Source organism: Schistocerca nitens, chromosome 4 (genome assembly GCF_023898315.1).
Source record: "Schistocerca nitens isolate TAMUIC-IGC-003100 chromosome 4, iqSchNite1.1, whole genome shotgun sequence".
Lineage (NCBI taxonomy): Eukaryota > Metazoa > Arthropoda > Insecta > Orthoptera > Acrididae > Schistocerca > Schistocerca nitens.
The window spans coordinates 343,542,907-343,614,995 of record NC_064617.1 but is presented as its reverse complement, the minus strand read 5'-3'; the positions used below and the strand labels follow the sequence as shown (position 1 = coordinate 343,614,995).

At 37.6% G+C, this 72,089-nt stretch overlaps 2 protein-coding genes across 3 annotated transcripts; one reads left to right on the top strand and one right to left on the bottom strand.

Annotated features, from left to right (window-relative positions):
* The first annotated feature begins 5,184 nt into the window (after positions 1-5,184).
* Positions 5,185-24,262, top strand: LOC126252878 (18S rRNA aminocarboxypropyltransferase). 2 transcript variants are annotated; one of them, XM_049953837.1, is made up of 5 exons: positions 5,185-5,357; positions 5,628-5,821; positions 5,893-6,106; positions 7,289-7,462; positions 7,582-7,798. In XM_049953837.1, exons 1-5 carry the CDS (start codon positions 5,204-5,206, stop codon positions 7,638-7,640), a joined length of 795 nt encoding a protein of 264 aa, XP_049809794.1. In that variant the 5' UTR covers positions 5,185-5,203; the 3' UTR covers positions 7,641-7,798. The 2 variants fall into 2 exon arrangements, with proteins under 2 accessions (XP_049809794.1, XP_049809795.1); XM_049953838.1 differs by lacking the exons at positions 7,289-7,462; positions 7,582-7,798 and adding an exon at positions 23,851-24,262.
* A 2,815-nt stretch (positions 24,263-27,077) lies between these two features.
* On the bottom strand, positions 27,078-71,557 carry LOC126252300 (fatty acid synthase-like). Its single transcript, XM_049953182.1, has 6 exons — positions 71,538-71,557; positions 71,180-71,436; positions 52,165-52,691; positions 49,839-50,075; positions 47,266-47,508; positions 27,078-27,253 (listed from the first exon to the last, which is right to left on the bottom strand). Exons 1-6 carry the CDS (start codon positions 71,555-71,557, stop codon positions 27,098-27,100), a joined length of 1,440 nt encoding a protein of 479 aa, XP_049809139.1. The 3' UTR covers positions 27,078-27,097.
* Positions 71,558-72,089: the final 532 nt, after the last annotated feature.

Here is a 72,089-nt window from a genome sequence, read left to right as displayed (position 1 = left end):
CAGATCTTTCAATATTCTGTCAAACTCTTCACACAGTATCATATCTCCCATTTCATCTTCATCTACATCCTCTTCCATTTCCATAATATTGTCCTCATGTACATCGCCCTTGTGTAGACCCTCTATATACTCCTTCCACCTTTCTGCTTTCCTTCTTTGCTTAGAACTGGGTTTCCATCTGAGCTCTTGATATTCATACAAATGATTCTCTTTTCTCCAAAGGTCTCTTTAATTTTCCTATAGGCAATATCTATCTTACCCCCAGTGAGATAAGCCTCTACATCCTCACAGTTGTCCTCTAGCCATCCCTGCTTAGCCATTTTGTACTTCCTGTCGATCTCCTTTTTGACACGTTTGTATTCCTTTCATTTACTGCATTTTTATACGTTCTGTTTTCATCAATTAAATTCAATATTTCTTCTGTTACCCAAGGATTTCTACTAGCCCTCGTCATTTTACCTACTTGATCCTCTGCTGCCTTCACTATTTCATCCCTCGAAGCTACCCATTCTTCTTCTATTGTATTTCTTTCCCCACTCATGACAATTTTTCCCTTATGTTCTCCCTGAAACTCTGTACAACCTCTGGTTTAGTCAGTTTATCCAGGTCCCATCTCCTTAAATTCCCACCTTTTTGCAGTTTCTTCAGTTTTAATCGACAATTCATAACCAATAGATTGTGGTCAGAGTCCACATCTGCCACTGGAGATGTCTTACAATTTAAAACCTGGTTCCTAAATCTCTGTCTTACCATTATATGACCTGCCTGATACCTTCTAGTATCTCCAGGATTCTTCCATGTATACAGTCTTCTTTTATGATTCTTAAACCAAGTGGTAGCTATGATTAAGTTATGCTCTGTGCAAAATTCTACCAGACAGCTTCCTCTTTCATTTCTTACCCCCAATCCATATTCACCTACTATGTTTCCTTCTTTCCCTTTTCCTACTCTCAAATTCAGGTCACCCATGACTATTAAATTTTCATCTCCCTTCACTACCTGATTAATTTCTTTTATCCCATCATACATTCCATCAACTTCTTCACCCTCTGCAGAGCTGGTTGGCATATAAACTTGTACTACTGTAGTTGGTGTGGGCTTCGTGTCTATCTTGGCCACAATAATGCGTTCACTATGCTGTCTGTAGTAGCTTACCCACATTCCTATTTTCCTATTCATTATTAAACCTACTCCTGCATTACCCCTATTTGATTTTGTATTTATAACCCTGTATTCACCTGACCAAAAGTCTTGTTCCTCCTGCCACCGAACTTCACTAATTCCCACTATATCTAACTTTAACCTATCCATTTCCCATTTTAAATTTTCTAACCTACCTGCCTGATTAAGGGATCTGATATTCCACGCTCCGATCCATAGAATGCGTTTTCTTTCTCCTGATAACGACGTCCTCCTGAAGAGTCCCCATCCGGAGGTCCGAAAGGGGGACTATTTTACCTCCGGAATATTTTACCCAAGAGGATGCCATCATCACCTAACCATACAGTAAAACTGCATGCCCATTGGCAAATATTACGGCTGTAATTTCCCCTTGCTTTCAGCCGTTCGCAGTACCAGCACTGCAAGGCCGTTTTGGTTAGTGTTACAAAGCCAGATCAGTCAATCATCCAGACTGTTGCCCCTGAAACTACTGAAAAGGCTGCTGACCCTCTTCAGGAACCACACATTTGTCTGGCCTCTCAACAGACACCCCTCCGTTGTGGTTGCACCTACGGTACGGCCATCTGTATTGCTGAGGCACACAAGCCTCCCCACCAACGGCAAGGGGGATCTTATGGTTGAGAAACTGGAGTGTATGAGTGAAATATGAAATTATTTCCTACCACAAAACTTTTTTGCTTGTAGTAGATCTAAATAGGCATCTGACATTGGAACTTATAGAGTTATATTATGTGTGTTATGTGTGTAAATGAGGTACATAAAAATGACCATTTGTGCCAAAATAGTCTCGCTTATTTGGCGTGTGTTACAATTGCTGCAATATTAGAAAGGCCTATCACGTTTTATCTAGTAGACAGTGACAAAATAGACGTAATCAAATTGAGAAACCGCACTTATCATGGCTACTACTATCATTAACAGCTTTTTCAGTATTAGGCAACGACATTTTGATTTTTCATGTAGCAAAACATTTGATGAACTTTGATGGGGTCATAGATTGTTATGTAGAAAGGAAAGAATGCCGTGTAAAGCTGCAGCAAGATGACAGAGAAAAAAATGCTGGGACTAAGGTTTGAAGAAATGTGTACTGTCTTGCTTGTTCTTGTCTTTACTTATTTTATGTTTCCTATGCTTAACCTTACGACACACAAAAGAGAAGCTTATTAGTTAATAGACAATAAAGAGCGCAAATTTGCTGGAAAGTTCGTGTTCTCCCGGTTACAAATAATCTCACACAGTATTAGCTGTGATTTTTTTTTAAAGAGGGGTGGGGGTTCAGGGTAGGATGTCATATCGGCCGACCGGGAGCAGGAGAGGCACCAGAGGACATTTTAATTGTCATGAACGTATGTTTGATGACCTCCATTATAAAATATTCCACACAGCGAAATACAGTGCCGTGCGATAGAAGAATGGTATGTGAAGAGGCGTGGCATTGCACTTTGGCACACTTACGACCAAATTATAAGTCTTACATTTCCTCAAACATACACTCCTGGAAATGGAAAAAAGAACACATTGACACCGGTGTGTCAGACCCACCATACTTGCTCCGGACACTGCGAGAGGGCTGTACAAGCAATGATCACACGCACGGCACAGCGGACACACCAGGAACCGCGGTGTTGGCCGTCGAATGGCACTAGCTGCGCAGCATTTGTGCACCGCCGCCGTCAGTGTCAGCCAGTTTGCCGTGGCATACGGAGCTCCATTGCAGTCTTTAACACTGGTAGCATGCCGCGACAGCGTGGACGTGAACCGTATGTGCAGTTGACGGACTTTGAGCGAGGGCGTATAGTGGGCATGCGGGAGGCCAGGTGGACGTACCGCCGAATTGCTCAACACGTGGGGCGTGAGGTCTCCACAGTACATCGATGTTGTCGCCAGTGGTCGGCGGAAGGTGCACGTGCCCGTCGACCTGGGACCGGACCGCAGCGACGCACGGATGCACGCCAAGACCGTAGGATCCTACGCAGTGCCGTAGGGGACCGCACCGCCACTTCCCAGCAAATTAGGGACACTGTTGCTCCTGGGGTATCGGCGAGGACCATTCGCAACCGTCTCCATGAAGCTGGGCTACGGTCCCGCACACCGTTAGGCCGTCTTCCGCTCACGCCCCAACATCGTGCAGCCCGCCTCCAGTGGTGTCGCGACAGGCGTGAATGGAGGGACGAATGGAGACGTGTCGTCTTCAGCGATGAGAGTCGCTTCTGCCTTGGTGCCAATGATGGTCGTATGCGTGTTTGGCGCCGTGCAGGTGAGCGCCACAATCAGGACTGCATACGACCGAGGCACATAGGGCCAACACCCGGCATCATGGTGTGGGGAGCGATCTCCTACACTGGGCGTACACCACTGGTGATCGTCGAGGGGACACTGAATAGTGCACAGTACATCCAAACCGTCATCGAACCCATCGTTCTACCATTCCTAGACCGGCAAGGGAACTTGCTGTTCCAACAGGACAATGCACGTCCGCATGTATCCCGTGCCACCCAACGTGCTCTAGAAGGTGTACGTCAACTACCCTGGCCAGCAAGATCTCCGGATCTGTCCCCCATTGAGCATGTTTGGGACTGGATGAAGCGTCGTCTCACGCGGTCTGCACGTCCAGCACGAACGCTGGTCCAACTGAGGCGCCAGGTGGATATGGCATGGCAAGCCGTTCCACAGGACTACATCCAGCATCTCTACGATCGTCTCCATGGGAGAATAGCAGCCTGCATTGCTGCGAAAGGTGGATATACACTGTACTAGTGCCGACATTGTGCATGCTCTGTTGCCTGTGTCTATGTGCCTGTGGTTCTGTCAGTGTGATCATGTGATGTATCTGACCCCAGGAATGTGTCAATAAAGTTTCCCCTTCCTGGGACAATGAATTCACGGTGTTCTTATTTCAATTTCCAGGAGTGTATATGTTTTATGTATCAAACTCTTCAGGAAGATGTGCTATACAAAATGAATATATTGTTGGAAAATCGATTTTTTTAAATTTATGATGTCCTATCTCAAACGCTCGAGTGGTGGGCGGTGGGGAGGGAGGGCTTCACTATCAGTTTTTGCACCGGTTCGGGAATTTCATAGATCCGGGGCTGTATTGACTACCACGTGCACACAAGCATTTAAAGTTTAAATAGTCAATGCTCCTGCAGTCCATAAGTGTATGGAGTGAGAAGAAGCCCTAATAACTCGTATAATGAGAAACATCCTCTGCCATAAACTTCATGGTGGTTTGCAGTGAACTGTGTAAATTTACTGGCAATTTCGACCTCCAAAATGAAACGTTAATATTGAGTGATGTCGGCGGCCGTCCATGTGCAGAGACATTAGCGCAGACGTCGGATGTGGACAGGCGTAGGCCTTTTCAGAACATCGTCTGTGAATCTGTAAATTGATTTTTTTGTTCAGTCTATTTCTCGACGTGTGTGAATTACAAGCTTGATAATTTCCAAGGAATCTTAGGTATCGAAGTCGCACCCTCAATGCGAGCGATATTTATCGAACATCCGACTGTGAGGCACACTGAGTAAGTGAATCCCTGCTTTTCTTTTAAATTAATTCATGGGATATGTTAATCAATATGGATCTACCTACCGTCTCCCATGATTTAATTGAAAAATAAAAACATTGATCCACATACATCACCCATGATGTAATTAAAAACTGTTAACAATTTTATACCACATTTTTCTCTGTCAATGTGCAAAACAATATCCAAATTTCCTGCTCCACAGATGGGCGCACGATATATGTCACCCGCAGTGAGGGTGCGATTTCGATACCCAAGGGTTCTTGGAAACGGCCATAAGCTCTGTACATACCTGAAAGCTTTTGTACAATACTGTCAAACAAGCTTTCCCTTTTTGCCTTCGCCATTATAGAAGGTATATGAAAGATTTTAATTGTCTCATCACTTTACAGCATTGCCAGTTCCAGAGCGTGCCACATGCGGCGCAACTATCGCCAAAGTATGTAGTTTGTCTACAAATGACATCTCTGCTTTGTTTGTAAATATTGGAGGATGAAGAAAGCACATGTCAAACGCGGGAAGCGTGCAGATATGGGGAAAGGTAAACATAATCGCAAGGTTAAATCGAGAGAACTTGCCAATACAGACGATTCAAGTGATGTCATCATTTCGAAACTGAAATTAGAAGATACTTCTTCTGACAAAGGTATTATATGCTTGTTGCGAACTTTTAAGTTATGCTGTCGCAAATTACTTTAGTTTCCGACACAATGTGTAAGTTAAACATATGAGTAATCATTAGCGTTGCAGTAAAAACTCTTGAAGTGCAGGATCTACAAAACGAAGTCAACCCAGAAAACTATTAAAATAACGGAGATAGATGTAGGGTAGTACCATACTTGTTTTCCACAGACACGAGTGCATCTTCGGTAGAAATGCGTGAAATGGAACTTACGTTATCACAATAATGTTTTAGGTAGTAACACCTCAGAAGATGAATATTCCGAAACTTACTTGTCAGAAGCACCCTTTCCAGTTGGTATGTGGGATATGGAACATTGTGATCCCAGAAAATGCAGTGGAAGAAAACTGTCTCGCCATGGATTGATCCAGACTCTACGCCTTGGACAGAGATTTAATGGCATTGTACTCACTCCTGTAGCAGAAAAGGTACATACTTATACCCACACATTACTTCTCGTATCTTTGTTTGTGTCGTATTCAATTGTTTGACATTACAGTCTGTTGCTCCTGATGATCGACATATTGTTGCTGAAAACGGTGTGGCTGTCGTTGACTGTTCCTGGGCAAGACTGGAAGAGACCCCTTTCTCCCGGATGAGAACTGCCAATCCTAGGCTCCTGCCCTTTTTAGTTGCAGCAAACCCAATTAACTATGGCAGACCATGGCAGCTCTCCTGTGTGGAAGCCCTGGCAGCAACATTTTTTATCACAGGTGAGAAATGTACAAAAACAAAAAGGTAAGAGAGAGAAATAGCAAGAAAAAGACCAGAAATATTAATGGGAAATGACTGTGCATGACAATTCGTATTTTCTGTGTGTTAGATATATATGAAGGAAGGAACTGTTATGTTTGAATAGTTACCTTTTGTAGGATGTTATCAGCGTTTAAAATTTAGAAAATTAAGGTTTTAAAGTGTTTATTCGTAGCCTGCTAATTGTATCAAATTGCAGGGAAGCACATTGTCTCCTGTCATATTCTGGCAAAATGCCAGTGTTGCACACTTCTTATGGTAATTCAGGTGACTCATATGATCACGTAGTATTGGACCAAATATTTCAACACTGCGTATGTCAGCAACTTAATCATTCTAAGTACGGGTCATGATGATACATCCTACTTGTGCTCTTTTTGAAACTATAAAATTTGCTGCATTGTTGTCTGCGTTGGTCAGGTGTTTGATCGGAGTGAAACATGGGACAACATCCAGACTGATGCAGTTTTGAATGAAAGCCAGATTGCAGAGGAGTTTCGACTTCATTAGTTGCAGTTTTTCAGTTTTACTTAGTACCAATGCACTTGACACAAATATGGCTGATGTACATTGAGTGAAGTTGTGGACAGGATGCTGTTGCAATAAAATGTAGTTTCTAGAATTATACATACATCCAGTAGACTGGCATGGACAGTTTTCCAAAAAGATTTGACATTGTCAGAACATGATTACCTTCTTATTGTCATGATGTAGACTATCCATTCATTACAGTTCTGAAGAACTATCACTTCCTTCTTGAGTAGTCACCAGTAGTTCAATTTATGCTTCTGGAGGTTTTGTTCTTTTACCGCCACACCATTCATATTCTATTTATCCTTTGGAGATAAATAAAAATACCTTTGTTGAAATTGAAATCACCTCATTTTCTACAGTATGTGTCCTTTACCAAGAGCAAGTGAAATTAATTTTAGTGAAAGTGCTTTGTTATGGCTCATATCTGTATTTCAATGCAAGCAAATTGTCAAAATGGAAAGAAGCCCTCTCTGTGTCAATGTTTCTCAAGCCAAGTTATGTAACTGTTCATGTATGTACAGTCACTGTGTTATTTGCCTCGAGTGACATTTTAACATTTGTTCCGGTCTTGTAGGAATTTGCTCATCTCTTTTTTGCATCTATTTCAGGTTATAAGGATGTTGCATTATTATACCTCAGTAAATTTAAGTGGGGTAAGCATTTCCTTGAATTAAACAGTGAATTGCTAGAAGCATATGCATCTTGCAAGTCTAGTGCAGAGGTAGTTGCAGTACAAAATAAACATCTTCAAGAAGTCGAGGAAGAAAGACAGCAAAGACAAAGTAATTATAAAATTCTCTGTGCATTTCTCTCTCTCTCTCTCTCTCTCTCTCTCTCTCTCTCTCTCTCTCTCTCTCTCTCAAGGTCTGACTGTCATGTGTTAATCTCAAAATTCTTTCAGGGATATCTGATTATCCACCATCCACCAGCAGTGAAGATAGTGATGTGGAAAGCAAATGAACTGAGTTGTGATGGTATTGACACACATGCTTGTGGGTTTATAAAGTTTGTTGTAATAAATAAATGTGCATATGCTAAATAATTTTCATTTAAAATATTTTATTATATTATATTTTCCTAAATTGGTTTGGTGATTCACATAAACTGTTTTCATTTTACTTAAGGTCAATTGTATAAAGCATTTAACCATGGGTTAAGACCGAAAATGACCTTAGATCAAGCTTAACCTCGAAATCTATATTGCATAAACATTAATCATAGATCATATTGCTGTGGAGTTGAAACATATTTGACTGACAAAAATTTTTGATGCAAAGTCAGGTTCAGCTCTAATCATCAGTTTGTAGTGTAACGGCACTTTGGTTCGTCGCTTTTGTTTTTGGCAGGTAGCAGTTGCAATAATAAAAAAAGTTGTTATTAACACAAAAAATGGCAAGTAAATATGACTACGCTATTCCCAAAAATACTTTTTTTTGGACTGGAAGGTTAGGTCAAGGAAATTACCAGCTACCATGTGTTTATGATCAATTTCATAACAGCTCTTGGGAGACGAGACATAATTCATGTGATTAGTTCAGAGGCATTTTATAGACACTCTGCATCACAGTAAGAAAGAAAATTCAAAATATTTGCAGTGAACAGTATGGGAATTGTGGCAGCAGCCAGTAACAATTCGACATCACTTATATGTGTGCTCTTTCAGCAGGAGTGGCAGGAACAATGCAGTTTGTATTAAATTTTTAACGTCCTTAAACTGCTGTGACAATTCCATGTGTTGTTGATAAATAGAAGAAGTATTTGGAAATACACTAACCACATAATACTGTGTCGTTCATTAACTGCAGTGCAGATCATCATATGTTTGAAGTCACATCAATTCTTGAATTTTTTTCCATTTGTGACTACTTTCTCAACTTTATTGGTTGTAAAGATAATTATAGCAACATTACCACGCCATTCCATACTGTTGAAACCATACCATACCATACTCTCAATTTTCTGAGCCTTCTGGACCACTGTTGGCAAAATTCTGTGTGCAATAACCATATGCGATGTGAATTACATTGTTGCCTTTCATTTACTTTACAAATATGTGAGCATTGAGACGTGTCCACTGACGACAGCGATGACGAGAACCAACGAGCTCCTCGCACGTTCTGTGTAGTGGTGAACCCACTCTTGGAGTTAAATTAACAAGTCATTTAAGCTGAAGTTTCGTTGGAGAACAGTACTGCAGAGCAGTTGGAACTAAGGCTCGGAGACTGCATGATGAAACCAACCAAAAGAAACTAACTGCTGACTGCAATGTATATGTTGCTGTTAACCTTAAGATTTTACGCCACAGGAACCTTTCAAATAGTGGTTGATGATCTTTTTAAAGAAGGAATAGCAACAGCATGCAGTGCTGACCATAATGTACAAGCCTTGCAGCAGAATTAAGGCAAACAACTACTTCTTTCCATGCCTTTACCTTGTTGGCCACAGTGACTTTTATCTCCTGCACATTCACGGGTTATTGCACTTACTAAAAAACGGCTTATGGCCAACTGTATAAACAACACTGACTGGAGATCAAATTTGACATAAGATCAGAAACTAAACTATGACTAAATTGTATAATGCTTCACTGGAGCCAAGTTTAGCATTATACAATACAAGTGAGTCCTGAATATAGTTCAGTTTCTGATCTAATGTTGAATTTGATCTCCAGTGAGTGGTGTTTATGCAGTTGGCTGTAAGCACCTTTTTTAGTAAGTGCGATAACTTATGAATGTGCAGGAATTTGTATCTGATAGTCTGTTTAATATAATGTATGTCTTTTGTGTATGATATTAATGTTATTGAGTTAATAATTTCATATTTAAGTTTGGAAAAAAAAAATGGTTGAACTGCTCTTACTGTATTGTTATCTCTTCCTCTGTATGCTGCTGTTGGCTGTTTGTTTCTGTTGGTCATAGGCAGTCGGTTGACAGTGTACAGTAACCAGTGAGACTTACTGAATATACCGTAAAGGTTTGTTGTGGTGGACGATACGAATTCATTCCTTTTGTTTTCAACATTGATAGTCCAAGATTGCTGATGATTAATCTGGCTATTATGGATTATCAATTTGACTACTGGTTTTTGTATTTATTTTTTGTATTGCATGGTTTTTTAAATTATTATGACAGGATTTCTTCTGATATTGTCATATTCCAATGTTATGGTTTGGTTGTAAGTTGACAAAGCTAATGAATGTGAACAGAGGAAACCTGGCTGTGGTAATGGCCTGATCTGTAAGGTAGATAGGTGTCTAGGTTAGGGTGAAATGTTAGTTTTGTTGTGGGTTGGCAAAACAGTGAAAGAGATAGTAAGAAAATTGGTTGTGGTATCAGGCTGATCAGTAGCATAGCTTGAGGTATAGGTTATGTTGAAATGTTGCAGTGTAGTTGTGAATTGATTATGCCAATGAAAGTGGTTAGAGGAAAAGTGGGTGTGATGATGGTTTGATCCGTATCATAGCCCAGTGATCACTTCAAAAACTTTGCGAGGTATTTTCGAAATCTCCTGATGTCTGATGTTCTGGTTTTGCAGGAACCTAAGAGTAGAGTTTACATTTTATAGAATATTCTGTTTTATTTGATAGCATTCTGCACAGTGTATTCCATTGTCTCACTATGTAATTTCATACGCTCCACATCATGATGATGATTAATGAACACCATTTTCTCATTGGTTCTACTATCTTGTCCAATCATCCAACTCATCATTCGTCACTGCTCAAATAGTTACCAACTGCAGTGTGCAGCAGAAACACCACTGATAATGTAAGTGCACTGTTACCAAGAAAAATAATTGCTTTTTGTTCCTACTAATTGTTTATTATGATCTTGTTTTGGTTTTTGGCTTATTATATCGTCAAGTGGTGACATTCTGTCAAGTGTCTACTGGGGATACTAGGCAGTTGTCACGTAATAATAGCCAAATAAACCGAAAACTAGTTCGTAATCAACAACTGTTAGTGGAACAAAATTCAGTTTGTTTGCTTTTCAGCCTTAAGTATTGTGTGTCTTGAGTTATTTGTAAGAAGGATAAAGGTAAATTTTGTCAACAGTGCTAATAGGATTAGGCATACGTTCTATATTTATCTATTAAACGATTGAACATCTAGGTTGGTATATGAAAATGAAAAGACTGTTACACACTGAGCTTTCAGCCAAAGCCTTCTTCGGAACCTGTCTTCTTACTACTGGAGATGCTACTCCCATGATACGAAAGATTTCATCAACTGGAGTTGGTCTTAGGCACCTTGTGACTATGCGGCCTGGCTTGTGAAGAGCCAAATCAACTTGATTAGCAAGTACAGAGTTCCTCTAGACTGAAGCATTGTACTGTTAATTGAATGATGCACAAATATTATACCTAGATCAGAATTACATAGTGATTGACAGCTAGTTGTTTACAGGACAGCTGCCATAGCAAAAACCAATACCAGGCAAAGTGATACAGTGTTTAGCACACTGCACGTGCATTTGGGAGGACGACTGTTCAAATCTGCGTCCAGCCATCCAGATTTAGGTTTTCTGTGATTTTTCTTAATTGCTCTAGGGAAATGCCAGGGTGGTGCCAATCAAATGCCACAACAGGTTCCTTCCCCATCTGTGAAATATTCCAAATTTGTGCTCATTCTCTAAAGACCTCAATGTTGGCAAGACATTAAGCCCTAATCTTCCTTCCTTCCTTCCATTTTTGCGACGGCCATTCAAAGAATGAGTTCGTTCATAACTTCTGTTATGTTCATCATTGTTAGACTGCTCTGTTAACTCAGCTGCCAGTTGCCACAGGTAGTTGCAGATGACACTTCTGGCTGGTAATGTAACAGTTGTGATTCATTTGTATTGTTTTCATTGTTCTTTGTATGGCATGTTTTGCTTATGCTGCAGAATGTCCTAAACTAAATATGAAAGTGAGCAGAAAAGTGATAAGACTCTTGCCACCCTTCTAAGCAAACCCAGTACTGCATGTTAATGGGCAGTCTTTGAATGTATCCAAGATGTAAATGCCCAGCTATTGCTGCCACAGCTTTGTTGGGGGCACAGACAACTATAAATGACTTCATAATTTGGTCAAAGTATAAATCCAGGAACTATATGGGAGACTAATCATTGGATTACCATACCTTTTTTCCCTCTTTAGGTAACAGATAAGACAACTTAATATTTGAATATGAAGAAAGTAACCTAAACGTACTCTAATGTTAGTGATGGTCTGTGAACCAAAATTTCAAAAATAAGTTTCTGCTAGATATTATAACTGTTGCGGCCACATGTAGTAAGCGTTTCTTCACACAGGAGAGAATGGCAAAACAGAGGCATGCTGGCGACAGAGGCATTGCAAAGTAAGCACGCCCAGGTAGCCTTGCTGACAGCAGCAGTCTACCAACAGGCTGACGCAAGGACGCACACAGACCAAGCGCTGAGCGAAGCCTGGAGAGTGCTGAGTAAGGGGAAGTGAGGCCAGCAGGCTAAGTTGCACTGCAATATACTGCGGGAGTAGTAACAAAAAGCTACCACTGAGGGTAAAAAATGTCCTCCTGCCGGATATAAATAATGAAGCGCAGGCAGCAACAGACAGAAGCCATTAGGAAGCAGTGTTCGGATCTGAGGACGAACGTGGTTCGTGTCCGAATGTTCAATCTTCGTAGGTGACGATTCCGGAAGTCTGCTCCAGTGCACAGGAGTCATCCGTTCGCCACCAGATGTCAACTTCAGCTCTGGAGGTTGGCCCGAGTTCAGTCGGCACTGCGGTTGACTAACTACAGTGAGAACTTCCAGCAGGACCTGCCGCAGCGTGGTCTCGGTCACAGGCGTCGCCGGGGACTGACGCCCAGACTTCACAGCAACCCGACCCCACGGCGCGTGGTCCGTCCATGACGAGACCTCGCGGACATCATTACTGGCGACTTCCCAGCCGCCGGTGCAACAGGCGTCGGCAGCTGATCTCATGGCGACGCGGCTCCGTGGGTGTGCCCATACTGGGGCACCGAGCGGCGATGAGTTCATCCCAACCACACAGCATCCTAAGCATCCTAGCTTCAGTGGAGCACTGGTGGCCTGAGGCTCCCAAGTGCGATCAGCGCACGCGTTGCGCGCATTGTCGGAGAATCTACACAGCAGCAGCCAGGCGGAGGGATCCGCAGGGCAGGGCAGCGACGACGAGGGAGAAATTGTAAATAAAGTTCAATAAATAATTGTAAAACTCCACGTCGTCTCAGTCTTTGTCGCAGCCACTGTGTCTGCTGCTAACAAATGGTGCAGAAGTCGTGCCATAACTTATCAGACTAAGTTATTTGTAAGATGTAGACAAAACATGCACAAGAGCCCAGGTGAAGATGCAGTGAGACCTTAGTACCTGGAGACGATAGTGACTATGTGTGTGTGTGTATTTTGTTTGTGTGAACGTGTGTGTATTTTGTCTGCATCTGACAGATTACTTAGTCCAATTGCTGATGAATCCCAACCTGTCCATTTCATGTTGTTGAAATTTCATCCCAGATTTCCCCTTGTTTGGGAAATAAAATTCTCATTTTCAAAGCTTGGCAGCAGATGTCAAGTAAGTCAGTCATTTCTGAACACAGTATAAAAGACTGCTGGGCATTTTCTGCTAACTCTATTAGGAAATACAGGACCATCAATAGCAATAACTTAATCTCATCATCACTAATTATTGGACAAATACAAAGACTCAGCAATAGCTATAATTCAAGCTTACGTTTTCTCAATCCTAAGAACTTCATATTCTAGGAAAGTATACTGAACTCATAACTCACTCAATCTACCCGTTTCACCTTGTAGTTTATAGATCTTGACCATTAACAGGAGCAATTGGAGCAATAGTACTAGTATCATGATTAGCAAAATGATTTCACGTGTTTAATATTAATCTATTTATCATTGGATCTGGAATCTAACAATGATTCAACAATAACGAGATGTAGTAAGTGGAGGAATATCCCAAGGATTACATACAGAATTTGTCTATTGGATTATGACGACGAATTATTTTATTTTTTGCATCAGAAGTCTTATTTTTAATGTCCTTCTTTTGAGGGTTTTTCATTAGAAGATTAGCCCCAACAATTGAACTAGGGATATTATGAACACCAATAAGAATTCAACCTTTCAATCCTGTTCAAATTCTGTTACTTAATACAGAAATTCTTCTTGGTTCAGGAGTAACAGTAACATGAGCACACCAAAGACCTATAGTTCTTTAGTTTACAGTTCTATTAGCATTATACTTCACTTTACTTCAAGATTATGGGTACTGATAAACACCTTTCATCATTGACAATGCAGTCTATGGATCAACATTATTTGTTGCAAAGGGAGTTCATGGGTTTCATGTAATTATTGGAACAATTTTCTTAACATGTTTACTTCAACATTCAATAAATCAATTCTCATGAAGACATCACTTTGGTTTTGAAGCAGCAGCAAGATATTGACACTTTGTACGTGTAGTATGACTATTCCAATATATCTCAATATATTGATGAGGTAGATAACTGTTTTTCTAGTATAAGTAGTACATTTGACTTCCAATCAAAAAGCTTGATATAAATCAAGAAAAACTATTCTAGTATTATCTACAAGAATTTTCATCAGATTTATTATTCCAGTAATTGTTATTTCTATAAAAACTAATTAATGGGCGAGAAAAAGCTCACCACATGAATACAGATTCGATCCAAAAAGAGCAGCACAAATACCTTCCCCTCTTCAATTTTTTCTAATCACCGTAATTTTTCTAGTCTTTGATGTAGAAATCGCATTAATTCTACCAATTGTAATTGTCATAAAAACATCAGATATAATCTGAACGGTAGCAACAATATTCTTCATCCTAGTACTCTAACGCTGTCTTGGACGAGAAGAGACAGTGCGGTGTCGGGTTGCACGACTCGCACGTCTCTTCCAGTTGACTTACACATTATGTGTACAGCCGATCCTCTCCTTTGGGTTATCAGCTATGTTGCTCTCGCCATTTAATTCTCCTCCGAAGACTGTATCAGGTTAAGGGGAATATTATTAACCAGCTCTATGTTATTGCAGTAAATTATGCACTCGTTGGCTCTTGTCAGTTAAACAATAATATATTTTCGTGTGACACCGCTCCTGGCTCCTTCTGACAGCTGTCCTTCCTGCACACACAGACATGCGTGGTGCAGTAAAAAGGCTCTCTCACTCTTGTCATTAAACTATCAGGTGTTCGAGATGGTGGAGAGCCAAGTGTTTCTAGAATTTACCCCGAAATTCTCAAAGCACAACAAGTGGAAGGGCTGAACCAAAAACTTCAAAAGTTCTGTGACAAGCTAGGCTGCATCTTCCTGGGTTGAGAACTGTAGAGTCTTACTAAAGGAATCAGGTGTGCACTGCACATCACAGGCTGCTGCCCAGGTAGCTGAGTGTGTGTGGACTGCACATAAGAGCTTTTTCTTCTTCTTCTTCTTCTTCTTTTTTTTTTTTTTTAATTAGGTGATTCTCCATCCAATACAGATAACAATAGCTATAGGCAACGCAGAAGTATCAATGTAAATTGAGAGAAATGCATCCCACAGGCGAGAGTACTAAAAGCTTAGTGGTTAACTGCTGAAGCATTCATAACAAAGTGACAGAGTTCGAAGTGCTCCCAAAAAGCAGTGAAGTTCACATAATACTAGATACAGAAAGCTAGTTGAAACCTGAAAGTGACAGCAGTGAGATTTTTGGGGGAAAATTTGAGTGTGTATCGAAAGGATAGGCTAATGGGTAATGGAGATGGTGTATTTGTTGCAGTAGACAAGAAACTTAAATCCAAATAGAAATTGAAGCTGCATATGAGATTGTGTAGGCAAGACGTGTCAGAGGCAGGCATGAAATGGTAATTAGATCCTTCTATCACCCACCAGAGCACCCCCTGATGTAACAGAAAACTTTAAAGAAACCTCTGTTCACTTTTATGTACATTTCCCAAGCATGCTGTAATCATTGGTGGAGACTTTAGTCATCCAAAAACCAGTTAGGAAAATTACAGTTTTGTTAGTGGTGGATGTGATAAGACATCCTGTGAAACATTACTGAATGCCTTATCTGAAAACTAACCCCATTGATCATTACATGGTTGTGGCAACAATGATTACCAAAGTACAAGGGACAGCTAAAACAAGCACAAAGGTATATAAGTTCAGTAAACCAGATAAAAAATCAGTAGTGTTATATCTAAATGAGGAATTTGAAACCTTCAGCACAGGGCAGGAACATGTATGGGAACTATGGCTCAAGTTTAAAAAAATAGTTGAAGTGCACTGGATAGATATGTACCCAGTAGAACAGCTCATAACGGGAAGGACTCTTCGTGGTATACAGTCACTGTAAAGAAACGTATAAAGAAACAGAGACTACTGCATAATGGGTGTAAAACAGATAGGTACATGCTTAATGAAATGCATTTGGTTGTCAAGAGAGCAATGAGTGAAGCCTTCAATGACTACCGTAGAAGAACATTATGAAATGATCTTCCACATAACCCAATGAAATCCTAAAGGCTGCTGGTGGCACCAAATTTAGGCCTAGTCTCTAGGAAATGAGACAGGAACTGAAATTGAGGGTAGCCAAGCAAACGCTGAACTGCTTAATTCTGTTTCCAAATGTTACTTTACAAAGGAAAACCCTGGAGCATTGTCCCAGTTTAAATCTAGCACCACTGCAAAGATAAGTGAAATCATTATTAGTGTATGTGTCGTCGAGGAACAGCTGAAATTATTAAAACTCAGTCAAGCTCAAGGGCCTAATGGAATCCCTGTCAGATTCTATTCTGAATTTGGAACTACGTTAGGCCCTGTTTTAAGTATAACCTATTGTAGATCCCTCAAACAAAAAAATGTGCCAAGTAGTTGGAAGAAAGCACAAGTCACACACATCTACAAGAAGGGTAGTAGGAGTGATCCACAAAATTGCTGTCCAATATCCTCTACATCTTTTTGTTGTGGAATCTTAGAACATATTATGAGCTCAAACATAATGAGGAACATTGAACAGAATGACCTCCGCCATGCCAACTGGCATGGATCCCAAAAACACCAATCAAGTGAAAGCCAATTTGCATTTTTCTCAAATGACATACTGAAAGCTTTGCATCAAGGCAATCAGGCAGACACACTATTTTTTATTTCTGAAAAGCATGTGACTCAGTACCACACCTATGCTTATTGTCAAAAGTTCAGTCAAATGGTGCATCAAGTGAAATTTGTGTCTAAATTGAGGACTTTTTGATAGGAAGGAAACAGCATGTTATCTTGGATGGAGAGTCATTATCAGATATAGAAGTAACTTCGGGTGTGCCCCAGGGAATTGTGTTGGGACCCTTGCTGTTCATGTAGTATATTAATGACCGTGTGGACATTAATAATCTCAGATTTTTTTGCAAATGAAAGAAGCGTCATAAATATTCAGTCAGATCATAAGATTTCGAAGTGGTGCAAAAATTGGCAACTTGCTTTAAATATTCAGATGTAAAACTGTGCACTTCACAAAACGAAAGAATGTAGTATCCTAAGACTGCAATATTGAATCGCAGTTGGAACCGGCCAACTCATACAGATACTTGGTTAAAACTTTGTAGGAATATGAAAAGGAATGATCTCATAGGGTTAGTTGTGGGTAAAGCAGTTGGTAGACTTCAGCTAATTGATGAAATACTGGGGAACTGCAATAAGTCTGTGAAAGAGACTGCTTGCAAATCACTTTTGCGACTCATTCTAGATTGTTGCTCACATGTGTGGGACCTGTACCAAATAGAATTAACTGGGGATATTGAATGTATAAAGACAAGGGCAGCACGAATGGTCAGAGGTTTGTTTGGCCCATGGGAGAGTGTTACAATGATGCAGAAGAAACTGAACTGGCGGACTCTTGAAGACAGATGTAAACTATCCCAAGAGATTTTCAGGAATTGGCTTTAAATGATGACTCTAGGAATATACTACAACTCCCTACATATCACTCACATAGGGATTGTAAGGACAAGATTGGAATAATTACAGTACACACAGAGGCATTCAAACACTCATTCTTCCCATGCTCCATGTGTGAATGGAGAAGTGTCCTCGACGAATTCGGCAGGAAGGACGAGCGGTTCGCCGTATAGGACCTCCGCCAACGCAGTGTTGAGGTCGTCCTTGTGTGCGGAGTGGATTCCCAGCAATACCCACGGCAGAGCCTCAGACCAAAGCCTGCTGTGGCACATTATAGCAGCTTTTAACGTCCTGTGCCATCACTTGACTAGCCATTGGCCTGCGAATGGTATGCAGTTGTGTGAAATTTCGCCACCCCGCACAACTCACACAGGCAAGTGGAAAGTGATGACTCGAACTGGCTTGTGTCTGTGTATGTGCAGATGGATATGTGTGTGTGTGCGCGCGCGAGTGTATACCTGTCCTGTTTTCCCCCTAAGGTAAGTCTTTCTGCTCCCGGGATTGGAATGACTCCTTACCCTCTCCCTTAAAACCCACATCCTTTCGTCTTTCCCTCTCCTTCCCCCTTTCCTGATGAGGCAACAGTTTGTTGCGAAAGCTTGAATTTCGTGTGTATGTTTGTGTTTGTTTGTGTGTCTATCGACGTGCCAGTGCTTCGTTTGGTAAGTCACATCATCTTAGGGAAACATTCCACGTGGACCGAGCAAGGTGGCGCAGTGGTTAGACACTGGACTCGCATTCGGGAGGACGACGGTTCAATCCCGCGTCCGACCATCCTGATTTAGGTTTTCCGTGATTTCCCTAAATCGCTCCAGGCAAAATGCCAGGATTGTTCCTTTCAAAGGGCACGGCCGACTTCCTTCCCTGCCCTTCCCTAATCCGATGAGACCGATGACCTCGCTGTCTGGTCTCCTTCCCCAAAAACAACCAACCAACCATTCCACGTGGGAAAAAAATATCTAAAAACAAAGATGATGTGACTTACCAAACGAAAGCGCTGGCACGTCGATAGACGCACAAACAAACACAAACATACACACAAAATTCAAGCTTTCGCAACAAACTGTTGCCTCATCAGGAAAGAGGGAAGGAGAGGGAAAGACGAAAGGATGTGGGTTTTAAGGGAGAGGGTAAGGAGTCATTCCAATCCTGGGAGCGGAAAGACTTACCTTAGGGGGAAAAAAGGATGGGTATACACTCGCACACACACATATCCATCCACACATATACACACACAAGCAGACCAATATGTGCGGATATATATATATATAAAGATGATGTGACTTACCAAATGAAAGTGCTGGCAGGTCGACAGACACACAAACGAACACAAACATACACACAAAATTCAAGCTTTCGCAACAAACTGTTGCCTTATATATATATATATATATATATATATATATATATATATATCATGATTTATATTTTTAACAATTAAGGGAAATAACACTTTGTTAGTTACACTTTACGTATTTTGTCTTTTTTTTTTACATGAAAGATGAGAAAAAATTACAAGGTTTATACAAAGAAAAATCCATTAAGGGGAATAACATTTTCTTAATTACACTTTAATATTTTTCTTAATTAAACTTCACATATTTTGTCTTCTATTCACATGCAAGTTGGAAAAAAAAATGAAGGATTATGCAGAAAAAACAAAAGATGAGCACTATCTGTTTATATAGCAAATAAATTCATCAATGTTATAGAAACTCTGACCTAATAGTAGTCTCTTTAATTCTTTTTTAAATATAAGTACGTTTTGTATGCTTTTCATTTCTTCTGGTAAGGCATTGAACATTATTTTGGGTAGATATATCACACTATTTTGGAACAGGGATTTTGAATGTATGTTTCTATGGAAGTCACGCCTGTTTCTGGTCTGATAGTCATGTACTTCTCTGTTTAGAGAAGAGAATTCTTGATTTGACTTTAGGAAACATACTGATTCATAGATGAATAAACTAGGGAGGGTCAAAATTTTCAACTCCTTAAAGAGTCCTCCACATCGATCTCTGTAGGCAACATCCTTCAGAATACGAATAGCTCTCTTTCGGAGCTTAAAACAACTTTTTGCGAAACCTGTATTCCCCCAAAATATAATACCATATCTTAGGTTACTATGAATGTAAGAGTAGTAAGCACATAGTACTGTTTCAAAATTGCAGTTTTCTTTAAGTTTTCTTAATATATAACAGTATTTCCTAAGTTTTTTATTCAATAATTAAACATGTTTTTCCCATCTCAAGTTATTGTCCAGCCATACACTTAAAAATTTTGTAAAAGAAGTTTGTTCTGTCAGACATTTCGCAATCTCTACTCTTATGTTATTTTTTACTTTGTTCCTTATGTGCCTAAAGTTCATCCAAGTGGTTTTTTTTGTCATTTATAATTAAGTAATTGTCTTTGAACCATTCAGCTGCCTCGTTCATTGTTGAAGCTATTTTTGCTTATAGGTCAGCTTCACTAACTCCCTTAATAAAAAGTCTCATATCATCTGCGAAAAGTACTGATTCTGCTCTTGTTAGATGGTTAGGAAAATCATTAATAAAAACTAAGAAGAGCAGAGGGCCTAGAACAGAACCCTGGGGTATACCACAGTTGACTTTCAGATATGTTGAGTAATATTTTGTGCCATTATGTATTATTTCAACATTTTGATATCTGTTGCACAGATACGATTGAAACCAGCTGTATGCTTTTCCACATACTCCATAGCAATACAGTTTCCCTAGCGAAATATCATGGTTGATGAGGTCAAATGCCTTGGATAGATCTAAAAATATTCCACAGTTTAAGTCCTCATTATCTATTGCAGTTAAAACCTGTTCCAAGAAGTGATATACAGCTGTTTCTGTTGACCTGATTTTCCTGAATCCATTCTGTGCATTGGTTAGAATTTTGCATTTGTTTAGGAAACTCAACAGTCTGTCATAAATCATTTTTTGGTTTAACTGGATTCTATAGGAAATTTTGTAGCAGAAAAGGGTTGAATGCTTCATGCCTGTGTGAACTTTTGAAGAAGAATACTGTTTGGGATTGGAATCAGAAATGTCAGGATGCTTTCAATGAGACCAAAGGACAGTTGTGTCAGATATTGTTCAGACTGGATTTCTCTCTTCCTTTTGTACTATGACAGACAGTAATGATATTGGTTTGGGTGCTCATTTATTTCAGGAAGTTGAAGTTGGAGGTGTTATTGAACACAGATCACCTGCATTCACTAGTAGAATCTTGCAGAAGCATGAAAAGACATACACTGTAACTGAGAAAGAACGTTTGGCTGTACATTGGGCATTCAACAAGTTAAAAAATTATCTACTAGGCCACAAAGTCTTCATCTATACTGATCACAAAGCATTATGTTATCTCCAGGAGTGTAAGCTGTACCATTACAAAATTACTTGTTGGGGCTTGTTTTCACAGTAGTTCAGTTATGAAACCAGATACATTAAGGCACAGACAATGTAGTTGCTGATGCTTTGTCTAGCCTACCTTTAGTGAGTGAATCATCTAAAAACTTTGCAAGAGGAGAGAATGAGTTTAAAATTATGTACTTGAAAGGTGTGATAGGGGGAAAAGAGATCTTGAAAATTTGCAAAGACATTGGTAGGTATCAAAATCATCATCGAAACTGGAAATTGGTTAAGAGCATGTTGGGTAAGAAAGGAGGAGAAAAGACTGAACAATATTATAAGGTACACAAAGGTATTTTATTCAGGAGACATAAGACTGACTCAGATGTTGGCCGGAACAGTGTATTGATACTTAAATTACTTACACACATGAGAGTTTTGGTCATCGTGGATCAACCAGTGCACCCAAAAGATTCAGGACACCATCTAGTTTTATATCAGAAGAAGGAGAGTCAAGAAGAAGAATGCCAGTTGTGACAGATGTCAAAGAATGAAAGTAAGTAACCAAACAAGTAGAGGTCAAATGTAAAACACAGTGCCTAATAGTAACCTAGACCTTGTATCTGTGGATGTCTGTGGACCTTTGCCTAAGTCTAAGAATGGATTTTGTTAAGTTATTGTGGTAGTTGATGTATTTTCGAAGCCAATAAGTGTTTCCTCTTAAGAAAACTACCACTACGCAAATTATTTCTAACAATATTAGAGAAGGAAACTTGCTACTCACCATATAGCGGAGATGTTGAGTCGCGATAGGTACAACAAAATGATTCACACAATTACAGCTTTCGGCCATTAAGGCTTTTGTCAGCAACACACACACACACACACACACACACACACACACACACACACACACACACACACACACACACACACACAGCGAGGGCGCGCGGACAAAACACAAACGCAACTTGCACACACGTCTGCAGTCTCAGATAACTGAAACAAGTATGAAGACATGTATTTTCATCAGGTTGGTATTCCAAAAACAATTTTATCTGACAGTAGTTCTCAGTTTACATCACAAGCTTGAAAAAACTTTGTTGGTAATGCTAAAATAAGGCACACTCTAAACTCTGTGTACCACTGTGACGAAGCAAGCTGAAATACTTTTACTTCCCCTCTTGTTTTGCCATCTGCCTCCTTAGAATTCATTTTTTCACTTTTAACTAATACCATTAATTAATACCATTAATGTACATGAGCATAATCTGCATTTTCATAAAAGATAAAGGTTGGCCCTCAGTTTTAAAGAATATAACACGAGATCTAATTTTGTGCGTAGTTTTATGTATGTAATTGATTTTCTAATTTATTTCAACTATTCCTAGTTAGTATCTTTCATTATAGGGTGAAATCAGTAATTGGTTCATAACTTAAATTCTATTGTTGACTTATAAACAAACTGAGGACAACAAACGAAGAGATAAACAAAGTAGGCGAGAGTCGTCACACCATCCATCGATTAATCTTGCAAAAAGATATATGAGAGAAATTGGAAGACTGTTTAGACCATATTGTAGAAAGAATCATACTAGTTGGTTAGATTATATTAGTGATTTTGATGATATTATGAACAGCTTACAACATTCTTCAAGAGGTTTTTCACCATATGAAACATGTTTAATTGCAGACGAGCTTTCTTTAGTTCTGAGAATGTTGAGTTTCCACCATGTAAAATTCAGTCACTGCAAGAGAGAGAAGAGTGTATCTGGGACCTGATGAAAATGCAGGGGTTAGGAAGAAGCAGAGACATGATGGTAAAGACAGATTTTCTAACTTTGAGGTAGAAGATCTTGTTTTTGTGAAAGACAAAGAGAAATCTAACGTGGTGACATCCGAGACAAAAAAATTCTCTGATATTAATATAGGACATTCGAAATTCTTGAAAATCTGTATGCTAATGCATACAGACTTGTGTATCCTAAATCTAAGAAGGTGTCTGGATTACACAATATCTCTGAACTGAAAGCTTATAGACATGATAACCTAATTTTTCTTTCTCATTTGTCAGGAATGTGGTATGTAAGAGAATGTGATTTCTTATGTGCAGTATTGTCTATTGACTGAGTTTAAGTCAATGCCGCATTATATTTGCAGATTCATACAACTATATAATTCTGTTACGCAATAGATTTTTGCTTTAGATTTTGATACATGTATGCCATGTGACTAAATGGGTAGATCCTTTTCAATTTTGACATGTGACAATTCTATTAAATGTCTAGTGATAGATTTCTAATTTTACAATGCTGTTAGTGTTAAATATCTCGTGTACTCTGCAGAAAGTGATTTAATTGTCATGAACTCTTTTGGGTAAAGTCATGGGTGTTGTGGTAAATTGAGTGAAAACTTGTTTTATTGATGTGTACTGTAAATATTAGGAATAGTAACTTCAAATTTCACATGTGCAAACCAAATACATGTGTATGTTAAACATAGAATTCTTATGTCAGTACATCATGGACTATGGTCCATACCTCATTTTGCTGGCATTTGTCAGATGCTGCATCAGTGCTGTCCAACTTGTCTTGCTTGTGTGCATAATTTCTTTTAATCTGCTAATTGCTAAGTAAATGTTACTTTGAGATATCTTTAGTGTATATTACCTTACTAGTTCACTTTTTTCATTTCATTTAGCTCTGTTTATTAATGTACTGTATCTGTGTACACTTTTTAATCCATTCTGACGTAAACCCTGAATACTTATTTTTTCAATATAGATCGGCAAAACATATGCCATGTGATGTGAGGGAGGTATTGGATAGCATACTTAATACACAAAACAATGTTTCAGGGTTCGATGTGGAAACTACACAGAAAGTTATCTCTCAGTTGGAGCATGTGATGAGAAATCTAGGGAGGAAACTGAAAGATGTGGGTAGACCCACTCTCACACTCCTGTATGGCTGCACCCTTGTTGGTACAGTCTACTTTCAAGAGACCATAGATGCTGCGTAATGTACTCAAGCATCTGTCAACATCAATCTTGTGACTGAAAGTTGTAAATTGTTAGCCAAGAAATTAACCTATACACAAAATTCTTGTATTTATATAAGTTTCAAGGAATTAGTTGTTTAGAAGAAAAAAGTCACTACTACGGACAGTGTTATTCCACATAAATGCATCTTTTTTCAAGTAGGAGGATTAACTTCCCAACACATTATGTAACTTTAAATCTTGTTTGTCTTGGTTTGATGTTCCATGACTAATGATTTGTTATGTCCAACAGAGAAATGTGAAACTTAAAAACTTCAGGAGTATATTTTATGAACCATGTTGTACAAAATAATTATCAGAATGTGATAAAATTACAGACTTTTAGGTTAGTAGTCATACATTTCGATGAATTTTGCAGGTTAGTTTGTATGCACAATTAGCAAATAGTGTGGAAGACATTTATGTTTGTAATCATAAATTGTGTATAGACTATACAACAAAAGTATACATTCCTGATTTCACATACTGATTTTGGTCCTCATGCTACTCAATTGTCATCATTCCAGACTATTAATGACTCTGATTACCTGTATTTATCCTGAATAATGCATTATTGTATCTCACTGGAACTTGAGTTGTGTGCAAACTCATGCCTAACTCTGTTTTGGGTAACCCTGGTCATCACGACTGTAAGTGTGTACTCAAGTAGCATGTGCAACTATTGATTGATACTAGATGCTTTCTCTAATCATTCTTTCCATATGATTGAACTTATTGATGTATGATTATGAACTTTATTCATTTTGCTGTGTCAAAACATTTCTTCTGGTGTGTACCCAGTGTGGCTGGGATTCATGGGTCAGTCCCCACATCGTAAGCATAGGCCCTAATATGTTTTCATTATTGTCTCTTTTTATGAGTCATCATATCCTTACATGCTCTGGTTTATGTGACTGATTTTGTGCCATACTCCTACTTGTAATGGAGTATATTCTTTTGGTCTGTACACTTAGGCTCTGAATTGTTTTTTCTTCTCTTTTGATGATTTTCAAGGTGTGACTATATAGATGTAAACTTGCAATTTCTAATTCTAATACTTTACATTCCCTCTGCACTTATTTCTGTGGTTTAGTGTTGTAATGTTGTAGCTTTGACTTTATCATTTGGCTTGGGATGGAATGTTCAACAGATCTGAAAATCTGAATGCCATGTCCTCAGATATGTACAGATTCTAACTTCTATAGTAGATATTTTTGTTATGTTTTCTATAGTATGTTACTTCTATATCTTTTGCAGTTTTTTTGTAAGCTAACCCATACTTATATTCAAAGGGAAGTGATGATCATACAACCTAAAATTTTCTTGCAATTTTGGAGTTTAACTTCGATAATCCATATTCTGTCTTTTGGCATCATTTTGAACACCATTTGGCAAACCTTATAGTAGGTCACAAAATACTGTAAACACATTGTTTCCATATTATGTGAGGGGGGGTGTTGTAATGGAACATCCTCCTCTAGCATTACTTTTTCTCAACAGTAGTTGTCGATACCAGTATTATTTTTCGAATTTTGGCTAGGTCGATGTTATTTCAGTGCTTTTCTGGAAACTTTCAGAAAATTTTATGCTCAGTATGTTATATTTCAAAATTCATGGTAAGGATTTAATTTATAAAATATTTTAGTTTCGATGTTATAATCAATAAGTACTAGTTTTCAATATGCAGATAAAATTATTTTTTTAGAATCATTTGAAATTACAAATTATTGGCACACTTAAAATTTCCATTATTAATTATGCAATCCTGTACTACTTACTATATTTATTTCTGGATTCATTTATGAAATAACAATCAAAATGAATAATGTAACAGTGTCTAGAAGAAATTCATTCGTTAAGAAAAATTGTAAACCCTTTGGAATATCATTATTTCCACAAAGTGTGAGAGTTGTAAGCATGCCTCTGATGTGACTGGACATATTTTTGTGTGAACAATGTAAATTCGGCTTTGTTAATGTGAAAAATCAAAACACTGTATGAGCTCCTGTAGGAATATGTGACACTTTTTTAAACAACCTGCATATGCATACCATTCACATACCCACACTCTTTAGTGTCTTTATTTTTGCTGGATGATCATAATTCACAAAGACCTAGATTCACGACTACCTAATCATCTATAGGCCACATCAAGACAGGTCTGTTGTATTACAAGTTACAACATTACGAACTCCTGGATAGAACTTGCCACGAATCAGTTGAAGAACACCGAACAAAGAGCTTTCTGTTCTTCCAGTACATGTTTATCTACCTTGTTCAAATTAATATTCTGAGGTTGATTCTTAAAGACAGCTCTTAATTCAACCTTTGGAAATGGGCCCATTTCAACTCCAAAGCTAATAGTGTAAAATATGACACAGGAAGAAGTTTTATTGTTTTTGTTTTTAAACTAAATCATGAATATATTTTCAGGCTTCTATGCTGAAATTTTATTACTGAAATACTTGTAATTTTGAAGGCTAATTATTCCTTCTCCAGTTCATGATTTCAAAAGCAACATCATTTCATGTAAATGATCACTAACCAAACATAATGGAAATAAATCTATTTACATTTTTTCTGTATTAAGCATAATCAACATAAATTGTTCAAACTGCAATTTTGCTCATGACTTAAGTAATTAGATTCACAGCAATTATAAAAGAATACATTGTACTGTATGATCTTCTCACTACATAAGTTTAGAACTATATTTAAAACAAAAATAGCAGTTTTTAATTAAGTGAACTGTTAGAAGCAGCTCTATCATATAAATATCACTACATTTATTACTGATATTCATGTGACATAAGATTATTAATACAATTTTCTCTTTCAATTTCATATAGTTTCACAGTATTTCTATTACATTACAACAGTGAGTGACATAATAACAGTAACAATAGTTTTTCTTACATTATTCAGTCAGTCCATTATAATGTCCTAAATCATAAACATGATATAACAATGGAGAAAAATATCTCAAAAGTGATACATGCATTTACACATGCCATTTGTATGTGCAAAAGAAAGGTTTTTGCTTGATGTACTTGCATGGTACTGTGTCACAGTAGATTCTCAGAATCATCCAGTAGCAGGGACTTGTGTTCTTGTAACCATTCATTTATATTATGGGCTATTGCTTTACATCTCTCTGGACCTTGCAAAAATGTTTTATGGTTGCCTTCCGCATATTTTATATGAATAGGTCCAGCCGTTAGCTGTCATTAAAGGAAAGCATATTAATTGCCTGACAGTGGTTTAATATCTCTTAATTAAAATATTAGGTTTAAATATGAATGTCAACTGAACCACAAATTACTGTAACCAATCAAGTTTTGTATTTTGAAGGATTTTATCTCCAACATCAGGTGGCTTTATTTCAATAATAAGCGAAGATGACTTTATGATAGCAGAATACAAAACACTATTTTAGTACAGGCTTCAAAGTTATGTTCATGTTTGATTGCATAGGTGAACAGCAATGCAAATGTAAATATCTACCACATACTAATTTCCTATTCATGTTTGCATTGTATCCACTCTCTATAAACAGCTGCAGAAATAGCTGTCTACAAGAAACATGTCCAGTTTCATTTCAGACAGTGTACAGACACCACAAGAATGTTTTAAACTTCACTGAGCAACTGGAGACTGTAATACTAAAACTTAATACATACATATACAGGTAAGTCGTGTAGAGATTTTAATACTGACTTCACTCAGATAGCACTAATGAAGGGCATTTAGAGTTACTAAAGTCCAGCTGTGGCTTATTATCCATAGTAATACTCTCAACAAGGACAGTAGGTCACAGCATAACAGCAATTGATACTTTATTTTGTGAATCCTACAATAAATGGTTTCTCTAATGGTCTATTGGCAGCAATGAAGTATCTCCATAAATGGGGTTTAGCTAAGAAGAGGAAAGGACAGCTTCATGGAACCATAAATGCTGACTCAGTAATGCTTTTCTGAGGGTGTTTACTGGATGAACAATGGAAAGAAGTTTGCCAAGGACACACAGTATATGATAAAACCACATTATTTCCTAAAAATGTTCTTACAAAACTATGTTCCTCATTTATGGACACTAATATAGATAGCTGAAGCCCTGTTGAAAAGTTGTTCTTGTCTGACACTGTGTTTGGCAGTAAGGGCAGCTGGTTCATAGAGATGATTGAAGGATTGGGAGCATGAGTGGATATGACACAGAAGATCTGTTTGCAGACTTGGTTTGGAGACAGTCTGTGTTTGAAGGCCTTAGTAAGACCTTCAGAATACTGAGCAAGAAAATGCTTGTCACTGTAGGAGTGACATCTACAAGGTTGTACGGAAGAAACTTTTTAACGTAGAAGAGAAGGCAGCTATGAGAATGGAGGTAATGTTGATGGTTAGTGGGATTCATATGGACGTAAGTTTTTAATGAGCCATTACAGAGGAGGAGGAGGTCAACATTCAGGAAGCTGGCACACTATATGGGGGAAGACCATATTAAGCAGATAGGAGAGTAGGTATTGATGCAGTAGAGGATCCAGTTGAGAGTGTATTGACCCTGGATCTGGATGATAAAAATAGCATTAATGAACTGAACGAGACAAAGGATGTATGATCTTGGGTGGCTAGAAACGATTCATCTAGATGACTCATAAACAAATTTGTAGAATGCATCTGTGAGCCATCAGCTGTAAAAATACACCTTTATTGTCTAGTGGTTTGATTAAATAATCATCTTCACAGGAGGACTGTAAAATATAGAAACAGAAAAAAGTAGTATACACAAACAAAAGAAGCAATCAGTCACGAATACACTAGCTTCACATCAACTCCAATCATACGTACATACAACTGCTCCATAAACTCAGATGAACTAAAACTGTTTTGTCTGATACAAAAGAAATAGTGTATAAAATAAAACTTAATCATCAGCTGTTGAAACTGATTATTTCAAACTCAACAATGTATATATTAAAGTTCAATGTCAAAGACTGTATTGCCAAAGATTATGGGGCCAAATAACAATAACAATAATATATTTCAGAAAAATCTAGGATTCCACTTGCACAAATGATGAGCACATCAGGGTGGCATCTCTTATTTACCCAAACAATAGCTGCAATAACACAATTGGGGCCACCACAGACATCAACATTCATCAATGCAAAATCAAATTTTACACCATTACAGACATCAGGATCGTGCAACATTTGCTGATAAGTAGTGATACTGATAGCAATCTTAATTTGATTCCTACATCATAAAGTTGTTTGTAGGTAGTTGGATGCCACCTGTACATATGATGAACAGATTGCACTATCTATTCAGCACCCACAGGGGGCCCCAGAGGACAATACACTGTGATGAGCATGAACAAATCACTTTTCAGCTTTGGTATGACCAATGTGTAGTTTACTTTTTTAAAATTATGTCTACACAGTACAATCATCCATTAATGGAAATTAAACAATCCTACCATGTCCTTTAATCCAGACACATATCATGAAGATGTAATTTGTACCTACATGAATACAACAGCAACAGATGCACTTGTAGTTGCAGAATAGCACTATACAGTATCAGACAACATTAAAATCTTGTAAGCAACAATGGGTATATGGATAAAACAGAGAATGTACCCTATTTTTGGAATTTCAAGGAACAGTCTCATGTTCACATGAATGAAGAGGGTTGGAGAATATACTTCAACTGAATTTTCTTAGCTTGAATAAAAAGACAGAGGAGGTTGCTCAACATGAAGAACATTCTCCAGTCCAAGCTGCTGGAGAAGGTGGTCACACTTGTGTGAGGTGTGCTTTGTGTAAATGAATGTGTGTGCATTTACTTTTCTGATAAAGGTTTTGGTCAACAGATAATGTGTGTCTCTTCATTGTGCTTGTCTGCAACTTAGTGTATCATCTTTATGGTAAGCAGCAATCTAACTTTTCTTTATATTGTTAATATTCTCTCATTTCATTTGAATAAAACTAGATTTGTGTCTCATAACCAGAGAACGTTTTCTGGGCTTTGATGCGAGCTTTGTAGCTTACTTCAAGCTGAATAAGTTCTGTTGATGTTAAGTTTTCCTGAGTTTGTTTTTGGTAAAAATAGCAGAATCTATGTTGCTCAGAAGGCAAAATATGATATACATATTCCAAAGAAACACTGAAGAGAGAAACTGTAGACATTTATACAGGTTTAACAATAAAAACATTATTTGGATGGGGAATTTCCTTCCTAAAAATCATGAAATAAGAGGGGGTGACCTTTCAAATGAAGCAAAATTGTGAACATTTTTGTCCTATGTAGCACACCCATGTTTTCAGACAGGTGCAGGGAAGACTGTGCTATATACACAAGGCAACTGTATCACTGCCATTTTCAGATGTTTTCTCACAGCATAAATCTTATATTTTGTTATGTTGGAAAAAGTAGACAATAATAATAACTGATTTATTACAAACCTAGCAATCTGTTTCTCAATGAAATGACACGTATGTGACACACCATATTTAACCAAAATTATTTCGTGTTAGAAAACCTTTACAGATTTCTGGTTTGGAGTAGATAAAAATGTGATTTATTCTTAAGATTTAATTCACATAATGTGACCGCATAAATTAATAACAAAAGATATTTACAAATGTCAAAAATTCTGTAACATCATCCACAATCATCTTAATAATTTGTTTCTGCACAAAAAAGTAAAATAAAAACATAGTGCAACTCTTCCAGAACACACTGATACCATTTCTATATTTGTACACTGAATAGTTTGCCTGTTTGAGTAAGCTGAATGAAATGTTAGATTACGCATATGTTCTGTCATATGTGTGGCAAGATGACACACACCATGAACATTCTCAAGAAGGAGGGGCAAGTAGAGAAAAGAACTCCCTCATTAGAGAATATGCACAGAATTTTTTATTCATACAAAATTGAGAACTTTCTCACAGAATGTTCTTTTGCTCTGATCATCTCCTCCAAAGAATGTTCTCTTTTTTATTCATATGATTCAATGTCTCATGGAGAAAAGTTTCCAAAGCAATAAATTCTGGCAGTGTTATTCTATCTACATAAACAGTGGCTACAGTAACCCAATTTTGGCCACTGTGAATATCATTATTCACCAACAAAGCACTTTTGCAATGTGCTGATTGTTGCCTTATGCACATGATTAGGATAGCTGCAGTTTGTGGTGGCTGAAATTATTCTAAGTACATTAGCAATGAAAAGCATAATTCAGATTGTTTGCTGTAATAAGTAACTACACAGTCACATAGTCAGTTATCAAGTCAGTGAGATGCCGCCCTAAAATGTTCATTGTGTGTACAGGTGACATCCTACTATATACAAACAGCTTTTTAATGTAGATACCAAGTATAAAATTGCCATCACTACCACTACTTGTCAGAAACTGTCATGGCCCATCTGTAAGCCGAGGTGTAAAATTTTTTTTGTATTGATGAATAGTGATGTTTATGGTGGCCAGAACTTGTTTACTGTAGCCTTTATTTGTGCTGATAAGAATAACACTGCCAGAATTACAACTTTGGAAAACTTTCCTCTCTGAGATGTCATCACCTCCAAGATTTTAATACTATCTGAGACTGTGTGATCATATACAGCTACTATTAGTGCATCCATTACTGTCAACAAACCTTTGTGTATTCCTTCTAGACTTAGTTGCAAGTTGAGTCTTGGTGATATGTTATGAATTTGGATTGAGGAACATTGAGATAATGCTAAATTTGCTTTAATAAGTGGCAGTACTGTGTATACATCATTTTGAAAATAAAGATTAATATTTAAAGAATCTTTACTTATGATACACACCACCTTGGTCATTGGTTTGTATTATACATTCAAGAATCATAATCCTTCAAAGATGCATAATTTGTTTGTTGTGTGTTACTTTTGCTCCTCATTATCAGGATAGTAGCCACGGGGCTCAGATCCCACTCTTGGAGGATAATGTATTTTCAGAATGCTTTGTGTTGGCTATCATTCTTCACAGAAGCCCACTATCTTTACCAGAAAACAAATAGTATTTTCAGAAGACTGCAGACATAGTGTTGGGACAGAACAAAACTGTACAGTTTGTCTTCTGCCAGCCTTCTCCAATTTCATATTTCCAACTTTCTCAGACCGGTCGCCACATAATTCAGCCATCACAATCTTGGTCTGCCCACTGAGTGGCTAGCATCTGGTTTTACAGTTAGCAACTTCTTTGGCATTTGCTCTTCTTCCAGTCTCTGCTCATCTCAGCCACTGCAACCTTTGTGCCTTTACATCTACAGTGATTGGAGGATTTAATTGAGTTCATACAGTTCTGTATTGGTCCTAATTTTCCAAGCACATTTTTCACATACTGTCCCGTATTCCTTGTGCAATACTTTGCATTCCTATGCATCCAAGGCATTTTTTACCTGTTGTTGGTTTTACAATTGTTTTGTACAATGTCATCTTCAGCTGTCTTGCAATGTTGAGAGGATCACAACATGTTAAGGAAGCTGTAATAGCACCTGTTACCTGTAGCTCTTCTCATGTTTACCTCTGTTGGTACCATATTATCTTCCATAGCCATTCCCATCCCCCCACCCCATAAATACAAGAAACAGATTTTAGATTCCCTGAATGAATGCTCAGCATGTTAATTTCATCTCCATCACTAACAACGTTGATTATCAATTGATCCTCAACACAAACAAATGTAACGTACAGCACACACATAGACAGAAAGACCCTTTGTTGTATATTGCCCAATGTAGAACAATCACTGGAAGCAGTTACTTCCATAAAATACCTAAGAATATGTGTACAGATTGATTTGAAATGGAGCAACTGCATAAAATTAATCATGAGTAAGGCAGATGCCTGACTGATATACGAGGGCGGTTCAGAAAGTAACCTCCGATTGGTCACAGTGCGGGTTGTGGGGGGAGTAGCGACGCCATCTGTGCGTTCACGCACTCAACAGGTCAGTCGGCATCAAGCCGTGGTCGAGTGAACGTCGTACCTGCGCTAGTTTAGTTTTTGTGGCAGTTTGAAATGTGTGCTGCAATAGAAAACCCCGCCAAATGTGAAGTGCGTGCTGTCATAAGGTTTTTTACAGCCAAAGGATATTCTGCAGCAGCTATTCATCGTGAGCTTTGTGCCGTGTACGGACCAAGAGTTATGAGTGAAGGAGTTGTCCGTGAATGGGTACGTTTATTTAAAAGTGGACGAGAAAACGTTCATGATGAAGAGAGGAGTGGTAGACCATCATTGGTGACTGACGAACTCGTTCAGACAGTTGATGCAAAAGTTCGTGAAAATCGACGTTTCTCAATGTCGGAGTTGTCTACTGGTTTTCCACAGATTTCTAAGACTCTCTTGTATGAGATAGTGACAGCAAGATTGGGTTACCGTAAGTTCTGTGCACGATGGGTGCCCAAAATTCTTACCGACCACCACAAAACTCAAAGAATGGCCTCTGCATTAGACTTTCTGTCACGTTATGAGAACGAAGGAGAACCATTGTTAAACAGAATTGTGACCGGTGACGAAACCTGGATTAAGTACGTGAACCCTGAGACAAAAGAACAATCAAAGATGTGGGCACATTCAAATTCGCCTACCAAACCAAGAAAAGCCTCGCAAGATTTTTCTGCCAGAAAACTGATGGCAACGGTGTTTTGGGATGCCAAAGGGGTGTTGTTGGTTGAATTCATGGAACGTGGTACGACCATTAATCAAGACGTGTACTGTGAAACAATAAAAAAGTTACGACGGGCTATACAGAACAAACGCCATGGTATGCTGACTTCCGGTATCGTTTTTTTGCACGATAACGCCCGTCCTCACTCTGCTCGCAGAACAACGGCCCTTCTTGAGTCCTTCAAGTGGGACGTTATCAACCATCCACCTTACAGCCCAGACCTGGCGCCAAGTGATTATCACCTCTTCATGCATTTGAAGAAATGGCTCGGGTCACAGCGGTTTGATGACGACGAAGAGCTCAAAGATGCGGTCACAGGCTGGCTCCAGGCACAAGCGGGTGATTTTTATGCAGAAGGAATTTCAAAGCTTGTGAAGAGATACGATAAGTGCCTCAATCGCTATGGAGACTATGTAGAAAAATAGTGCAAAGATGTAGTTGTAAGATGTATATATTAAAATATTTTTATTTAACTTGGTGTATTTTTTTAAATCAACCGGAGGTTACTTTCTGAACGGCCCTCGTACATTGGTAGAATCCTCAGGAAATGCAGTCAGTCAATAGAGGAAGTAGCTTACAAAACCCTCATTTGAACAATACTTAAATATTGTTCATCAGTATGGGATCAGTACCAGATAGGACTGATGGAGGAAATAGAGACGATCCAAAGTAGAGTGGCACTTTTTGTTACAGGTTCATTCGGTAAGCATGAAAGCATCACAGATGACCAGCTGCAAGAGAGGCATTTTGCATCATGGTGTGGTTTATTGTTAAATTTCCGAGAGCGTTCCTTCCTTGAAGAGTCAACAAATATATTGCAAAAAGGCCATGAAGATAACACTAGAGAGATTCAAGTGCACATGAAGTTTTTCTGGCAATTGTTCTTCCCATGAACTATTTGCAACTGGAACTGAGAAGGGGAAAGCAATGCTGGTACACAAAGTTCCCTCCACTACACACTACAAGGTGGCTTGCAGGGTATAGATGTAGATGTAGGTGCACTTAAACTGTTTCAAAATTTTCAAATAAATCGGCACCCCTCTATCTTTTGGAGCTGATCATGTCTGCAGAAGGAAAAAGAGCAACTTTGAGCAAAATAAATTGAAAGACCTTGAGGATTGTAGAAGTGAAAAGGATGTTAGAAGAATTTTTAAGGAATTAAAAGAGATACAGCAAAGATGACAGTACATCTGTGAAATATATATTTCTCTCACTGTACACTTGACAATGAAATCCAAGCTTGGTAATACTACTGACTCGCTTGATTTCAATAAGGGGTAAGACTGGCTTACTTCTTTTATGTAATAGCGATGTACTTTAAGTTGATCTTCCTGTTACGTAGCAGTGGCAACTAATTTGCAGATATATGATTTGTTGCCTACTAGAAGATGAGAAATATCAGTTCTCATTTATGACAGCACCTAGTGAATTAATGAGAAAAAGAAGGAAAATACAAGGGTGGTCCAGAATTTAAACATACAAAGGACTACTGTTTTGTATTAATTTGATGTAGTACCGAACATACTCATGCCAACTTATTCAAAACGGATAACACACTTTTTTAAGAGAAGGTAAGAGCTATTTTTTCCAGTGGCATATAAGTTTTCATCTGCACTCCTGACACAGTCATCGATGCCTAATATATCTCACTGTCATTTATAATACTATTTCCATAGGTGTGTCACTTTGGAAATGAGGTAAAATCGATTGATGTTGGATGTGGATTGTCAACAGATGCATCAAAATTTCACACTCAAAGATCAGCAACATTTCTTGTGTAGCACAGTGTGAACAGTAATTGTAACACTGCAAGGAAACTTTCATACAGATTATGAAAATTAAAATAATTTTCAAAACAGCTAGCACTACATTCATCAGAGTACTGAACAGTCCTCTAAAACAATGCCAGTTTGGTGTGCCACAAGGAAAGATCATGATTCAACATTCACATTATTATACAGAGGTGACATGAACACAAAGCTGACTTATAGACCTACTATACTATTTACTGATGACTCTAGTATTCTGGTAATATCAGCCTTTTTATTCTATGAGACCTACTGTATGAAATATTGATGGTTTTTCCCCATTCCTGTCATGTACAGAGTCAAATTGGTCACTGTAGGAGAGATATTTAAGGGGTTGTGGTATATTACTAGATTCCTCACTTAATACATGATAAGCAGGCTTTTGGAGGATAGCTGGCAATCTAACTTCAAGTGACTGCCAGTTCAGGTATTAAGGGCAACTCCAGTGAATCAGACAAATTTTGTAACTATTCACATTGTCCTACTTTACCTGCATTCAGTATTCCCCTGTTAGTCCTGTCTGGCAAGGGTCCCACACACTTAAGCAATATTCTACAAGGAGTTGCATGGGTGTTTTGTGAGTAACATTCAGTACAGATTGATTACATTTTCCCAATACCCTAACAATAACTTAAAGTATGCCACTTGCCTTGCCTATGACTGAGCCTATGTGATCATTCCGTTTCATATCCCTACAACTTGTTGCTCTCGGGTGTTTGTAAGAATTGACTGATTCCAAATGTGACTCACTGAGACTGTTTTGTGAAGTGTACAATTTTGTATTTCTGAACAATTAAACCAATCTTCGCACCATTTTGATATCCTATCAAGATCTAACTGGATAATTGTGCAGTATTTCATCACAGGTACCTGTATAATATGCAAAAGCTCTGAGGCTTCTCTTAATATTGTCTGCAATGTCATTAATGTACATCAACAACACTGTACAACATCAACAGCAAAGATCACAAACACATCTCTGGCACATGCCTGAAATTATTTCTACAGTTACTGATGACACTGTATTCAAGGTAACAGCTGCAGCCTCTCTACCAAGAAATCTTCAAGCCAGTCACAAATTTTGTTTGATATCATATATGAATGTACTTTTGTTAGTAAGCATTGGTGGGGTACTGAGACAAACATTTCTTGGATACAAGAAATACTGCATCTGTCTGGCTGTTTTCAACCATGGCTCAAGATTTTACATGAAAAACACACAACTTGGTTTTCCCGACTGATGTTTTGTAAATCCATGCTGGTTCACATGGTAGGGGTCTTTCTGTTCAGGATATCTCATCGCATTTGACCTCAGAATATTGTTTTAAGATTCTGCATTGATCTGATGTCAACGGTGTTGGATGGTAGATTTGTGGATAACTTCCGCTACCCTACTTGCAGACAGGTATGACCTGTGATTTCTTTCAACTTCTGTGCACTAATTTTTGTTCATCACATCCACAGTAGGTTGTGATTAAAATAGGGGCTAACTCAGCTGCAAATTTTGTACAGAATCTGACTGGAATTCCATCAGGCCCTGAAGACTTTCTTAACGATGGCAATTTCAGTTCTTTCTTAGTGCCTATATCACTCCTCTTTCAGTGGAGCAGTAATTAATGTGTGGCAGTAATCTTGAATTTTTCTTTGTAAAAGAAGATTTGAAAATGGACTGTAACATTTATGCCTTTGCTCTGCTACTCTCAGTTTCAGTTCCTGTGTCATCCTTGAGTAAATGAAATTAATTTGGTGCCACTGACAGCATTTGCATGTGACCAGAATTTCTTTAGGTTTAGTGAGAGGTATTTTGATAAGATTCTGCAATTGTTGTCACTGATGACTTTGTGCACTGCTCTTCTAACAGCACAATTTGTCTCATTTAGTATCTCTTTACGTATACTCACATACTTTCTTTTACGTGTATTGTGCAGCAGTTGCTGTTTCTTGAGAATTTACTTTGCAGAGACCATGTAACATACAAGGCCATTCCCATTACAATCTGTTAAATTAGGCACATTATCTGTATAGAGCCCAGTCAAGTATTCTTGTAATCTTCAGCCACAGTTCCAGTTTGTACGCTCCTCCCCAGAGCTAAATGCTTCAAGTTCCTCGTTGAGATATGACAGCCAACTGTCTTTATCTAGATTACTGAATATTTAAACCCTTCTACTTTTTTTAGTTGCCCTTTGTAGTTCGGTAATCATTATTGCTACAACTGACTTATGGTCACTGACACCAGTTTCAATGTGGTCATCCTCAAAGAGGTCTAGTCTGTTTGTTGTCATTAGTGGACATTTGAACTATCTTTTCTAGCTAATTTTCAGATAAAGTATTGTTTCAAAGGATGTCTCTTCACACCCAGTGCTCACAAAACCACAATTAACTTAATCTATTGTTGCATGTCTAGAAAACATATGTACTAGTGAGCTGAAGGTTCCTCTAGAGTTCTCAGTTACATCTGGAGGTTAATCTGGCCATCAATAGAAAGATCAAATCACACACAGCCTTTAAAAAAAGTGAACCACCAAGAAGTGGAGGAGGAAATGAAATGAAACTTCACAGCTTTCAAATAAAACAATTGTCTGCACCTGTCACTTTTTTTATTTCATCCCAGGACACATTTTGAGAGTTTACACACTCATCTTCAGGTGGAACAATGATACTGTGTTAAATATTTGCTAGCTGGATGCACCTAGTTGTTTGTTGTGGTTTCATTTCACTACAAAAATGTATAACAGGCATTTGTTAATGTAATATGGCACTAAGATTATACATTTTAATAGTGACAGAGTTACTCATAATCTGTTCCAGAGCACAGAACCCTGCAGTTCATCATAAAAAAACGAAACATCTTTAACTAAATTTTTTCGCATAACATGAACCAAAAACATAAACAAACAAACAAAAGATTATAACGATGTAAAAATATAGAGCCTTGACTCAGACATCATTCATTACTAATTGACACTGTGAATCATAGGTACCTATAAAGGCCCATCCATCCATGACAATCAGTTTGTGCAAATGTCTATACATGCAGCAGATTGCTGTAAATGTGGTATGATCAGGCGACACAAGTTCCAATCTACTGCTTGCGTGCCATCTATTGATAGGACTGTTTCTGAACACGACTTGAACTGTTTGAACAGTTTACGTCACAGTTTGGGAAATCTTGAGTTCTGTTCGATCTTTCAATTAGCCCATGATCTAGCGGCTATTGTTGGTACTATATCCATGGCCAGTCTTAAGTATTTTTAACACACTGCAGATTTTAATGATAAACATAGTTTTGGAAAACAGACTAAAATATCTTCTAGGGCACATGTCATATGTAGCAATGGCGACTAATAAATAAATAAATATGAGATTGCAATCATGATTCTATCTGATTCTTGAGCTTTCACTTGTCCTATGAACTAGTGATGTCTGATGGTACTATCTCCAAGACTGGTCTCATCATTGTAATTTATTCTCGCGACAGCTAATTCAGTCAGTTTACCACAATACATTTCATTTGTTACATATAATACAGAAAAAACTTGTATGAGGAGAGCAATTTCTCCATGAGTGATTGATAGTGACATTAGGATTCCTGGAAATAGGAGCTACAAGAATCTAGAATTTGCTACTGCAATTTCAAAACAAGCATTGAGTGAAAGTATACCCAACAAATGTGAGGTATTCTGAAGGATGATTTCATGAATGCATGAAAGGTACTGTACCTCAGTTCTGACATGTTACAGATCACATTTTTACAGTTTGAGACACACCAAATTCTTAGAAGTTACACATATGGCCAATGAACTATAGCTCAGTTTGTTTCTAAGTCCAGATTTTCAATTTCCTGCCTGAAGACTATCAGCACCTTTTGCACTAGACTATAAAATTTCATTCTGAACTCTAGACAGTGATTCAAAAAAATCTGGAAAGTTTTACTTGTAGTATTGTGGTAGTGAATTCTGTTGTTCATCTCTAAATCACTCTTGTTATGAAACAAAAATTATTTTTTCTTCACGTACAGGTCCACAGCCTCAATGTACATCTAAATGATGGAACCATGTTAACCACCGCTGGCTGTCAGTTTTATTCCTTTAGTGCACCATTCATAAAAATTGCATTACTGGCCAGTTTCAGCCCTAGGCCATTATCAGATGTATGATATTGGTGTTGTGTGTGTCACATTTGGATGTATGGTGTATTAAAGGAATAAAACTAGCAGCCTTCAGTGGTTAAAATGGTTGCATCATTTAAACCACAAATTATATTAGGAAGTGAAAGAAGTGTAGTAGTAACTGTGTCCCTGAAGGTACTGTTCCAAGATGTCACAACTCACATTAGATTGTGGCAAAGGACAGTACTGAGTGATAGTATGCTAGCAATCCCCTAGCACCAGAATGAATACATTTTGTCACTTTGCTTAGCTCTTTGTGGTAAACAGTCCACAATAATTTTTTTATTATGTATCATTTCTCTGTATAGGGTCAACCACTCATAATTTCTGTGTTAAAGACTTATAAGCAGCTGCCTTCTTATCCCTATCCTTGTATTCCCTGCTTTTAATTTTCCATAAACCTGTACACTGATAAGCCAAAACATTATGACCATCTACTAAGTTTGTTTGCCCATCTTTGGAACAAAATACATTACTGATTCTGCATATCAGGAATGCAACAGTTTGTTGGTAGGTTTGTGGAGGTGTGTTACATTAGACATCTATGGAGGTCATGTAATTCACCTAAATAACGCACTGCTGAATTGCTTATGTGGTGATGGCACCCGAAAGCAACCCAAATGGATTCCATAGGATTTACATCAGGCGAATTTGATCACTGAAACATCAAGGCTCCTCAAACCGCAGTAGCATGGTTCTGGCTCCAAGACATGCACAATTATACTATTGAAAGATGACATCACCAACAGGGAAGACATCAAGCATGAAACACTGCAGGTGGTTTGCAGCTGTCAACCTGTTTTCAACTGCAACAACAGGTCCTATGCAAGCACAAGAGAATGTCTCCCCTAGCATAATATTGATCTCAACAGCCTGTGTCTGTGACATGCTGCATGTTTCAAGCCGCCTTTCACCTGGATAACAGCATTTGTGGAGTCACCCATCAACCTGGTGTAGCAAAAATGTGATTCACCCGGAGAACCAAAATGTTTACACCGACTGATGGTCGAATCCCAATGGTCACATGCCCACTGAAATTGCAACTGACAATGTCAACATATTAACATGTAGGAGTGGTTTTCTGTGGAGCTCCATGTTCTAAAATGTGCAATGAATGGCATAGTACAAAACACTTATGCATGCATCAGTATTTGTGCTGTATTGGCAGAGATGACACAGATCACAATCCATCCTACTTTACAGAGCAGGCATGCCTCTGAACCCCACATTCTGTGAAGAGTCATGGACATCCAATAATTTAGTTCCTAGTGGTAGTTTCACTGTCCTACCTTTTTCCATAGAAGCTCACGACAGTAGCACATGAACATTTGACTAGCTTTGCAGTTTCCAAGATACTCGTAGACAGGCTCTGCGCAATAACAATCTGCCCTTTAACAAAATTGCTTATCTTAATGGATTTCCCCATTTGCAGTGCATATCTTCTCTAGGGTGATCCTCCATCCATGTCTGTTCCACTTACATACTTTTGTTACTGTGTCATATGCTTGCAACACCACCAGGCAGCATCCAAGTAGGCAGTGGTCAGTCATAATGTTTTGGCCTCTCAATGTATGAAGCCTATATATTTCTATAAATTTGGCAATGAACTACCTAGATCACTGATGTGCACTGATGTGCATCTGAAATTTTAAAATTCACACTGAAGACACTGACAAGAAACATCTGAGTGAACAAACAGGTGAATGTGTCTGCACAAATGTGATTTGAACCCACAGATTTGAGCAGTTTCACTCAAACCTCCAACTCCAATTTTCAGGTTTTACACACATTTCATATTTGTGCAAATCTATCCACACACAATGATCTTTCTGCACTGATGTGATGTGCATAGACATTTGCGCAGACAGGTTGTTGCATGTGGATGAACTTTAACAATTATAAAATTGTTTCATTCTTTACAATAACTTGTTAAAAGTAATATTAGTGCAAATACATGACAGTAAAGACACAAATAAAAATAAAATTATAAACAAAAAATATAAAACTTATAGATTTAGTATCAACACAGTCTAATTTTTAGTGTTTCTGTACTTTGCTTTGGGAATTATCTTTTGTTAAGGTCACTCAGGAAGTAGAAAGTGGGAAAAGTTATCATGCATCATCTAGTACATCTGTGAAACTCTTAAAGAAGCTCACTGCCATTACCTCAGCTTTTGATTTAGTGTGTTCTGTCCATGTTTTTTATTTTGAATGAAAATTTACAATTGTTCATAAAGACTCAGTCTGAGGCCTTTGTTTAGTTTTGTGAAGAACTGGAAATTTTCATTCACAATAGAAACTTCATAAAATAAACAAAGGGCACAAACTCAATTTTTATGAAGACCTTAAATTTTCATTTACAGCAGAAAACGTGAACAGATCACACTAAATGAAAAAGGTTAGACAGTGGCAACTAGCTTCGCAGATATACTAGACAACGCACTACAACTCCTTCACTTCCTAACTTCCTGAGAGACCTCACTAAAAGATAATTCCCAAAGCACTGTACGAAAATAAGAATTAGACTATGTTAATATTAAATTTGCAAGTTTTATATTTTTTGTTTTTTATTTTATTTTTATTTGTGTCTTTACTGTTATGTATTTGCAATAGTAATACTTTTAACAATTTGGTGTAAAGAATGAAACAACTTTATAGTTGTTTTGTGCCATATGTTACTATGCCTAGTTAACTAAAGTACTGGAATTTAATAGTTTTAGTAAAATCAACCTAGGAGTTTCGCTAGCTTTTATTTTATCTGTATGTACATATATAATTTTATAATCTAATTAAGCAGAATAATGTTTTTGTTATAAAGATGTGTTGATACAAATGATAAGATTTTGTAAATGCTGTAAATATGTAATATTTTATACTGTTCTGCACTTTGACAAGTCCATTCATGAATGTGATAATATGGGTACTAAATAAATAAATAAATAAATTTATGATAAACAATGTAAGATAGTAATGAATTATCTCTGAGCAAGGCACTATATCTTTACATCAGTATAATCTGTGGTTTGTTTATGTTTATGGTTCATGTTCTGCGAAAAACATTAAGTTAAAAATGTATTTTTATGATGAACTGCAGGGTTCTGTGCACTGGAACGTATTGTATGTAACTCCATCACTTTTTAAAAGACTCAACTTCTCAGTTGTTTAAAATTTCTAATCTTAATGCCATATTACACTGACAAATGCCTGTTATATGTTTTTGTAGCAAATGAAACCACAATAGGCAACTGGCTGGATACAGCTAACAAATATGCAACACAATATCAATATTCCACTGAAGATGAGAGTGTGTACTTTTGAAATGCATCGTGAGATGAAATAAAAAGAATGACTGACAAATATAATTGTTTTATCTGAACGTTTATTGCCAGATTGTCAGTCACAGTTCCTTACAACAGTCCAACTTGGATTACATAAGGTTAGGTTGAGAGGGTATGTAATGTTATTTTGGCGATTACAAAATTAAGTCAAATTTACAAAGACCACTCTTGATGATCAGTTCTTGCCCATACAATCTTGTATGCAGTTTCTAGAACTAGGAATATTTAAATTTCTTGTCCAGTGCTTAAATAAACTAACTCTATTCTCCAGTAGTCTATTCGTATGGCTACAACACACATGCCATCTTATTATTAGGGAATGGATTTTTTTGTAAAGAAATATATTTTTCCTTATGGATAAAAAACTGTAACTAAGAACAGAAGGTCCCAAAACAGCACACTTCAATCATACACAAAATTCTATTTTGTATAAAAAATAATATTTTTTTATAAATAAATATTGTACATAATTTTGCTAAAAACATATAATATGTCATTTTTTGTTATAATTAAAAAACAACACAACCACCTCATGCACTGTCATATCATGAAAGCAGTATGAATGAACTACTTTTGTAAACATACTGCATAGTGAGTGACCTCCACAACACATGCTGCCCAACTATCCAAAAGGGGAATCCCTTATTTACAATGAGGATGGCTGATGCAATGTACACAACAGTCTGCAGTCATTGCCCTCACCTTGTTTACAGCAGAGCATTTATACACTACAGTATTTTCAGAGATGTGGTGATATAATGCCGAAAGTAAAGTCAAGTGTTTGCTCTTGTTTGCAACAATGTGTTCCTGGATTTAGTGGCATCATTACAAGTGATTCTAGAACTCTATTATGTAAAAAATGCAGACCAGTCATCTCAAGACTTGCAGTAGTTTAGCAGGTAGTAAATATATAATGGTCACTTAATGTACAATTTATAGACAAGTTGTTGTAGTTTCAAAAAGTTCTGAATGTTATGCAAATTTATGCAGCACTTTCTTTTGCGTGAAATTACATTATATAAACAGAAGTGTAGTGCTCACAAATTTTCTTACAAAGTATATGCATTCCAAAGCACCAGAGGAATCAACATTAAGAAACGTGTATGTGCCTGTGTGTCATGATGAGATCCTAAGAAAGATCAGCGCACAGCAGAATCAGGGGGGGGTGGGGGGTGGGGAGAAGTGGCAAGTGTAGTGGTAGGTGTGCTACAAAATGATGAAATAGTTTTCAAGTGATGTTTTATGTTAGCATATAAAGAAATATCAGCATTGAATTATGGAACAATAGCTTGCTTATTCAATGAATCCCTGCAATTATGGCTGAATGGGGTGAAATTTGATGGTGTTTTACATACAGATGCTGCTCAATATATGAAGAAGGTAGCCATAGGTCTTTCTGTAAGTTTCCCACACTTGATATACTTAACTTGTATAGTACATAGTTTACACAGAGTATGTAAGCAGATATGTACATTCTATTGTAACATGGAAAAATTGATCTCAGATGGCGAAAAGGTGTTTGTGAAAGTGCCAACAAGAATTGATTTGGTCAGAGCCAAAAATCCAGCTCTTGCACTTTCACCTAGGCCCATAGTCACTTGTTGGGGGACATAGTTGGAAGCAGCAGCATATTATTCAAACGATTTTGAAAGTTTTAAACAGGTGACTGATGAACTAAATAAGGATGATGCTTCTTCAATTGAAATCCTTCATAACATACTCAATGACATTCACTAAAAAATGAATTGTTTTACATATTTGCAAATTCAAGTTTTTTGATTCACTTTATCAAAAAAGTAGAAACATCAATCAACTCATTAACTGAGGCATTTAAGGAAGTGCATGACACTGAGAAAAACATTAATTCAATCAAAAGTCCAAAACTGGAAGCTAGAATTTCAAGGTACGCAAAGAAAAATTGTGGATATCATAGTGTGTGTAAAACAACCATGATTCTGGAAAGGAAAGCAGACTTTGGTGAAATTGGAAATGTGTATGTCAGTGACATTCCTTTGATGAATTATGCAGCACTATCATCATGTGTTGTTGGAATATGCTTTCCCAGTATCAAGCATTATTTCAAGACAATTGACATTGGTTTATGATTGGATACTTGGAGAAAACTTTCGTGCTTCTCTGTCACGGTGAGTTGTTTCAATCCACCATTACGTAAGCATGATTGGTGATTGATTTTTTAATATAAGTGTTTAAAGATTTGTAATATTGAAACTAAATAATTTTGCATTTTTATGCATATGTTTTATATTTTTCCTTCATATTTTAAAGTTTTTTAGCACATAAAAATCCACTCTCTACATATTATCATCTAATTAATTTAAGCGTGTATGTAATGTGTTGTCTGTCATATCCTTTTTTTAATTGCACTGGTCTCCACACAAATAGAAAACTTTTCTTTGACAAGTCCAGCATTGTTTCTTGGATCAATACAATATCAAGTAAATACTGGAAAACAGTATTTCCTGTCATTGAACTTAAAAAACATAACACATTTTGTGAATTACTACACTGCAGCAATCCTCACTGACAATATATCCCTAAGAAAGAAGTTCAGTAATTGTTACTTTGCATTTTACAAGTTATTTATGTTTTAAATTTCTTCTTCAATAGCGAGCATGTTGAGTACAAATCTAGGTTGGTGCATCAGTTTATTGAGTTTTTCCATAAGTTTAATAAATCCTACAGAGACTTTAGTCATCAATAATTTATTCCCCTTCACTATTAACAACAGACTGCCAACACTGGGGTAACTTTTTGATTCCGTGACTGTAGCAATGACACGGTTTTGTGATGAAGAACTCGTTGAGCCATGTTCAGAGCACATTTTCATCCAGAAAGGAAGTTCCTTAAAGGTTGTTCAATAAAGAGAAGAAAAGGTGAAAATCTGATGGCACTAGATCAGGTGAATAAGGTGGGTGAGGAATCACTTCCCAATCCAACTCCTGTATCCTGTTTTTTGTCTGTCTTACCCATACACCCAGTTCTTATACCTTACCCACTGCATGAAAATGTTGTACAATCATAGAAAGATCACAGTTCATCAGTTTGCAAGTGCAATGACATGCATAATTGTGGATTAATGTGTTTAAACAATATTTTTCAAACTCCGAAGGTGCTCTTGAATGTGGATAGTCAATAATGTCAAAACTATTTCTTGCCATGCACTGTCCAATGCACCATGCATTATCCTCATGCATGGTGCAAATGATTCTGGCTGCCTCCTCTGTTGTCATCCCTCTATTGAGCTCAAACAGAGGAATATTTCAGAAATGTTCCAATTTCTCCACTTGGCACTCCATTCTCTAGCATCCACAGCTCCACTTACTATCTCCAGATGTCAAAGCTCAAATAGCAACAGTGAACCACAAGTAAAAAATGACAATCTATAAATAAACCAATAGCAACTGGAATATCAATATGCAAAACAGAATGACTATGAACTTACGCAACAACTTAATATTATTGTCATTTATTACTACATATGCTGTAGGCTACGTGCTTCACCACTACCACACTTTAGTCCAGAATATATTTTTGAAAATAACAAAAAATATTATGTCCTCCGATCAGTATTTTTGGTACCCATCATCCAGACAGGTTTCACTAACTAAATCTGTCTATATGGTGAGTGCTATCCTTACTTAGATTTACCTATTCATTAAATTTTCAGTATAAACGGATATGTGTTGATGCTTATCAAGTATTTCCTGTATTTCATCTGGAAAATTAACCACAATCCAAAATTTCCCATCTGCAGTATGTAGAATTGAACAGGATAATTTGATGTACTTTTTTATCACAACAGTGCTACATTTGAGGTCAAATGAATTATGATACATGTTAAGACAATAGAGGAAACAGTTGTTAAAACACATATTCAATTTTTAATAAACTTAAATTTTCATTTTCTTCTTAATACTTTTAAAACAAATTGATATATTCGTGTAGAAAGTCATGAAAGTAAAAATAAATACGTATTAAGAAATTATGTAACTGATGTAAGCATTTCCATTTGGCACTACTTCAGCAGCTTTCAGAAAAACATAGAATATATGAGGTTTCACAGCAAGAGAAGGAATATAGGAATGTAGTCTCATGTTTCAGTTCAAAATTAGTTACCAGCTGAGGACACTCTCATACAAGTTACAAATTTCATTTACTTAATGTTATTTAACAACCATTGTAATTAAAAATTTGAGCCTACCTTTTGAAAATTATACCGTTTGTTTATTCTGTGCTTAATGATCCCATCAGTTGCTGCTATAAGCAGGAGAGGTGATCTCAGTACTTTGTCAGATGGAATACTGTATTCAATAATGGCTTTTAGAAGCCAGTGACAGTTCTCAAGAGCTGCTTGAAGGTCTTTGGGATGGTGTGGGCCAACAAGGTGAAGGCAGTACTCAAGCCGTGCACACCAGTCAGGCAGAGCAAATAGTTTTGATTTGAGCTATAACAAAAAGTTAAGTCCAGCTATAACAATTTATTACTTATGAAGGAAAACACAAATTGTGGATGTTTTACAAAGGATATTTTTTTAAAAACTAAGATTCATTTTCTCATAAGAAGAAAAATACTGTAAATATCATTCAAATATATTTTTTCCACATTCTACACACTTATCTAAATTTCTACATAATTCGATTTGTTGTTCAAGCATTTGTCATACTGCTCATCAAGGTTTTTAAATTCAATATCTGAGAAATCTGCCTTGAGTAAAGAAACCCAATCCATGCCTGGAGTTTTCACTTCTTCGTCATTTCTGAACCACTGACCACCAAGGAGTTCCTTTAGGTATTGAAACAAGTTAAAATTACTAGGTGCCAGGTCTGGATTGTAAGGTGGATGATCCAATTTTTACTACCAAATGACATGCTCAGACCTTGTGTTTGTGCTGATTTGCAGAAAGGTGTGGCCTTGTTCTGTCATGCAGGAGCATCCTACCAGAGGACAGGTGGTCATGTCACTTGGCTTGTTTTATATGGCACAATGGAGTTTCTTGCACTCGATAATAAAATTACAGAACATATCTCACAATCATCAGGCAACTCAATTTCCTTCAACACTATAAACTTCTACAGCTCAGCACATAGGCAGATGAAACAGCTAGCTGCATTTGGCATCTAAATGTTTGCAAAGCATGCTGGGTACAGACACATGCATACACTGTGGCGATCATGTCATTCTCATTCTCAATATCCCTCATACAATATTTATTTCCTGACGATGTTCTGAGGGGAGTTCACAGCAAAAAAAAGGTCACCCATTTGGCGAACAAAGAGCAAAGCTCAATTTTTTTGGAAGCACTTGAGAACAACAAACACCTAGCAAATGGCCTTCAACTGTAAATGATTAAAATGAGCTTAGAGTAGCCCATAACATTAAGAAAGCATTCACTAGAACATAAATACTTCTGAGCTAAGCAAAGGACACTTTTACTTAACAACTTAATGAGCTCCAAGAATAAAGATCATCCAGAGCTGTATGTTGACTTGCAGCTTCTAACAGAGTGAGTCCTTTATTGTTCTTCAGTACTTCCCCAGTCCAGAACTTGAAGCTATCATATCAACCATTTATCAACATTCCCCTTACTGTCTTCTTGAGTTACTTGTCCACTTTTCTTGCATTTAAAACAACTCTAAATTGTAAAACAAACTGCTGTTTCATTGTTTGTACATTATCTGGGCAGTTCTATTAAATCTTCATGTTTGTTCATTAAATCTACAATATCATCTGTAATTTATTGCAGCAGTTAAATCATCAGATACCAATTTTGATTCAGATGTAACCTATGATAGAAAAATGTCATGCATGAGCAGGAGACAATGAGACCAATAACAGGTCTGAAGATAATACATTGTGAAACCATCAATAGCAGTCACCACCTTCTACTAGGTAGAGGGATTAGAGAGGAAAAGATAGCATAAAGACAGGAAAGATTACAAATGTGGAATTTCAAAGAACAGAAATGCAAGGAAGAATTATTTCAGAAGATAGTAAAGAAAAATGTAACAAGAGCTACAATACCGTCAGTAGAGGAGGAATGCGGAAAGTTCAGTATAATCAGAAAAAGAATGCAGAAAAAACAGTGATAAAAAAAGGCTAAATGTATGGGAGAAAAGTATTGGGACAGTGCAAAGAAGTGTGAAGTAATGGTGACAATAAGGAGTAAGATGAGAGTAGCAATTGATATAAGCACCAGAGGACAAGTACTAGAAGAAAGTTTCAAGTACCTGGTGAGTATAATAAAAGACAGTCCAAGGAATGATAAGAAGATTAGTCAAAGGGGAAAGCAAGCACATGGATTCCTGCAGAGAGTAAGAAGCCTATAATGGAACAAGATTGTACCACATAAAAGCAATCAAAGCTCCAGTACACATGTTGTGTGAATCAGAAACGAGAGTAGTAAAGGAAAGGAAGATCCATAAATAAAATAAAAATAATCTCTTGTTTAACTGCCTCTAATTCACTTTATTGGCAACTGACAAAATATTTTCATAAGTGACTTTCATTGTCGACATTTCATTGCTAATATATTTGTCTTTGTTATAATCTCATTTCCCAATATTCTAATTTTAAATTTGGTCTGTCAAGAGGCCCATGTATTTCCTTATCTCTTCCTTTCTCGAATTCTCTTTTAATAACAATTGGTTAATCAATGCTTAAGAATATAATTTTAGCCTGTTTTGTTATTCAATCATATTATAATTTTATTTGTTCTCACATGCCTGAACTGCTGGACACATTCAATAGTTATTAAATCCACATATCTGTACTTACTTTGTCTTCATCAAGATTGGAAATGAAGTGTGATACTGTTTGTGTCAGAAAACCAACTTCCAAAATCGAGAATGTTGTAAAACCATTTTCCAGTGGATTCAGTAAGAAATCTAGTGTGATCAGAAATACTGTTTCTTCAGATGCTTCCAACTGCCTGGCCATTTCAATACCAATGGCAACACCCGCAGAGTAACCAAGAAGTATATAAGGACCAGTTGCTTGCACTGCACGCATTTGCTGCAAAAGGATAGACATTGGAACTGAGCTTTATTTATTTGTATTTCATTTGTAAATATTATTTGTTTCAAGTAGAAAAGAAAAAAACATTTGTCTGCAGAAGGCGAACTGACATGTTCTTTAAGTCCAAAAAACTTTGTCCTCTGTTTCAATCCTGCATTCATGTTAGTGCTCTAAGACTTCAAGGCACATGATAATTCTACCATTTCTCTGACATCTTTCTTTCCAGCTTGTATCACTTGACATACAAACTTCACTAAAGTGAAGAGCCAGATAGAATTAGTGATAAACAATGTATTGGAAGGTAATTTAGCACCTATGCATACATGGCACAATCCTAGTTCTTACAACTGACAGTTCCTTCCTCAGGGAGGAGAGGAGGATCGGTCATAGAAGCTTAAAAATGAAGGGTCCAGGATGAGATGGACCCATCTATTGCAAGGATGAGGTAAAAGTCAAATCTTTGTCTCCCTCATCCTCACAACAGATAGGTCTCTCCTGTCCTGAGGACCCCTTCCTTCTCCCTAGGAAAGGAACTACTAGTTTCAAAAGCTAAGAAAAGTGTCATATACTTTTATAGATTTTTCAAATGATTTTTTTTTATTTTCAGCACTATAGTTGGCTACTACTCTGCTCCTTGTTCAGCTAAATACTTGTGTCTCACAAATAGTCTCACTGTTGTGAGGATGTAAAAGAAAGGGAGATGGGGAGGGGAAGGGGGGAGGAGAGAGAAGGGGGAGGGAGAGAGAAAGGGAAAGAAAAGGGGTGGGGGAGATTTTTGATTTGCCAGTCAAGTTGTATGAATCTTCCTCCTAGTACCAGCACTTCAGAAACCAGCAAGTAATTGGTTCTCTCAAGCTCTTCTTCCCCCCAGCTTTTGCCTATTCTTGCTTCTCTTTTTTTTCTGCCTCATTTCCTCTTTCCAATCTAACATCAAACTTATGGCTCACTATTATAAAATATGTGTTGTTTTAATATATTTGTTAAATTTGTCAGTCAGTTCATTAAATTATTTTGAAATTACACAGTAGGACAATCAGCAGCATTAAACATTTGAAATTTTGTACCTCTACTTTATATATGAATATAATAGAATGAAACATTCCACATGGGAAAAATATATTAAAAAACAAAGATGCTGTGACTTACCAAATGAGTTTCGCTGGTAGATAGACACAATAATAATAAAAAAGAAAACCACACACACACACACACACACACACACATTTCAAGCTTTCGCAACCCACGGTAGCTTCATCAGGAAAGAGGGAAGGAGAGGGAAAGATGAAAGGATGTGGGTTTTAAGGGAGAGGGTAAGGAGTCATTCCAATCCCGGGAGTGGAAAGACTTACCTTCACACACACACACACACACACACAGCCATCCCTATGGATACTCTTTGCCTTTACATATGTCTGCTTGTGTCTGTATATGTGCAGATGGATATGTGTGTGTATGCGAGTGTATACCTGTCCCTTTTTCCCCCTAAGGTAAGTCTTTCCGCTCCTGGGTTTGGAATGACTCCTTACCCTCTCCCTTAAAACCCACATTCTTTCATCTTTCCCTCTCCTTCCTTCTTTCCTGATGAAGCAACTGTGGGTTGCGAAAGCTTGAAATTTGTGTGTGTGTTTGTGTGTTTTTTATTGTGTCTATCTACCAGTGCTTTCTCGTTTGGTAAGTCACAGCATTTATATATAATGGAAGAAACATTCCACATGGGAAAAATATATAAAAAAACAAAAATGCTGTGACTTACCAAACAAGAAAGCCTGTGTCTGTATATGTGCGGATGGATATGTGTGTTTGTGCGAGTGTATACCTGTACCCTTTTCCCCCTAAGGTAAGTCTTTCCACTCCCGGGATTGAAATGACTCCTTACCCTCTCCCTCTCCTTTCGTCTTTCCCTCTCCTTCCCTCTTTCCTGATGAAGCAACCGCGGGTTGCAAAAGCTTGAAATTTGTGCGTGTGCTTGTGTGTTTTTTTTATTGTGTCTATCTACCAGCACTTTCTCATTTGGTAAGTCACAGCATCTTTGTTTATATATATATCATAAGATTTTTTACAAGTGTGCTATTTCTATCTTACTCACTCTGATATAAAATGTAGCAAGCTCTATAAGTGTTGTGCGTGGTGATCCATAAGAAAGTTGCAGTCCATAGACTGCTCTCTTCATGCTCTGTGCAGTTTCTTGTAAAAGTCTGCAAGTTCCATCTATTGGATGCACAAAGAACATGGGCGTTGCCTGACAACAAGTTTCATTCGCAAGCATCACCAGAGTCTCTTCTGGAACAAGTGGAGAAGCACTGAAGTCCAAAAGTACAAACTCCTTTTCAGCTGCATTCGAACGTTTCTCTTCTGTCCTTTCCATTTGGAAATGCTCCATTTTTTTTGGTGCATCGGCTCCACTAATGGTACTTGTTCTGCCACTTGGTTCTGATGTGTATGCTCTGTCAAAATCAAACAGATTCTGAACAGTGAGAGTGCGAACTTCCTCTGCACTAAGGGATTTTCCATAATATTTCTCAATGCAGAGACGTATCTCTATTTGCATTAATGAGTCCATGCCAAGTGATTCTAACGTCATGTCTGGTGATAAGGTGCTACTGTCAGGTAGTCCTGGAATTGAAAATAGGCATATGAAAAGTTTTACCTAATCTTACATTTCACATGCATTTTCAGAACACTGAATGGAATCGGGTATTTGACTATTATCTGGAAATTGTCTTAAATGATTAATTATGTCATTTTAAGCTCCTAATGTGCTTTTTTTCCTCTTAAATTTCAGTATTCTTTTATAAAAACAGAAATGAAATTCAAATAATTTGAAAGCCCTCTAAAACACTCCATTCGAGTCATGTGATGCCTGTGACATCACTGGCTAGCTCGCTGCTCCTACTGTCATAATGCTACCTCACAGTGATGCATTGTTTTGCAATCTACATTTCATAAAATGGCTTACAAATGGTGTGTAGTACCACACTGTACAAATACATCTATAAAAACTCCTGAAATGTGTTTTTGAGTTTCACAGAGAATGAGAAGATGTGTAAAATGGGGCTGCACTGTACCAGCAAATTGCCACCATGTTGACACACAAGTTTAGAAACTTAATTAAAAATTTGTAGTACTGTGAAGTTAATATTAACTTACCTCTGAGATATGTTCTCCCACTGTTACACCGAAGGATAGCGTCATTCAACAAAATTATACGCCTAGTGAAAATTGTCATTTAACCCAGCCGTACCTTAATTATTCGATAGGTCAGTTGTTAAGAGCGATAAACCATCAAATTTTATAAGATTATGTCCATAAATCGCTGGTTTGAATCTAACCTTAATGAACATTTTAACTTATTTGTAAAATGACTCAATAGTCCTCTCATGTGAAAAACAAATCAATATTACAAAACTTCACGTTACCAATCAGAAACAGAATATTATTGTGTTTCCCTTGCTTTTTCATGTGCTTACATTTGCAATCACTGTTCACAAACATCATGTCCAAAAAGATATTTTCCAGTTAATGTGATCACACACTTTTACCTTATTAGAAAATGTTTTTATCTCCGTACTATACAGCTAGGATCCTTATTGTTTTAACTTTTGCACTTTCATCATCTTACATAAAGATGAAGTAAGTCTGCTTCAGACACTAACGTTAGTTTACACTCACAAACATCACAGCCCATATGTTTATGTCACCTGCATGCTGTTCACGCCTTATATCTCTCTGTATAACCTCACCATCCTACACTTCATTGTACTGTGAGCGTATGGTGATATCTTCACTACTAGCAATGCTTTCCAAAAATGTTTATTTGCTTGTTCACAAAGTAAATGCGCTTATTCTCTGTTGTCTATTTCTCACACTAGGACTAATGTGAAGCTATATGTAATATAAACCACAATCAAAACTACAATCAGTTCTTGTTAATGCTATTTTAGTATTTTCTGTAAGACTTTTAAAAACATATGTCTGGTGCTGGTACGCAATTGTAGTCACTTCCAAACACCAGATGGTCATGGTGGCCTTGGAATAGTGGGGCTATGTCTTCTGCAAAGTATTGTGAATGTTCATGACGCATGTCTGTCCTAGAAGGTGCGTAGGTATTGATAAGGTGGACACCCAGTATTGTGAGTGCCATTCCTCTCGCCCCAGGCAGAAAGAGGATATCGTCCACCACTATCCCTTCCCAAAGAAGTACAGCGACGCCGCTGCCTGTGGGGGAAGCTGGAGAGATGCAAGCGTCATAACCGGACATGCCTGGGAAGTCGTCGACGTACACCTCCTGGAGGGGCTATATTGATGGAAGCAGAATTCAGCATATCCAGAAGCAAGGATAACTTCACGCATCCATATAGTGTTGATGTTTATAGCTGCAACACAATAAGTTTTAGGTCTATCCATAGCACCCGTGTTTGCCCTCAAACTCTTGTAAGGGGTGTGTGCACATGACGTCAAGCTGTCTCATCGCTGACACTGTTGGTGAATAAGGGTGATCAGTGGTGGGGCAAATTCCCTTGTGTGTTGTCCAACATGATGGGCAAGGAGTTTTCCTCGCCGTCATCCACCCAGTCGCCATGAGATCATCATCGGCTGTTGGAGGCTGTTGGTGGTTGGTGGAGCACTCGGCACAGACTCCTTCAGTGCTACTAGCTGGTAATCAGCAGTGGTTGTCTGCATGTGATCCTGCTGTTCTGTGGGGTGGGGGGGGGGGGGACTGAAGCCATCACCATGGCGATCTGTTGGATGGGATGTTACTGTGGCCTCTGTACCACTGGTACCATTGTCGGATTGTACACAGTCCATGTCAGACGTTTGATGCAAGCATTCGTCCGATGGAGCATGCCGCCGTCTCTTGTGTTTCTGCAGGGAACACTGTTTATGGACGTGTGTTTCAGTATCTGAATGCGGGTGGATCTCTTCAGCTGCTCTGTTGCATGGAAGAAAAGCCACTGTCAACACAACCAGTGGGTCAATGTCCCTCCTGTCATCTGTGCTTTCTTGCAAGGTTGGTCGGTGATCGTCCTCAGGAGGGGGCGCCATTGTAGTGGCTGGATCCGGTATTGCAGAATCTATCATGGCCTCGTTATCGGGGGTGGCTATCAGATGAATGTGGTCGGTATGGGAAAGGGTGGCCGCCCGTGCAATCCTGGCATAATTGAGAGGATAGGTCTTCACTATAGAAGGAGTCATAGATTCACCTGTCAGGATCTGAGCAAGCCACCTTCAGAGACAATCCGGCCTGACATGTCCTTCTTGGCCACAACCAGAGCAAGTGCATGGCTGTCCATCATACATAATAATCGCCCTAAATCCGCCAATGACAAGATAGGATGGTACATGTTTTGACAGTTCAATTTTGATCTGTTGTACCCTGTTAAAAACCTGGTACATTGTATAGGTGGTCCATTTTCTGCCATGTGGCTGACCACTCTGCCGTAAGGCTGGAAAGCTGTGGTGACTACATCTGGTGGTACTTCAAACGGGAGTTTGAAGACTTGCATCGTACAGAGGCCAAGCCCCGTGTGATCAATAGAGACTGTGCCAATATGACCATCAGAATGTTTGAATTTAAGATCATTTGCATGTGTGCACATGATTCTGTTGCACACCTTGTCACTTACTAACAAGACGTAGACAACACTGCTTGTGATACGAGATGGATACCAATTATGACCTGTGGTTCAATTTTAACTTCATCACGTAGAAAACATTCCACTTCAAAAGCTCGTGGCTGTGCATGATCGGGCTGAAAACTGATCTTGATGGTGGTTTGTCTGTATGAATGTGCCATATTACATATTTAGTGATGGACTCTAAACTAATGATGACGAAGTAGTAAACAACTTCGGGCACTCACGACTGTGCGGATGGGACGTAAACAGGATGACCTTGCCGCAGCACTGCGGAAAGCAGACTGGATTCGAACATGTGACCTCTGCGTCTTGAGTCGGATGCACTATCCATTGTGCCACCGAATGCCTGTTCTGAGCAAAAGTGCATGTTCTGAGGAAAAGCTCTGCTGAGTGTCTTCTATGGAGGAAATCAGCACTAAATTTTACCAAGAATAATTTTATTATGCTTGGGTTGTAGCTCATGACTGACAGTTGACAATCTAGTCATAATATATGGACCCATTTGCAAAAGTTCTACAAGTCCTTACTTTTGAGCAAGTTTAATGAAGTTGCAGGGAGCAATGAAAAGAATGTCCGTCATTGCGCATATCGCCGCTCTAAATGGATGGAGCATAAACGTTTCAGCTTTTGTAAGGCTTCTACTATCAGTGACCACAAAATTCGTTTCTATTGTTACTTAAATGTTGTAATTGTGTTTCTGCAGAAGAAGTATGCAATGCTCCTATAACACACGTATGGCTTCAGCTTACTCCTACAGAGTATATACGCGGACAAGGAAATAAAATTCCTGGATTTCCTGGGCACAAATAGAATTTTCTGGAGTTAAGTGACTGTATACTTTCCCTTCGAACCATAAAACTTATCAATCCTTTGAATGGTTAAGGTAATCAGACAGAATAACATGAAGCCTATAGTGTCTTGCTTCTCAGTATTATATGCAAAGGTCACAATGTGCAGTTTTGTGTCCCAATCTCTCTCTTTACCATCAACATACATCAAGAGCACATCTGCCAAAATGCATTTAAAGCATTCTGTGAAACCTTTCATCTGCAGGTATTTGGCATTTGTCAGTCTGTGGATGATGTTGCAACATGAAATTCCCTCTGATATTAGTTTCACCTGGAAAACTTCTCCACTATCAGACGTCATCACACAAGCTGCTCCGTGCTTCAAAATAATGTCTTTTACAAGAAACCTTTCAATTTACAGAACATCAGCTGTCAGCAAAGCTTTGGTAACAGTATAGCAAGTAAGGTAGTCTATGACAACAATGATTTCCAGTTGTTGACTTAAGAAAACCCCCCAATAGGACGATTCCAATTTGGTGGAATGGTGCTGTTGCACACAGAATTAGTATTAAATGCTTTAGAGATAATTGCAGCATATGCTACCATCACTGGAATTCCTTGCAGCAGCTCACATAGCATTTAATGTATCAGCAGAGACCTGTCCAGTGATCTGATCTGCATCTGATTCGGTCTAGAGTCTTCATGAATCCCAGGTGACCAGATATTGGAGCATCATGGAAATACTTCAAGATAGCTGGCCATAGATGAGCTGGGAAGACTAGCAACCATTTCTGCCCCATCATATCATAGTTCCTCATATACACTGTTCCATTTATTAATTGAAATCCTCTTGTGGTCATTTCTTCCTTCTTCAAGGCTTCTATGGTTTTTAGTAATGCTGGAACATTCTTCTGTTCAGCTGGCATGTCTTATAATGCAGTAATGACTGAGATTTCATCTACGCTGTTGTGTTCTGCCAAAAGATTCCCTAAAAAGCAGTTGATTTCTTTGTGTTTGCATCTGCTTTTGTGTACCACTGTGACATCCTCCTGAAGCCTCAGTGCTCATCTCACCAGATGACCTGACAGATCTTTCAGGGCAGTTCATCTTGAATATGGAAGAGAACTTTGAAGCATACACAATCACTTTTACAGTACATGCCTGAATTTCCACTAGAAGTGCACCTATTTCATAACCAATAGTACTGATATGAAGTTCTGTCTCAGAATTCTCATCGTACAATGGTAGGACTGGGGAAGATGTTAGAGCCTCCATAAGGACAAAGTAATGTCTTTCTGATATCTTTTCCCAGGAAAATTTCTCATCTTCCTGTAGTAGTTCTTGCAAGGAACATGTCTTAGTACACAAGTCCTTTACACATTTCTGGTAGTACATGGACATTCCAAGAAAATTTTTCACATCACAAATGTGCTAAGGAGATGGAAACACTATGACTGCTCTTATTTTCTCTGAATTGGGATGGACTCCATTGTCATTAACTAGGTGCCCAAAATTTTTATTTGTTGGTTGATGAAGAAGCACTTTTTCATATTCAGGCCACTTGGTCTGTCCTTTCTCCATTCTGGTGTTGAAAATATGCAAAATCTGGCACAGGAGGGTTAACACTCACTGACGTTTTACCTCTGTCAGGCTAGATCCTGTTGAGAGTTTGAGAGTAGCTTCTTCCACTACTGATGTCTGTAGTGGTAATGGAGAATGATTCTTCATCAGTGGCACTAAGCTGGCCATCCTGGACTGGTTTTGCTGTTCCTGCACATATATCTTTATGGATGAGTGGTGACTCCTGGACAACCTGGCTGCACAGCTACATAGATTTGTTTTGTGAGCCTGAGAAACTTTTTGCAGTTGCCAAAACATTCATAGTTCAACTGAGCATCTAGACTGATGATGGCAGAGTAACAAGATCTTTAACAGCAAACTACTGCCCAGAGCGAACTTTGTTAGGTACACATGTTGGAATAGCTTTGTCAATCTGGAGCTCCGATCTTAAACAGTCTTAGACTGCATGTGAGGCCTGCAAGAAGTTTCACCTGAGGGAAACATTATGACTACATCTGTTAAAACCATGAATTTGAAGGTCAGTGTTCTGTCATTGATAGTTATTCTTCTAATACATGTTTGTGTCAGTTGGACATATTTCCCATTTGCAACCTTCAGCATGATTACTTTCATATTGCAGAACATAGTCTTCTTCAGCTAGTGATAGAAAGTATTCAACATTACAGAACAAGATGCACCTGAGTCGACTCGTGCCCAGGTTGGTTGGTTACCAGTGATGACTTCGATGAGGTTTCCTGATGTCTTGTTAACTATTGCCCATGGAGGATTTCAATCTGTGATGACCTCACCTCCATAGAGGCATTTAGTTTTCCTGACATTGGCAACTAGGCACGAGGCTGGTACCTCTGTACAATGACCGGGAACGGCTACAGCACGCTGAGGAGTGATCTTGTCCAGGGTCTGGCAACAGGCTTTCATCCTATAGGTCGACCAGAATCATTTGCAATTGACTGGCTTGTATAGGACTTTTGTGGTGCTTAACATCTTGTGGTGTACTATTGATTGAACACTCCATTTTTTTCCTCTGCAATAGCATACATCATGCCAAGGCTATTGACAGAGGAACATATCAGCATGTTGTTCTCCATCCTCCAAATATCTGTTCTTTTGTGAAGTGTTATGCTTGGTGGAGAAGGTGGATGTGCATGTTTGTTGGATTCTGGGTTGTCTGATGGCTGCCAGCGTAAGTCTGAGTTCCAAATTCCATTCCTCATAGTGCACTTAACTGGTGGTAGGAATGATAATGATCAGTACACCTCTCTTTCAACATTCTCTATTTGTTCCTGACATAGGGTGTTGCCATTCATGGCTTGCATATCTTTTTACTCAGTCTGACATTTCTGGCTGCCATAAACTGCTACATCTCTTATCTTAGTACATGGCTTACAAGAAAGGCAAGATCATGCTGTTCTTCCACAGCTGCTATAAGGACCACATTTGGGAGTTGCCCATATATCTTTTACCAGAAGAGACTGGTACATGACTTCCGCAAATCCTTTCATCAAATGTGAGATTTTGTTGGTTTCTGTCATATTTGGATTCACAATGTGGCATAGTGCCAAAACACTCTATATGCAAGAATTGTGTTGTTTCCCCCATGATGTTGGGTCCTGTTTTTCAATCATTTGTCTGCTAAGCACACTTCCTATTGATTGTCACCAAATGTTTTCTTTAGTTCTACCTGGTATTTATTCTACCTAATGAGCTTCTCTTCATTGTTCTCATGCCAACTAACTGGGCTGTGCTGTCCAAACAAAAGTGCTCATTTGTTAGGCAAGTCACGCCATCCCACCTGATTTAAATGGCAATGCAGTCAAATCTTTTCAGCTGTTTTGTCGGGTCCTGACCACTGTTTCTGAAAAACACAGATGGACACCTGATGTGTAACTGATTTACTGCTGTTTTGGAATCCACTGACCTCCTGAATATGTGGACCTTAAGAGCACAGTACTGCTTGTACTCCAGTTCCTCCACATTCAGGTGAAGACTTTAACACTGGCTAACTAGAACCTTGCTGCTGCTGCAGATGTTTTTTACTATCTGGTGTCTACATCAAAATCACATCATAACCACAATCAAGTCCTAATCAGAAAACAAGTTCATCAATGAAACATGACACTCAGCACTGAAAGCATGTTTATAACATATAGCAATGTACAGAGAGAACAGGATTGCCTCCCTGGAGAGAGAGAGAGAGTTCTACTACTTATACAACAAATTTTCCAGAATATGCAAGCATCACAAACATAAGAAATTTGGAGAACCATCTAGAAATGATTAACACTAAATATGAAATTTCTAATGATATTTAGATATAAACTGGGAACCTGCAGCGCACCACCCATCCATAGTAAATGCTACTCTACACAATGCATGCAGTACAGTGCGTGGCAATAGAATATTACTTTTTTTTGTAATTGTACACTTCTGAACATTTAAAGCAAATTGTTAATCTTGTGCACTATTTTGAAATCTTATCAATATCCAGTTGAATACATATGCAACTTTTTCAGAGCAAACTTCATTATAGGTGAAAGTGTCAAGTTCACAAAGTGCTACTAATATTGTCTCGAAGCTAGTTATCATACAGCATGAACAGTTAGGATCCCAAAATACTTCCCTGGGGCACACCTGAATTTACTTTTACATCTGTTAACTCTTTTAACACTAGCACTCCCCAAGTCCCATTAACAAGTCTATATTAGATGATGATAAATAGCTACATCTTCATAAGTCTGATGTTTTATTACTTTGAATTTAATTGGATGCATAATAAATCTATTCGCCAACTGGCACCAGAACACACACATAAAAGATGGTTGTAATTAGGAAGATCATCTTTCCTTCTCACACTGTGCGATAAGTCTCTCCTTATCCACAGTTCTGGGTGATTTTCCTGAAATCTACCCCTTTTCCTAGAACTCTCCAGTCCTTTTCTTTCACCCCACTTCCTTCCCCTTCAACCCTTCTGCCTGAGGAAGGAGCCGCTGGCTCCAAAAGCTTGCCTAATTACAATCCTCTTTTATGTGTGTGTTCTGCTGCCACTTGGTGAGTAGATTTTTTTATCTATCCAATTAAATTAATTTGTCAAAAATTAATTGTTTTCATTGTTATGTTTTATTATTTTTGCCACACCTGACCAGTACAAGTTCCTTTATTCCTTTTCATATATTTTCATTATTTCTACGAAATTTTCTGCATCTTGCCTTCATTTTTATCCAAAAAATAAAATTTCATTCATTATATGTTGTTATACTTTAATTACAGCATCTCCAACACTGTATTCTTCCTATCAGGAAAACCTCAATCCAATCACAAATTTCACTTGATATCTCATATGATCATACTTTCAATAATAAACATAGATGTGGTACTAAAGCTTTTCGGAACTCAGGAAGTACTGCATCTGCATAACTGCCTCGATCTATGGCATTAAGTGTCTCAAGTGATAAACATGTAAGTAAGGTTTCACATGATCAATGTTTTCAGAATCCACGTGGTTAGCATGGAGGAGGTCATTTTGCTTTAGATAGCTCAATGCATTTGAGTAAAGAATTTTTGTGTAGGTGCTACACAAATGGATATCAAAGACATTGGATGGTAGTTTTGCTGATCATGTCTGCTGTCCTTCTTGCACATGGGTGTGACCTGTACTTTCTTTTAAGTACTGGGAAAGGTTATTGTCCAAGGGATCTACAATGAAATGTGGTTAAAAGGGGGCCTAACTCGGTATTGAAACTGGTATCGATTCCATCAGGCCCTCGATTGTTGTTCAATATTAACGATTTCATCTGTTTGTCACTGCTAAAGACACTAATACAACTCATCTTTCACAAAACCAATAGAAATCCTTGTCATATGTAAAGACTGTTTGAGGCCCCAAAGTTAGTGTCCAGTCCCTAGAAAATGAGACAGGGACTGAAACTAAGGATAGCAAAGTAAAAGCTAAACTGGCTAACTTCATACCACTGAAAGGATGAGCAAAATAAGTATTACCAGTGTTGGTGGTGTTGAGGAACAGCTGAGATCATTAAAATGGAACAAAGCTCCAAGGTCTGATGGAATCCCTATCAGATTCTGTACTGAATTTGTGGCTGAATTATTCACTCTTCTAACTATAATATATCATAGATTCCATGAATAAAAAACCGTGCCTAGTTTATGGAGAAAAGCAAAGGTCACATGCACCTACAAGAAGCGTAGTAGAGGCGATCCACAAAATTACTATCCAAAATCCTTGACATCGGTTTGTTGTAGAATCTTAGAACATATTCTAAGCTCAAACATCATAAGGATTTTGAACAGAATGACCTCCTCAATTCCAACCAGCATAGATTCCGAAAACATTGATCACATAAAATCCAAGTCACTTTTGTCACCTGATGTTTTGAAAGCTTTGCATCTAGGCAGTCAGGTAGATACAGTATTTCTTGATTTCCAAAAAGCATTTGACTCAGTACCACACCTATGCTTATAGTCAAAAGTATGGTAAGTATGGTCCTATGAGCTATTAAGTGAAATTTGTGACTGCACTGAGGACTTTTTGCTAGGGAGAATGCAACATGTTATTTTGGATGAAGATGTAGAAGTAACTTCAGTTGTGTCACATAGGGAAGTGTGTTGGGACCTTTGCTGTTCATTTTGTATATCAATGAACTTGCAGAAAATATTAATAGTGACCTCAGGCTTTTTGCAGATGATGCAGTTATCTATAATGAAGTATTGTCTGAAAGAAACTGCATAAATATTCAGTCAGATCTCGATAAGGTTTCAAAGTGGTGCAAAGATTGGCAACTTGCTTTAAACGTTAATAAATATAAAACTGTGCACTTCGCAAAATGAAAAAACACAGTACCCTATGACTATAATATCAATGACTTACTGCTGTAATCGGACAGCTATACAAATATCTAGGCATAACACTTTGCAAGGATATGGAATGACCACATACATTCAGTCATGGGTAAAGGAGGTGGTAGACTTCAGTTTATTGGTAGAATACTAGGGAAGTGCAATCAGTCTACGAAGGAGATTGCTTACAAGTCACTCATGGGATTGGTTTTAGAATATTGCTCAAATGTGTGGAACCCATACCAAATAGGACTAACAGGGGATATTGAATGTATACACAGAAGGGCAGCATGAATGGTCACAGGTTTGTCTGATCCATGGGAAAGTGTCTCAGGGATACTGAGGACATTGAACTGGCAGAATATTGAAGATAGATGTAAACTATCCAGAGAAAGGCTACTAACAAAGTTTCAATAACTGATTTTAAATGATGACTCTCGGAATATACTAGGACCCCTTTGTATTGCTTATAAAGGGATCGTGAGGATAAGATTACAATAATTACAACACACAGGCATTGATACACAGAGGCAGTCATCTATCATGCTTTCTATGCAAATGCAACAGGAAGAAACCCTAATAACTGGTACAATAGGACAAACCCTCTGCCATGCTCCTTACAGTGGTTTGCAGAGTACAGATGTAGATGCAGATCTTTGCAGTGGTGCAAAAATTGAATGGAGCAATATCACTGGATTGTCCTTTGTAAAGGAACATTTGAAAATAAGAGTTCAGCATTTCTGCTTTTGTTTTGCTACACTCAATTTCAGTTCTACACTCATTCATGAGTATCTGAACACTAACTTTGGTGCCGCTAATAGGGTTTACATATAACCAGAATTTCTTTGGGTTTTCAGAGATTGATTGATAATATTCTGCTAAGGAAGTTGTTGAAGGCTTCACACATTGCCCTCTTGACAGTTAAACATGTTTCATTCAGTATTTCTCTATCAGTAGGCCTATGTTTTGTTTTACACCTATTAAGCATAGTCTTCATTTCTAAAGATGTTTCTTTGCAGTGACTGTATGAGGTGTGATTAAAAAGTAACGGGACAGTTTGTTTTTCTTAAAGAATTTTTATTTATTCATCAACATCAACTTTGACCTCTTCAATGCAATCCCCCCTCCCAGATATAATACACTTGTGCCAGCACTTTTCCCAATTTCAGAAGCACTCTGGAACTCACTTTTCATTGTGGTGTTCAGCTTTTTCAGAGATTCTGTTTTTATGTCATCAATGGTGGCCAAAGCTGGTGGCTGGTGGCTGAAGCAACATAATGATTTTGTTTTTTGCCAAAAAATCATGAACAAGTATTGAGGAGTGAACAGAAACATTATCATGATGCCATTTCCATGAGCAGTTTAATCAAATTTCTTGTTATTTTCTTTGGGCTGCTTGATGCAAATGGTGCATAGCTTCTAGTTAATATTCCTTATTGACCATACAACCATAAGGCATTATCCCATTTTAATCAAAGAAAACAGTGAGAAGAACCTTCACATGTGATCAAACTTGTTGAATTTTTTTCTTGACTCTTCAGGCAGTTTCCACTGGGACGAATGGACTTTGGTTTCAACATCATACCAGTATACCCACATTTCTTCACCTTTTATAAACTTCTTTAGAAGTTCTGGATCACTGTTAACTTCATTCAACAATTCGTTTGTGATTTCTACATGACAATGTTTTTGGTCAGAATTTAACAATTTTGGGACAAATTTTACTGATACATGTTTCATGCCCAAAATATCCCGAAACTTTGCTTGGCCTGAGACAAAGGATATGTTGACATTATCAGCAATATCTCTGATGGGGATTTTTCAGAACCATTTTCTTTACTTCTTCCACATTGTCATCAGTAATTGATGTGCTATGGCACCCAGGGTGGTTGCCTTCTTCAACATGTTCTCAACCATATTTGAAATGTTTATACTGCTTGCAAACTCTTGTCTTACTTATAGCCTAGATTTTCCAAAAGCCACTGTCAATATTTTGGATGTTGTGCTGCACTTTATTCCATTTTTCAAGTAGAATTTTTACTCACAGTAGATTTACCAAAAGCCACAGTCAACATTTCAAATGGGGGCTGCATTTTATTCCATTCTCCACAGAAAATTTAATGCAAATTCTTTGATCCATCTTCTTTGAAAGTAAAAATTTGGCTAGCACTCAAAAACACATGTAACCTTTTTGATTGTCAACAACAAACTGAATATTCAAAACAGTTGAAAATCCAAACATACACCAGGAACATGTTTACCAACAGGATAAAAAAGCTTTTTTGAAAGTCAAATGTATAAAGCCTGTGAAATCAAAAAAATTCGATTACTGTCTGATTACACCTCGTATACCATGGAGGGTCCATCACACCATGAACTATTCTGCTATCAATCAATCAAGTGCAAAGTCACCAGTGTCATCAAAATCAGAAGCAGTAGCTCATCCCTCATGCAACAGAAAAGTAACTCAGCATTTTTTAAAATGGTGAGTCAGGTAAGAGTAAAGCAGTCAAAGCTAAGTGAAATGTCTCTCTCGTGTATCCAAAATGAGCCTCCAGTGCTCCAAGTAGAACTAACAACTAGAGTATCAAGAGGAAAGGCCCCAAACAAATATCATACAAATGCAATGTTGGACACGACTCAAGCATTGTCTGTGTTTCATCAAAATATAAGAGGCTTGAAGAATAAGACAGACCAGCTGCTTATACATTTAAAAGGTGAAGAATATGGAAGTGAACCTGATGTACTGTATTTCTCAGAACATAGTGTTATGAACAGAATCCAAATGTCACAGACTGAAAACTTTTGTTTAGCTGCTCATCACTGTAGATCCAGTATGGGAAAGTGTGGAGTTGCAATATTTGTCACAAATAATGTAGTGTATAAATATCTAGATTTAAGCAAATACTAAGCTGAACACCACTCAGGGGTGTGTGGTGTCAATATAACAGCAGATAATGCAACAGTTATTGTGCTGTCAATTTACAGGGTACCTGCTTTCTGAGACTTATTGAATAACTCTTATTCCACTTGTCTATAAAAACTAAATCATTCATTATAATGGGTGACTTTACTATGAACTTTTTGACACACTATAGAAATGGAATAGACCTTGAACATCTGATGTGCTCTTACTTAGTATCAATGGTATACATTTCAACAAGAGTACCACACAGTTCTAGTACACTAATAGATAACACATTTATAGATAAGGACATATTTGATAATTTAGCTGTGAAAAATATTACAAATTGCCTCTCTGATTATGATGCACAGTCCCTTACCATAAACACAAGGAGAAGTTAATTTCATTTAGAAAAACATGAGGATTATAAACAGACACACCATGGAAAACTTAAATCATCATCTATAGCTTGTGACCTGGTCCCCTGTATATGATGCTGTTTATGTTGATGATCCCAATACGGTTAGGCATTACAAACTGTACGATACAATTCTTAACAAGATGTTATCAGCATCGAAGAACATGTTCTTGAAGGCAGAAACTGGTAACTCAAGCAATAAAGTAAAAACTATCTTGAATTTTGTAAAGAAGGTGAAAGGGAAAAATGCACTTTACATTGAAAATGTCTAAATACAGACTAGAGGATCATCTTGTTAGTTATCCAAAAATTGTTGCCGATATATTCAACAAACAATTTTAGCACAACAAATAGGACTGAATGACTCCATAAATCAAGCCATGAATTTTATGCATGCTGAGTGCAACAGATCCAAATAACAACAGCCACTATTCTGGAAACTGAAAAGTAAAATCCCTGCTGGATGTGACAACAACTCTAGCAGATTTTTAAATTCTTGCTGCAGCTATGTAAGTAAAATCCTTGACACATTTTTTATGCATCACTTAAACAAGGAATAGTTCATGAAGGACTTAACCCATTACTGGCCAAAACTCTATCGGATCATTTTTTGCAAACTTTTATACATGAATACGTTGCATTGAGTGATTAATTGAATAAAAAGTTGTTTTGAAAATTTTCAGTTTATTAGAACAAAAACTATAGACCATCCCATTTTTGGGACATTGGCCAAATGTGCTATCCAAATTCACAACCTTATTCTCCATGCATAATATTGTAAGAAACAACACAAACAACAAATAAAGAATGTTTTAATATTATTGAATGTCTATTCAGTATGAAATGAAGCAAAACACTTGTCGTGTACACCAACATTGCACCTATCACAAATTTTTGTTGTTTTTTTTCTTGCAGTAAGCACATCTCTTCTGTGTTTTACTTGGCACAATGAAATAATTTCCAAGATCTAGTCGTACATCTGTGCTCACCCGTCCTCCCATCAATTTGCTTCCTTGTGGTCTTCTGTGTTTTGGTACTGATCCTGTTTTCTTTGATAGGAAAAACATCACTATTCTCCGTTGGACATCCAAAAGTGAGAGCTTCTCATTAGAGTTAGCAATTGTAATGACGCCATATGTTTACTACGCAGACATCTATCATATGTGTGGATAATGGCCACCACCATTTCTTTGACCTTATCCTCGTCCTATAAAGTGATATCTGCTTGTCCAGTAGCTCTATGCCACCATTATGGGCACATCAACAATAAATGATAGTGTAACATGCCATTGTCCCATTATTGGGACGCATAAAATATATCGATATTTCACTTACTTGAAAAAATCTGAAGTATACATAATCTTACACGGACATCCATATGTTCTTAACAAACATGCCCAGACAACTAAATCACAGCTTATTGTCATCCAGGAACTACCAGCAGACATACAGTGCTGCCAAGTGCGAGAACAAAAAATCGGGAAGTTTATAATTTTCCTGGCATGAAGTACTTAGAAAAAAGTTATTTATTTTACATTTACAGGCATTATAGCAGTTAGTTGAACCTACAGGTACAACAATAAAGGCTAAAAGCTCCATTGCTTACATAGAAATAAGTAAAATATACGTGTCCCAAAAAAGGGACAATGGCCAGTAATGGGTTAAGTATGCAATTGTAAAACCTTTGTATAAGAAGGGAGATAAGATGAATACTGCAAAATATTGGTCAGTCTCTCTACTGACAAGGTTTTCCAAGATTTCAGAGAAACTAGTGCATGTAAGTATTGTTACGCACCGTAGTGAGCATAATATCAACAGTAAAAGTCAGTTTGGATTTCAGAATGGGTTTTCAACAGAAGGTGCAATATCTGCATTTGCTGCCAATATTTTGGAGCCCATCAACAAAAGTATTAAGATAGTTGGAATATTTTGTAACCTAACAATATTCAAGGAAGACAGTAATAATAATTCACTAAATTACATACTGATTTGCAGCAGAATTTTGGAACATATACTGTGTTCAAACAAAATGAATTACCCTGAAGGGAATGGTCTATTGACACACAGTTAACACAGATTTAGAAAAACTGTTCTTGTGAAAAACAGCTAGCTGTTTTCTCACATGAAGTTTTTAGTGCTAGTGACACAGGATTTCAAATTGATTCCACATTTCCATATTTGCAGAAGGCTTTTGACATCGTACCTCACAAGCAGCTTGCTGTCAATTTGTGTGGTTATGGAGTACCATCTCATTTATGTAGCTGAATTCATGATTTCATGTCAGAGAGGTCACAGTTCACAGCAGCTAATGGGAAGTCATTGAGTAAAACAGAAATTATTTCTGGTGTTCCACAAGGTAGTGTTATAGGCCCTCTGCTGTTACTTATATATATAAATGATTTAGGAGGCAAACTGAGTAGCAGTCTTAGGTTGTTTGCAGATGATGCTGTCCTTTATCGTTTCATAAAGTCATCAGAAGATCCAAACAAAGTGATATGATTTAGAAAAGATATCTGAATGTTGCAAAAATCTGCAATAAGGAAAAGTGTGAGGTCATCTGTATGAATGTTATAAGGAATCTGTTAAACTTTGGTTACACAAGAAAGCAGTCAAATATAAAGGCTATAATTCAACTAAATGCCTAGGAATTACCATTATAAACAACTTAAATTGGAAAGAACACATAGAAAATGTTGTGGTGGAGGTGAACTAAGGACTGAGTTTTATTGTCAAAAGACTTAAAAGATGCAACAGATCTACTAAAGAGACTGCCTACACTACACTCGTCCATCATCTTTTGGAGTACTTCTGAGTGGTGTGGAATCCTTACCAGACAGGATTAATGGGGTACATTGAGAAAGTTCAGAGAAGAGCGAAATGTTTTGTATTATTGAGTGGTAGGGGAGAGAGTGTCACTGACATGATACAGGATTTGGCGTGGACATAATTAAAATCAAGGAATTTTTTCATTGTGACAGAATCTTCTCATGAAATTTTAATCACCAATTTTCTTCTCTGAATTAAAAAATATTTTGTTGATGCCACCCTACCTAGGGAGATACTATCATCATAATAAAATAAGGGAAATCAGAGCTCGCATTGATAGATATAGGTGTTTGTTTCTTCTGCATGCTGTTCAAGATTGTAATAACAGAATTATTGTGAAGGTGGTTTGATGAACTCTCTGCCAGGCACTTAGGTGTAATTTGTAGAGTATCCATGTAGATCTAGATGTGGATGAACAAAAGCATTTTACTGTGTCAGTCACTAATGCCTTTAAACAAATCTCCATACTTAGGTATAAGGTATGAGGTATGAGGGAAGTAGCTTGATTCATATCTTTCAAACAGAAAACAAAAGTTGTACTGATTAGTTAAGAAAGTATCTCAACATCATCAGAATGGGGTACCATCAATTGTGGAGTGCCTTGAGGCTCAGTTATGGGCCTCTACTTTTTATTAATGATCTACCACTTTGTACATAACATTGCAAATTCACCATCTTTGCCAATGACACTCTGCTACTTATTAATAATTCATTAGAGAAACTTGAGGTTTCAGCTAATAAGGTTCTCAGGGATATTGTGAACTGGTTTTACATAATGGTCATTCTGTTAATTACAATAAAACAAACCATATTCAGTTTCACATAACCTCTAAAAATGAAGAACTTGGATAAAACTTGATGACCAGCAGATGCCTATAGTGCATAGTTCAAAATAGCTGGTCTTGCATAGAAGTAGCAAACTAAACTGGTCAAATCAAGTTCTGGATCTGTGCAAATGACTGAATTCTGCAACTCACACTGAATGCTTTATTTGCTTTTATAGAAATATGGAAACTATTCAATCTGCTTATTATTATTATTTTCATGCCATTATGGCATATGGAATCATATTTGGGGAAATCAGTCACTGGCTAGAAAAGTACTGTATAATCATAAGAATCATGAGTGGAGTCCACCCTAGATCCACATGCACAGATATTTTTATAAAAAACTTGAAATCCTCACAGCCACTGCACAATATATGTTCTCTATGATGTGTTTCATAAGAGAAAAATAACCTTTTTAAACCTAATAGTATGTATCATAGTCATGATACTAGCAGAGGAAGAGATATCTACTCTCGAGAACACAAGACTGAGCATGGTACACAAGGGGGCCATTTCAGTAAAAGCTTCCTTCAGTAAAGCTTCCTTCACGAATTAAGTGTTTCTTATGTTACATGTCTTCACAGCATAGATCACCAAAACACAAAATAAAAAAAATAAAATGTAACAATATTATGAAAAAGAAAGTTGCTACTCACCATATAGTGGACATGCTGAGTCAAAGATAGGCCTATCTGTGACTCAGCATCTCCGCTGTATGGTGAGTAGCAACTTTCCTTTTCATAATATTGTTGCATTGCATCCTGGATTTTCCACTGTTTGAAATAAATAAAATGACTATTCTTCCAAATCCAAGCCATAGTTCTTAGCTGCAAGTTCCTCTACAGAGCTAAGTATTTCAAGTTCCTATTGAGGTACGACACCACTGCCTCTTTATCTAATCTGTTGAACATACAAACTGTGCTGCTTGTTTTAGTTTCCCTTTGCAATTTGGAAATCATTGTAGTTGCAACCATCTCATGGTCACTCATACCAGTTTCAATGTGAACATCCTTGAAGAGGTAATGTCTATTTATTTGTTGTTACACATACAATAGATTTCCATCATGAGTGGGCTTCTGGACAATTCCCTTTTTTATTTAATGTTTTGACATTAAGAGTTTTTTTTACTACCACACCATTAATATCTAAGAAACCTGTATGTGACAAACACAGTAATAATATTGTGTTCTGAACTCACATGTTTGCTGGGATGACACAGAGAAAATACTATACAATGTGCAATATGCGAAAGTAAATTTGTTAACTAACCAAGAACCTTAGTAATGTTGGTCAACAGGTCAGCACTTCTTTGATGTCCTCTGATGGAAGAACAAGTATTGATATCATTGCTGATCACCATGCATCTTGCTACACTTGCTTCAGGGTTCAGCATTAGCTTTTCAAGTTCCATCATGCAAGAGGCTATGGTCTGGTGTTTTACTCCATATAGAAATTCAATATCTGCTGCACGTCCAACATCAGCAACTGGTCCCCACTGAATAGATAATCCAGGGAATCCACATTCTCTGCGGGCTTCAACCTAAGTAATGAAACAGTTGTAAAGAATTAAAAATTTGGTGATAGTTGTTCACTGAGACATCTTCTATTCCTTTAATGAAATTGATACTTATTATATTTGATTAACATGTAAAAGTCAATGCATTCAATTGGATGCCATAAATATGATCATAAGACACATGAGAGGAAAAGTTATTCAATAGTTTGTAGACTACCAGTCTGGCTCAATGTCAGGTGTATACAGAATAGTTCAGATCAGTTACACAAAGCCCTTTTCAACACAGATGGCATTTTAACCCTTCAGGCAGGAACTCAACAGCATGTACAAGGTTCGCACAGGTTCCAGATAACCTAAATACTCACTTTGCTTCATGTCCTTATCATTTTCTCTTTCACTTCCACTGACAAGATTGAAGGGAAATTAATGGTTTCAAAATATTTTTTTATTTTTAGTTGCAAAGAGACTGAAAGAAATTTCACAAGGTGATTAAGAATGTAATATATTAAGCTTCAGCAGGAAAGAAGGTAGACAAATGTATGATTTTTTTCACATCACTTTCAAAAATTTGTATAACATGTATCATATATGGTACAAACATTGCAAATATCAAATCAAGTATAATTTTAGAAAGAGTGTTTAATGAAATCATCTTGAACACTA

Coding starts and splice junctions, on each gene's coding strand:
- LOC126252300 (XM_049953182.1), bottom strand. CDS start 71,557: ATGTTAATCAAATATAATAA. Junction 52,692..71,179: donor CAACATTACTAAGGTTCTTG/GTTAGTTAACAA, acceptor TTTCAATTCCAG/GACTACCTGACAGTAGCACC. Junction 27,254..47,265: donor AACGGTATAATTTTCAAAAG/GTAGGCTCAAAT, acceptor CTTTAATGACAG/CTAACGGCTGGACCTATTCA.
- LOC126252878 (XM_049953837.1), top strand. CDS start 5,204: ATGAAGAAAGCACATGTCAAACGCGGGAAGCGTGCAGATATGGGGAAA. Junction 5,358..5,627: donor AGATACTTCTTCTGACAAAG/GTATTATATGCT, acceptor ATAATGTTTTAG/GTAGTAACACCTCAGAAGAT. Junction 6,107..7,288: donor AGCAACATTTTTTATCACAG/GTGAGAAATGTA, acceptor CATCTATTTCAG/GTTATAAGGATGTTGCATTA.